The sequence below is a fragment of the Electrophorus electricus genome, unplaced genomic scaffold, assembly GCF_041902795.1.
Source record: "Electrophorus electricus isolate QZ-2024a unplaced genomic scaffold, ASM4190279v1 Scaffold67, whole genome shotgun sequence".
Classification (NCBI taxonomy): Eukaryota; Metazoa; Chordata; class Actinopteri; order Gymnotiformes; family Gymnotidae; genus Electrophorus; species Electrophorus electricus.
Genome location: NW_027658784.1, coordinates 377,018 through 449,106, shown reverse-complemented (window position 1 = coordinate 449,106; position 72,089 = coordinate 377,018). Strand labels below are relative to the sequence as shown.

The window sequence follows — 72,089 nt, the reverse complement described above, 5'->3', positions numbered from 1 at the left end:
ATGGGTCAACCAATTCACAACCCAGCCCACTAACAAATATGGCAGAAGCTCTAGTGTTTGTAGGTTTGTCCAAAGGCTTTATACCTCTAAAAAGTGTTACCTGTATAAGGTGCGTGAAACGTGGGTCTTTGCGTTTATTTTTAATGAGCTCCAGTGCCTGACTCTGCTGACTGCACAGGTGAGACACCTGCTCCTGGAACTCCTCTCCTGCAGCGTCTTCAAACTAACACGCACACACACAAACACATGAGCTACTGACATATCAAGTAAAGCAACAAGTATATCCCACACTACACAGAACAACCCCTTCATTTTAGACAGCACCAAAAGATGATGTGAACTAGAAAGGGAGTAACACTAGCCAGCTCACTCTAGACACCATGATGTCTCCGATGCCTTGAACTATAGAAGAGTCCCTCAGCCTCTTCATGGACTCACATAGATTCACTGAAACACAAATGCAACGCCACAAAACAGAATCTGTTTAAGCGAGCCAGTGTATATGTGGTTTGTTAGAAAGTTGTGTCAGTGGGCAACAGAACTCTACTTGTGTCATGAAGGCCACCGCAGAAACAACATGTACAGCCTCCAGTCCATACCTGCTCACAGTAATGGCATGGTGCCGATAGCTGATATTGTTCTGTCATTAAATTCCCAGTTTGGGTGGGTTTTACACTTCTTTAATCTTGATTATGATTTAGACACCAAGTAGGCTTCAGAAATGTAGGTTTGAAAACACACTAAGACAAATGGAGCGGATTTGCACGCACACACATACGCTCGCACACAGAGAGACTGACCATGAAGACTGTAGACCTGGGGCAGGTTGGGGAAGATACCGGAAAGTTCTTCGACGGTCAAAAGGTTCCTCCTCTTCTGGAAGAACACCTGATCGAGAACCCCGAGAGTCCGCAGGTGAGATGCTTCCGTTGTGAACAGCTCTGAGGAAGAGGATATAGCAAAGTCACTACAATTTCTTACAAACGTTACACAATTCAGAATTCCACATTTTCATGAGTCAGGATAGAATTACCATATGTGCATAATAAATAGAATACTGTATGTTCAAAAGATTTAGTTGCTATTTAGCTTAAGTTAGATCAGTAAATAACTTTTCATTTTACATGTTAACTGTGTACTGGGAGTTGTCTTTTATAGTCAGTTGCAGACTAAACCATTCATATAGGATTATATGATGGAAAGGATTAACATGATTATATATGAATCATTACATATGAATCACATGATAATACATGATCAAATAATATTTTCCATCACACAAGCAACTGAACAAGAAGGTCGGTGTGGGCCATGGCGACCCCAGCAAGTACTACAACAAGGAGCTGAAGCTAGCCAAGTCGCTTGCGCTTGTGCTTGTGTTGTTTGCCGCCAGCTGGCTCCCACTGCACATCCTGAACTGCATCACACTCTTCAGCCCTGGTTGCGAGAAGCCCATGTTCCTTCTCTACATCGCCATCCTGCTCACCCACGGCAACTCCGCCGTCAACCCCATCGTGTATGCATTCCGCATCAAGAAGTTCCGCACGGTGTTCCAGCGGCTCTGGAAGCAATACTTCTGCTGTAAGGAGGCTCCTCCGATCGACACACAGATGAGTGAGAGACTAGACAAAGATCACTTCTGTCCTGGTACTCCGCTGGAGCACAACATTTGACTGGATCCAGGGGACTTTCTGAGCAAACTGAAATGCTTGCTTCTATAAATCATGTCTATTTTGAATGTAATTCAGTGCTTTACTGCAAATGCCACTGAGTGCATTTACCCCTGCAAAGGGAAATAAGACTCCTATGTAAAATGTCACGTAAACGTTTATCAGTGTTCGGCTCTACATCGCACAAAGCAAAACCCAGATTAATTAATTAATTAATCTGGGCAAATGAACAGCTTTATCAGATTTCTATTTTTTTTTTTTTTATGTCAGTGTAAGTGGAATATGGGCTCTCTTGTTCTGCAGCCGGGCAAAGAGGACAAGGTTTTAAGATCAGGTCCATTGTAGAGAATTCCCCCGATTTCACTGATCCCATATAGCAATTTGTTTGTTTGTTTGTTTTTCATATGCTTTTTTGTCCTTTTTTACATAATCACATTATTATTATTGTGCATGTGAACACTTCAGTTCACTTATTGACAAACTGATTTTTACCAGTAATCAGGATCTTGTAGATGTATACATGCTCAGAGTGTGCTGTTGTCAGAGTCTGCTCCCATTGTAACTTATTATGAAACATTATAACTCCACTGGGACAAGAGGGGGAGGCTAGAATATGGAATTAAATCATTTATAGTGGCAAACAGATATGTGGTGTACAAGACATTTTTAAATAATTCTTTACTCAGTGATCAAAGTAGTTCTTTCTAACTAGTCCACAGGTATCATACAAATATGAAAAACAGTATTCTTTGCACCACTCTGCTATCCAAAGTGTGCAATCATGATGGTGCATCATCTCATTATAAAATATTATTTATAGTCATCATGATTTTTTATTTATCAGAACACACTTAAGAGTAACTTTGAATGTGTACAATATACATTAATAGTAGTTAATTTCAAGCATTTATTTGATACTAACTTCAAAATGCAGTTTTAATGAGGATATGTTAGGAATGTTAAAGACAATGCACACTATACAATTATATATATATATATATAAAAATAAAAGGGCTGCTCATTAATCACATAAAAATACAAATTTGGTTTCCACAATAACTACTCACCAATGATGTACTTCATTTATTCATTTGCCTACTACATACAATGAAGTATTTATAGTTATGACATTGCTTAAGAATTGCACTAATGGAACAATACATTTATATAGTCTGACATTGATTAATAGCATTATAGGCCATTATAGTGTAGCATTTCTAATAGGCAAAATTAAGGCCATGCAAACGCACACAGACATTTCCCAAACATTTTATACAGGCACCAGAAACAGGTTTTTACATCCAGATTTTGCCTTTCAGCTCTGTGTTTGTAAGGGAGGAGCAATGCATGCAAGTAAGTAGTGCTGGATGACTTCAGGAAATGATCACTTAATTCATGTTTATTCAGCTCTTGTCTCCACAGGACATCAACTAGCCCATTTGACTTTTTTTGTAACTGCTGTATAATTTATGTTGTATTCAGGGTTCAAACGTTAAATAATTATATAATCCAAAACAGTAATATTCAGTTATACATTTTCTCTAATTTAATATCCCCTTTGCTATAACATTCAAATGAATACTGGAGCCATGTATTCTGGAGGCATTGTAAGCTTTTTCAGTATAGTAGCCAACATGTAGCCATGTTGAAAACAAAGCTTTCTCTATGAAACACACCAAGACTTGGACAAAGTCACCAAGATATTTATGTCCTCTCTGACTAAAGCTTGTCAGTAATGCACTTATGAAGATGCATCAACCATAAAAAAATAAAGTGAAATCATAACTAGGAATTTTTTTTAACATACCATTTTTTTTTTATACTTGACTCAGTGTTTGCTAGTGTTCCTCACTTTATTATGTTTCATTAGCTCTCTGCCCAAATACAGTGTGAATGAAGGAATCACACCAGTATAAAGTACAGTATGTACATAATTGTTGGTAAACAACTGTGGGATTGCAATCAGTACAATTGTACATTATTTCTTATTTCATTATTTCTGAGTAAATGGAAATAATGAACTAAGTCTGTTTCTGGTTTTCACTTTATTTGTGCCTTTTATCCTTATTCCTCTGCATGCGTTTAAGCATCTCTGCTTTCTTGAGACACTGCTAAGACATAAGGTAATGCTCCAATGGTGATGGTAATGATGATGATGTTAATAATAATAATAATAATAATAATAATAATAATAATAATAATAATAATAATGCCTGATCAACAAAGCTATGAAGGTTGGGTGTAGAACAGTAAGGAGCCCGGCAGAAGAAGATCTGATAGAGCGATTGGGTTTGTAGTCAAGAAGATCAGATAGTTTAGGTGTTGGACGATGGAGAGCTTTGTATTTGAAAAGGAAGATTTGAAATGAATGTGGTACTTAACAGGAAGCCAGTGAAAATCCTGGAGGATGGGTGTAATGTGCTGGTGTACCTGGGATTGAATGAGAAGACAGGCAGCAGATTTCTGACCCATCTGAAGCTTGTGAAGGAGAGAAGGGCTAATGCCTGCAAGGACAGTGTTTCAGTAGTCTGAGAGGCTAGAGATGAAAGCATGAATGAGAGATTTATTAGCAGACGGATTTTGGATTTTAGTAATATTACAGGTGAAAGAAGTACATCTTAACAGTAGCATGAACATGGGTGCCAAGTTCAAGTTCAAGTTCAAGTTCGGTTTATTCGTCACATACATAGTCATACACAGTATAACACGCAGTGAAATGGTGGAGAGTGCTCTGTCCAAACTGAGGAAGAGAACCAGGGGTGCATAGAGAAAAAAAATATATATACAGATAAATATATATTTTCTATGTATGTACAAAATATATTAACAATGTATGTACAATATATGTATATTATGATTATATACACAATGTACAATGTACAAATGAAAGAATTGCACTGAGGATAACACCCAGGTTTCTAACCAGGGGAAGGGGACATAGCTATATCATCAGTGGTTAGAGTGAAAGAACCAGTTTTACTCAGGATTGATTTTGAGCCTATGATAAGCTCGGTCTTGTTGCTATTTAACATAAGAAAGTTGTGTTTCATCCAGAGTTTAATTTCTGAAAGATATGCTTCTAAGTGATTGAGTGGTAGATGTAACTGATTTGGTCCTGAGAAAGATCTGGGCTTAGCGATGGAAGTCCAGTTTGAAATGATGTTTGATATGTCTGAGAGAGAGTATGTAAACTGATAGAAATTCAACTGAGGTATAGGTGGTTCTTGTACAATGCTTGATTTTATAGTTTCAGAAAGGCCCAAATAAACTGCTTCTCACAAACTTCCACAGGGCATAATTATTAATTAACTCTTTAACTCTAAAACCAAGCATTTGACAAAAGCACCTAAAAAATTTTAACTACTCTGATTGCTAAATAAAACAGGCTTTTGGGGTTTGGCACTGGTCTATTCCTTTTTTCTCTTATTTAGGTTTTATTTTACCAATATCCTCTATTTACTGAAATCTTCTATCTGCTGCATGCTCTTAATAACTTATTAAATACTAGTTGCGGAGGAAGTCTATTGTGTTTGACAGCCATTTCAGAAACGCCCAGTGTAAAGTCAAGAAAGGCAGACGTGCGAAATTTGCATGACCCACATTTCATTTAGTTGACGAATTGGTCAAGTGTGGCTCATTCAGAATAAATGCGTTTTATTGCCCTCTAGTGGATAAGCAGAGAATAGCACCCTACAACAAAAACGTCAAGTAATTCCTAATGGAAACAACAGGCCAATAGAGCACAAAGGAGTAAACCCGAGTTACCTGGTTGCATATATAACTCTTGGTGTCAATACCAAAGTCAACTTTGCATCATGCTTCTACCTAGCTATATGTTTTTTTTTTCACGAAAGGCTCCAACACACGTTTCTTGATTTCCTACTACAGTGATCCCTGTATTTCTACAGTAGTCTAGATCATTGGTATATTGGACTCTAACCTACTGTACTGGGAATACTAGGACGTATTCTATGAGAAAATGACAAAGCACTTTTGTAAGTCGCTCTGGATAAGAGCGTCTGCTAAATGCCGTAAATGTAAATTTACTGGAAGAAAACATGTTTATTTTTATTAGGCGTTATTAACCGTCAAATGTCTACCATAGGTGGTGGCACGTATTTAATATATCCCTGAAGTGATTTTTCACAGCAATGTTTGGATTTGCTTAAGGTAGACTAATTGTAGGATTCTGTGTAACTTTGTTGCATGGACTATATAAAACAGGTCTACATTTATTGCATTACATTACATAACTAGCTCCGTTGTGAATGTAGTTTCATAGGTAGCATCTTCGTCAAAAATATAATCGATAGTTGTTGTTTTTTTTTCCACCAAGGCTGTACGTTTCCGAATTTGATGTAAAACATACTTATAGAAAAGAAGAGAACTGGTAATTTAAGATAATTTCAAAAGCATCGAAAACAAAAGAAAAGCATCGGACGTAGTCTAAAGATCCTATCAGAAACTAATAAAAAAAATAGCAGCTAAATAGACACTGACATGAGATGGAGTACTGTAGCTTTAACGAAAGCATCAGCGGACTATTTTGTTGTCTTGGCAGCCCAACCAAATCAACGAAACGGGGATCCTGGCTGTGTTTTGTAGCCAAGATATAATTTTAAATATTACATTGTAAATGCTACTGTGTTACTTACAAACACTACAGCCAGCAAATGACTTTTGCCGCTGTGTAGTTAGCTCGCTAGCTAAGGCAAATACACTCAGCACTGATGGCGTGTTTGGCTTTACACCGTCTAACGTTAGCTAACCTATCTATCCTGGTTCATTAGGTTAACGCTAGCTAACTAGCTACTTACAGTTGCACTGGATCTGACTGTCTAGGTTTTATTATTGTAGCTACTCCGTAACAAAAAGTAATCTCAGAATTGTATACGTAGACCTAATATACCTTCAAATACTTTATTACTTTGACGGTAATAGCATGGAACAGTCACACAAGAGAGTAGTTAGCGCTGGGAAGGCGAAAAACAAGCTACCCTGGGAGAGGTCTTGCCTCCCATGTTTAGTAAACAAGCAGCCTTGCAGTGCATCAAATGCAAAGGTATCTGATAATGTGAATGATTGCCTCATGAAGTTAATTTTACATGCACACACAGAATTACAAAAAAGGAAAAATAAGGTTAAAAATTAGAGAATGTACTATTTTGAATGCAGCTCCAAACTCAACAAGCTACTTTACCTTTTTTTTTCTTTATGTAGCTGTGAATCTTATTTATTTGTGTTAGGCTACAAGTTGTTTTCTATTCCATATTCCAATTTCCATCAATATATTGTAGTATTTGTGTGAAACCACCAAATTGATAAATCTTGGAATAGCCTACTGTCTTCTCCCATAGCTGTATTGGAAGGATTTAAAAATGAAAGAACCTGAAATACTAAATTGCAGTTGAATAAAATAACCTAACCTAAACTTTGTATTCTTTTAGACAGGATTAATGTACTGTCAGGTGTTTTATCTTCAAACTCAAGTCTTCACCATATCCAGATTCCCCCCTGATTTAACAGACTGGTCAGAGAGTAGGACCTAACAAATAGAAAGGATTCACTAGAGAGGGTCGGTTGTCAGAGAAAAGAGAGACAGTGTGCTGTTCTGGTTACAACCTCCCATGAAGCAGAAAGGGACCAGTGGGTTAAAAGGGTATGACATATCTTGTTCACCTGAAAGTAATTCATGACATGTGCTGACCCCAAAACTCTTTGGTAAACTGCACAACATGGGGCATTATAGTAGATATAACAGGGAAGATAAAAACACTTTCAAAATCGCAGACACAGATGTAATCAAATGCCTAATGTTCCAAGCATTAGTGCAAGATGTTTAAAATATATTTTACATACAGCTGAATTGGTAAAGCTAGGTATCTATCTTAGATTAATTTTCTTGCATGGTGTAGCTAACATTATAACATTGACTCACACTAAAATGATCTTTAAAATATCTACAAAGTGTTTGTAACACTACATGTTTCTTGGCAACATATCTACAACATTTAGTTTCCATTGTTAGAAAGGTTGTCTTGTTTGGCGTTAAGAGATAATTTATCATATTCCCAAAGCAGACATTGTGATAAAGGTCTCACTGTTCCCTGTGCCTGCATGTGAAGTTTGTCTTAATTAAGCTGTTGAAACCTTAGGGAACTGTTTCTTCCTTGCCACTGAAAATCACCTTGCGTGTTTACTTCAAGCTCAGCGAGGCAATGGCATCCTGTTGACTTATTTCTCCTTTGTAAGCACGCAAACAGTAAAAAGGTGGGGTTTTGTGCAAAACATATGTAACTGTTTTTAATAATCTGGGGTCAGTGTGTGCTTTTCTAGAGTTGTTTCACAAGCATTTTAGTGAAAAATATATTCAAACTGAATTCTATCCAATCTATCTCTCTAATGTCTCTAATAATAGGGCCGTGTGGTTTTGCTTATGGAAACCAGGCAGTTAGACAGTGTGTCGAATGTTTAATGAAGGGAGAAGATTATGAAGTCTTGGGTAATGTTATCACTGTGGAATTAGACACCCGTCTTGTTTTTATACCTCTTGGTGAAAAAAAATGACCCCTGAGAAGTTCTGATCAAAGGAATCTAGAAATTTTATAGACAAAATTTAAGATATAACCAAAGATGAAAGTTACAGCCTTACATTTCTTACATTACTGCCCTTCTGCAGACCTGAACTGTTTTGCCTAATGTGTAAGTTTTGAGTCACTTCATTTTTATAACATGACCCCCCCCCATTATTTTTCATGTTGAACTGTTTCAGTACTATTTTCATTGTAATTTAGTTGCATAAAATTGCACAATGTCCTGTACATTTTTGTTAAGAAAGCATTGTGTACTGAGCTACAACAGAACAGATGTCCAATTAAAATAAAGGAATATCATGGTTAGCTACATGCTTACTTATAAATGTTCAATAATAAGGGACTGTTTTTTGTTGTTGCTGCTTTAGTTTAGTGTGGAAGATCTCACTACCTCCTTGAGGCTGAATCAGTTAGTTAGCCAACAACTTTAAAAACGACTAATACGTTAAAGTTAAATACAAGCGGAAATATCGTACCTACTCGGTTAGAACGCATTGGCTTCTGATGAAACGTTAACACATTGAGTGAGCTGGCTAAAATAGCTAAGTAGCTAGCTAACAGTAATGTTTATTACCGCCGTAGCTAGGTTAGCTAGATAGAACCAAGTTAACGCGATTATACAGCAAGGAGACCATAAATAATTGTTAAGCTACCAGCACTTTAAGAAAACCATAAACATTCTAAGTATCTTGCTAAAAACGTTTACTTCTTAGTTCTTTGCTCAACCTAGCTATTGACCTTCACAAAGCTATCTAATAATACTTAAGTCAAATGTTAAAAATCAGAAGGTCATTCACAGTAGCTGCTCATGGCCGAGATCAAATCACCTGTCTGAATCCTGATGATGCTAGCTAGGTAGCTAGCTAGACGGGTACCATTAGCTTGATGACATGCTAACGGCTCGCTATTGTGGTTAATGTTCGCAAGCTCGCTAGCTAACTACAGTTGCTGCTAAAAATAAACTTTGCCAGGATGTGCCGACTGTCTATGTAACGTTAGCAACGAACTAGTCCAGCGCGCTCTACTACAATCAAGCAGTGTGAAAATATTACGAAACTGATGTTAATTACCTGTATTCAACCTTTTGGATGTGCCAACGAGGTCTAATGTATCGCAGTAGCGGAGATCAACACGCTAGTGACAGAAGCCTTGAGCGTTTGTCAGGAAAAACAAACACAAAAGAGGTTCTGTCTGCGTAACTTCCGGGAGAAGGGTGCACTAAATAGCACTCCAGAAAAAAACAACAACCCAATCACATTACCATTTCAAAATGTGCATGTCACAAATGTCATTTTCCCTATATAGTATGTGTTTATAATTCAATTTGCTTTATACCACGCGCCTCTTTCATCTCTGTTCCACTACACAATAAGGTAGTGGTGTGATTAGTTGTGGTAGGCTGTAAGAGCTTCTTTGTGGATGTTGAGACAAGATTTGTTTTTGTTATTGATCTTTTTCATGTATATACAGTCTTTGGCATATGATAACTGCTGCTGGAAACTAGAAATGTAATATATTTCAATCGCCTAGCATATTTACATAACTGTTCTGTTAACTGAGTGGTACAATTTTTATCCTATACTGATCGCACATCAGACTGGAGCATATTTATGCTAGATTCCAGTTTGGCATGGCATGAATGAGAAAGCATGATTAGTCTATCCAACATGCTGTTTCATAAATTGTAGTGTGACGAAATGTGTGCATTTGTTAGTGAGGGCAGAAGTTAAACACACAGCCATGTTGCATGAGTTACACGTCATTGTCACTAATTACTTGGGAATGGGCCACCAAAAAATCCAGCTAGAAGCAGCCCTGTTATCAAAAGCGTATTGATGAAAGACTAGAAAATAGCTAACCCAAATACAACATGCACACTACAGTATAAATGGCAGTATATACATTTCACTGGGGATAAATATCAAGATGTAGACGTATACAATATGTAGAAGTAAATGAAACATTTTACAGTATACAATTCTATTTGCAAAATGAATTAAAATTTGTGACATGTAAGGTACAGTTTTGTAAACATGACAGTTCACTAGGCTGTGTGAATTGCTTCAGCAGTAATTACATTTCTAAGTTTTTCCTAATTCCTAATCACTATTTGCTCCTAAATGACTCCTTTCTTAATGATATTTTGATCTCATTGCTTATTTTGTTGTTGTGCTGTCTGGTGTTGACCATTTAAGGACAGATACCTCCTTCAAGTCTTGATTCCTCTTGAGGATTCTTTGTTACACCCATAGTTTTACCTTGCCAATGTCACCTTTGGCTTGCTCAGTGGGGGGTCCAGACTCTGACATCAGTAAAGCTGTTTTGTTACAATGAATGTAGTAAAAGGTGCTACAGAAATAAATTTGAATTCAATTGAACTGGTTTTCATCAGGACTGCAGAGGATTGTGGTTCAGCAAAGATATGCCATTGGGAAAGAAACAGGTCAGATGCTGGTTAGTATTGGTTTTGAATGCTTTAAAGTGTTTTCCATTGGGGAGTTTCTGAAATAAGTGACATCCAGGTGAAGGGATTTGCAGAACTTTTGGAGTTTCTAGACTGATGAAGCTCAGCAAGGAATGAGAAAGAGAAAAGAGAGAAAGAGAAAGATGACTTTCTGAGCGCACTCAATGATATGCTGCAGCTGGTTTCTGGACTGTGCATTAGTGGAGCCTAAAATGTAATTAAGCTTTTGATTAAGACATACCTGCGCTTCTGTACTTTCTTTGTAATAGTAGAATCCTGCATCTGAAATGAATTTGCAGGATTCCACTGCATTGACCAGTTTCTTAATGACTAATGAGGAGGGTGCAAGAGGATGCTTCCTGAAGTACATTATAATTTCCACATCTTGGTGGTGTTGAGATCCAGGTTGAACTGAGCAGCGACAGGACTGGCCTGCCTCTCCAGAGGGGACAAGTCTAGCCTGCGCTGATAACGGCTGAGCAGTCGCCGGTGCTCCGTCTCCCTGACGACCTCATTGACAGCTCGTAGTATCCCACGGCAGCACGCCTGTGCCCTCAGCAATGGCTGCAGGTCTGGAGAACCAGCTGTTGTGGGGGCACATACTAGTGTTAATCCAGGAGAAAGGGTGTGTGTGCTTGCCTCCTTGGTAAGCTGGTATGTGTGTGTATACTGAAGTGTTTTCATGGTTCAATACATTGTATGTGAGGGTTTCTATACATGCCTTCTGTGTCTGATGATGTTATCCAGCAGCAAGGGGTATTTGGTGAGTCTCTGCATCTCAGACACTAGAAGGTCCTTTAATTGTAGTCGGCGGCAGTGAGGGCTGGCTTCACATTCCTAACACACACACACACACACACACACGAATGAGCCAAGGACATCTAAGTCCAAATGTGGATTCTGTTGACTGCAACACCAATTTATACCTAAAACAGCATCACTAGAAGTTATGTGCTGCAATAAAAGTCAAATATAAAAGACTGGATAGTCTCCAATTCAAAATATGGGTCAACCAATTCACAACCCAGCCCACTAACAAATATGGCAGAAGCTCTAGTGTTTGTAGGTTTGTCCAAAGGCTTTATACCTCTAAAAAGTGTTACCTGTATAAGGTGCGTGAAACGTGGGTCTTTGCGTTTATTTTTAATGAGCTCCAGTGCCTGACTCTGCTGACTGCACAGGTGAGACACCTGCTCCTGGAACTCCTCTCCTGCAGCGTCTTCAAACTAACACGCACACACACAAACACATGAGCTACTGACATATCAAGTAAAGCAACAAGTATATCCCACACTACACAGAACAACCCCTTCATTTTAGACAGCACCAAAAGATGATGTGAACTAGAAAGGGAGTAACACTAGCCAGCTCACTCTAGACACCATGATGTCTCCGATGCCTTGAACTATAGAAGAGTCCCTCAGCCTCTTCATGGACTCACATAGATTCACTGAAACACAAATGCAACGCCACAAAACAGAATCTGTTTAAGCGAGCCAGTGTATATGTGGTTTGTTAGAAAGTTGTGTCAGTGGGCAACAGAACTCTACTTGTGTCATGAAGGCCACCGCAGAAACAACATGTACAGCCTCCAGTCCATACCTGCTCACAGTAATGGCATGGTGCCGATAGCTGATATTGTTCTGTCATTAAATTCCCAGTTTGGGTGGGTTTTACACTTCTTTAATCTTGATTATGATTTAGACACCAAGTAGGCTTCAGAAATGTAGGTTTGAAAACACACTAAGACAAATGGAGCGGATTTGCACGCACACACATACGCTCGCACACAGAGAGACTGACCATGAAGACTGTAGACCTGGGGCAGGTTGGGGAAGATACCGGAAAGTTCTTCGACGGTCAAAAGGTTCCTCCTCTTCTGGAAGAACACCTGATCGAGAACCCCGAGAGTCCGCAGGTGAGATGCTTCCGTTGTGAACAGCTCTGAGGAAGAGGATATAGCAAAGTCACTACAATTTCTTACAAACGTTACACAATTCAGAATTCCACATTTTCATGAGTCAGGATAGAATTACCATATGTGCATAATAAATAGAATACTGTATGTTCAAAAGATTTAGTTGCTATTTAGCTTAAGTTAGATCAGTAAATAACTTTTCATTTTACATGTTAACTGTGTACTGGGAGTTGTCTTTTATAGTCAGTTGCAGACTAAACCATTCATATAGGATTATATGATGGAAAGGATTAACATGATTATATATGAATCATTACATATGAATCACATGATAATACATGATCAAATAATATTTTCCATCACACAAGCAACTGAACAAGAAGGTCGGTGTGGGCCATGGCGACCCCAGCAAGTACTACAACAAGGAGCTGAAGCTAGCCAAGTCGCTTGCGCTTGTGCTTGTGTTGTTTGCCGCCAGCTGGCTCCCACTGCACATCCTGAACTGCATCACACTCTTCAGCCCTGGTTGCGAGAAGCCCATGTTCCTTCTCTACATCGCCATCCTGCTCACCCACGGCAACTCCGCCGTCAACCCCATCGTGTATGCATTCCGCATCAAGAAGTTCCGCACGGTGTTCCAGCGGCTCTGGAAGCAATACTTCTGCTGTAAGGAGGCTCCTCCGATCGACACACAGATGAGTGAGAGACTAGACAAAGATCACTTCTGTCCTGGTACTCCGCTGGAGCACAACATTTGACTGGATCCAGGGGACTTTCTGAGCAAACTGAAATGCTTGCTTCTATAAATCATGTCTATTTTGAATGTAATTCAGTGCTTTACTGCAAATGCCACTGAGTGCATTTACCCCTGCAAAGGGAAATAAGACTCCTATGTAAAATGTCACGTAAACGTTTATCAGTGTTCGGCTCTACATCGCACAAAGCAAAACCCAGATTAATTAATTAATTAATCTGGGCAAATGAACAGCTTTATCAGATTTCTATTTTTTTTTTTTTTATGTCAGTGTAAGTGGAATATGGGCTCTCTTGTTCTGCAGCCGGGCAAAGAGGACAAGGTTTTAAGATCAGGTCCATTGTAGAGAATTCCCCCGATTTCACTGATCCCATATAGCAATTTGTTTGTTTGTTTGTTTTTCATATGCTTTTTTGTCCTTTTTTACATAATCACATTATTATTATTGTGCATGTGAACACTTCAGTTCACTTATTGACAAACTGATTTTTACCAGTAATCAGGATCTTGTAGATGTATACATGCTCAGAGTGTGCTGTTGTCAGAGTCTGCTCCCATTGTAACTTATTATGAAACATTATAACTCCACTGGGACAAGAGGGGGAGGCTAGAATATGGAATTAAATCATTTATAGTGGCAAACAGATATGTGGTGTACAAGACATTTTTAAATAATTCTTTACTCAGTGATCAAAGTAGTTCTTTCTAACTAGTCCACAGGTATCATACAAATATGAAAAACAGTATTCTTTGCACCACTCTGCTATCCAAAGTGTGCAATCATGATGGTGCATCATCTCATTATAAAATATTATTTATAGTCATCATGATTTTTTATTTATCAGAACACACTTAAGAGTAACTTTGAATGTGTACAATATACATTAATAGTAGTTAATTTCAAGCATTTATTTGATACTAACTTCAAAATGCAGTTTTAATGAGGATATGTTAGGAATGTTAAAGACAATGCACACTATACAATTATATATATATATATATAAAAATAAAAGGGCTGCTCATTAATCACATAAAAATACAAATTTGGTTTCCACAATAACTACTCACCAATGATGTACTTCATTTATTCATTTGCCTACTACATACAATGAAGTATTTATAGTTATGACATTGCTTAAGAATTGCACTAATGGAACAATACATTTATATAGTCTGACATTGATTAATAGCATTATAGGCCATTATAGTGTAGCATTTCTAATAGGCAAAATTAAGGCCATGCAAACGCACACAGACATTTCCCAAACATTTTATACAGGCACCAGAAACAGGTTTTTACATCCAGATTTTGCCTTTCAGCTCTGTGTTTGTAAGGGAGGAGCAATGCATGCAAGTAAGTAGTGCTGGATGACTTCAGGAAATGATCACTTAATTCATGTTTATTCAGCTCTTGTCTCCACAGGACATCAACTAGCCCATTTGACTTTTTTTGTAACTGCTGTATAATTTATGTTGTATTCAGGGTTCAAACGTTAAATAATTATATAATCCAAAACAGTAATATTCAGTTATACATTTTCTCTAATTTAATATCCCCTTTGCTATAACATTCAAATGAATACTGGAGCCATGTATTCTGGAGGCATTGTAAGCTTTTTCAGTATAGTAGCCAACATGTAGCCATGTTGAAAACAAAGCTTTCTCTATGAAACACACCAAGACTTGGACAAAGTCACCAAGATATTTATGTCCTCTCTGACTAAAGCTTGTCAGTAATGCACTTATGAAGATGCATCAACCATAAAAAAATAAAGTGAAATCATAACTAGGAATTTTTTTTAACATACCATTTTTTTTTTATACTTGACTCAGTGTTTGCTAGTGTTCCTCACTTTATTATGTTTCATTAGCTCTCTGCCCAAATACAGTGTGAATGAAGGAATCACACCAGTATAAAGTACAGTATGTACATAATTGTTGGTAAACAACTGTGGGATTGCAATCAGTACAATTGTACATTATTTCTTATTTCATTATTTCTGAGTAAATGGAAATAATGAACTAAGTCTGTTTCTGGTTTTCACTTTATTTGTGCCTTTTATCCTTATTCCTCTGCATGCGTTTAAGCATCTCTGCTTTCTTGAGACACTGCTAAGACATAAGGTAATGCTCCAATGGTGATGGTAATGATGATGATGATAATAATAATAATAATAATAATAATAATAATAATAATAATAATAATAATGCCTGATCAACAAAGCTATGAAGGTTGGGTGTAGAACAGTAAGGAGCCCGGCAGAAGAAGATCTGATAGAGCGATTGGGTTTGTAGTCAAGAAGATCAGATAGTTTAGGTGTTGGACGATGGAGAGCTTTGTATTTGAAAAGGAAGATTTGAAATGAATGTGGTACTTAACAGGAAGCCAGTGAAAATCCTGGAGGATGGGTGTAATGTGCTGGTGTACCTGGGATTGAATGAGAAGACAGGCAGCAGATTTCTGACCCATCTGAAGCTTGTGAAGGAGAGAAGGGCTAATGCCTGCAAGGACAGTGTTTCAGTAGTCTGAGAGGCTAGAGATGAAAGCATGAATGAGAGATTTATTAGCAGACGGATTTTGGATTTTAGTAATATTACAGGTGAAAGAAGTACATCTTAACAGTAGCATGAACATGGGTGCCAAGTTCAAGTTCAAGTTCAAGTTCGGTTTATTCGTCACATACATAGTCATACACAGTATAACACGCAGTGAAATGGTGGAGAGTGCTCTGTCCAAACTGAGGAAGAGAACCAGGGGTGCATAGAGAAAAAAAATATATATACAGATAAATATATATTTTCTATGTATGTACAAAATATATTAACAATGTATGTACAATATATGTATATTATGATTATATACACAATGTACAATGTACAAATGAAAGAATTGCACTGAGGATAACACCCAGGTTTCTAACCAGGGGAAGGGGACATAGCTATATCATCAGTGGTTAGAGTGAAAGAACCAGTTTTACTCAGGATTGATTTTGAGCCTATGATAAGCTCGGTCTTGTTGCTATTTAACATAAGAAAGTTGTGTTTCATCCAGAGTTTAATTTCTGAAAGATATGCTTCTAAGTGATTGAGTGGTAGATGTAACTGATTTGGTCCTGAGAAAGATCTGGGCTTAGCGATGGAAGTCCAGTTTGAAATGATGTTTGATATGTCTGAGAGAGAGTATGTAAACTGATAGAAATTCAACTGAGGTATAGGTGGTTCTTGTACAATGCTTGATTTTATAGTTTCAGAAAGGCCCAAATAAACTGCTTCTCACAAACTTCCACAGGGCATAATTATTAATTAACTCTTTAACTCTAAAACCAAGCATTTGACAAAAGCACCTAAAAAATTTTAACTACTCTGATTGCTAAATAAAACAGGCTTTTGGGGTTTGGCACTGGTCTATTCCTTTTTTCTCTTATTTAGGTTTTATTTTACCAATATCCTCTATTTACTGAAATCTTCTATCTGCTGCATGCTCTTAATAACTTATTAAATACTAGTTGCGGAGGAAGTCTATTGTGTTTGACAGCCATTTCAGAAACGCCCAGTGTAAAGTCAAGAAAGGCAGACGTGCGAAATTTGCATGACCCACATTTCATTTAGTTGACGAATTGGTCAAGTGTGGCTCATTCAGAATAAATGCGTTTTATTGCCCTCTAGTGGATAAGCAGAGAATAGCACCCTACAACAAAAACGTCAAGTAATTCCTAATGGAAACAACAGGCCAATAGAGCACAAAGGAGTAAACCCGAGTTACCTGGTTGCATATATAACTCTTGGTGTCAATACCAAAGTCAACTTTGCATCATGCTTCTACCTAGCTATATGTTTTTTTTTTCACGAAAGGCTCCAACACACGTTTCTTGATTTCCTACTACAGTGATCCCTGTATTTCTACAGTAGTCTAGATCATTGGTATATTGGACTCTAACCTACTGTACTGGGAATACTAGGACGTATTCTATGAGAAAATGACAAAGCACTTTTGTAAGTCGCTCTGGATAAGAGCGTCTGCTAAATGCCGTAAATGTAAATTTACTGGAAGAAAACATGTTTATTTTTATTAGGCGTTATTAACCGTCAAATGTCTACCATAGGTGGTGGCACGTATTTAATATATCCCTGAAGTGATTTTTCACAGCAATGTTTGGATTTGCTTAAGGTAGACTAATTGTAGGATTCTGTGTAACTTTGTTGCATGGACTATATAAAACAGGTCTACATTTATTGCATTACATTACATAACTAGCTCCGTTGTGAATGTAGTTTCATAGGTAGCATCTTCGTCAAAAATATAATCGATAGTTGTTGTTTTTTTTTCCACCAAGGCTGTACGTTTCCGAATTTGATGTAAAACATACTTATAGAAAAGAAGAGAACTGGTAATTTAAGATAATTTCAAAAGCATCGAAAACAAAAGAAAAGCATCGGACGTAGTCTAAAGATCCTATCAGAAACTAATAAAAAAAATAGCAGCTAAATAGACACTGACATGAGATGGAGTACTGTAGCTTTAACGAAAGCATCAGCGGACTATTTTGTTGTCTTGGCAGCCCAACCAAATCAACGAAACGGGGATCCTGGCTGTGTTTTGTAGCCAAGATATAATTTTAAATATTACATTGTAAATGCTACTGTGTTACTTACAAACACTACAGCCAGCAAATGACTTTTGCCGCTGTGTAGTTAGCTCGCTAGCTAAGGCAAATACACTCAGCACTGATGGCGTGTTTGGCTTTACACCGTCTAACGTTAGCTAACCTATCTATCCTGGTTCATTAGGTTAACGCTAGCTAACTAGCTACTTACAGTTGCACTGGATCTGACTGTCTAGGTTTTATTATTGTAGCTACTCCGTAACAAAAAGTAATCTCAGAATTGTATACGTAGACCTAATATACCTTCAAATACTTTATTACTTTGACGGTAATAGCATGGAACAGTCACACAAGAGAGTAGTTAGCGCTGGGAAGGCGAAAAACAAGCTACCCTGGGAGAGGTCTTGCCTCCCATGTTTAGTAAACAAGCAGCCTTGCAGTGCATCAAATGCAAAGGTATCTGATAATGTGAATGATTGCCTCATGAAGTTAATTTTACATGCACACACAGAATTACAAAAAAGGAAAAATAAGGTTAAAAATTAGAGAATGTACTATTTTGAATGCAGCTCCAAACTCAACAAGCTACTTTACCTTTTTTTTTCTTTATGTAGCTGTGAATCTTATTTATTTGTGTTAGGCTACAAGTTGTTTTCTATTCCATATTCCAATTTCCATCAATATATTGTAGTATTTGTGTGAAACCACCAAATTGATAAATCTTGGAATAGCCTACTGTCTTCTCCCATAGCTGTATTGGAAGGATTTAAAAATGAAAGAACCTGAAATACTAAATTGCAGTTGAATAAAATAACCTAACCTAAACTTTGTATTCTTTTAGACAGGATTAATGTACTGTCAGGTGTTTTATCTTCAAACTCAAGTCTTCACCATATCCAGATTCCCCCCTGATTTAACAGACTGGTCAGAGAGTAGGACCTAACAAATAGAAAGGATTCACTAGAGAGGGTCGGTTGTCAGAGAAAAGAGAGACAGTGTGCTGTTCTGGTTACAACCTCCCATGAAGCAGAAAGGGACCAGTGGGTTAAAAGGGTATGACATATCTTGTTCACCTGAAAGTAATTCATGACATGTGCTGACCCCAAAACTCTTTGGTAAACTGCACAACATGGGGCATTATAGTAGATATAACAGGGAAGATAAAAACACTTTCAAAATCGCAGACACAGATGTAATCAAATGCCTAATGTTCCAAGCATTAGTGCAAGATGTTTAAAATATATTTTACATACAGCTGAATTGGTAAAGCTAGGTATCTATCTTAGATTAATTTTCTTGCATGGTGTAGCTAACATTATAACATTGACTCACACTAAAATGATCTTTAAAATATCTACAAAGTGTTTGTAACACTACATGTTTCTTGGCAACATATCTACAACATTTAGTTTCCATTGTTAGAAAGGTTGTCTTGTTTGGCGTTAAGAGATAATTTATCATATTCCCAAAGCAGACATTGTGATAAAGGTCTCACTGTTCCCTGTGCCTGCATGTGAAGTTTGTCTTAATTAAGCTGTTGAAACCTTAGGGAACTGTTTCTTCCTTGCCACTGAAAATCACCTTGCGTGTTTACTTCAAGCTCAGCGAGGCAATGGCATCCTGTTGACTTATTTCTCCTTTGTAAGCACGCAAACAGTAAAAAGGTGGGGTTTTGTGCAAAACATATGTAACTGTTTTTAATAATCTGGGGTCAGTGTGTGCTTTTCTAGAGTTGTTTCACAAGCATTTTAGTGAAAAATATATTCAAACTGAATTCTATCCAATCTATCTCTCTAATGTCTCTAATAATAGGGCCGTGTGGTTTTGCTTATGGAAACCAGGCAGTTAGACAGTGTGTCGAATGTTTAATGAAGGGAGAAGATTATGAAGTCTTGGGTAATGTTATCACTGTGGAATTAGACACCCGTCTTGTTTTTATACCTCTTGGTGAAAAAAAATGACCCCTGAGAAGTTCTGATCAAAGGAATCTAGAAATTTTATAGACAAAATTTAAGATATAACCAAAGATGAAAGTTACAGCCTTACATTTCTTACATTACTGCCCTTCTGCAGACCTGAACTGTTTTGCCTAATGTGTAAGTTTTGAGTCACTTCATTTTTATAACATGACCCCCCCCCATTATTTTTCATGTTGAACTGTTTCAGTACTATTTTCATTGTAATTTAGTTGCATAAAATTGCACAATGTCCTGTACATTTTTGTTAAGAAAGCATTGTGTACTGAGCTACAACAGAACAGATGTCCAATTAAAATAAAGGAATATCATGGTTAGCTACATGCTTACTTATAAATGTTCAATAATAAGGGACTGTTTTTTGTTGTTGCTGCTTTAGTTTAGTGTGGAAGATCTCACTACCTCCTTGAGGCTGAATCAGTTAGTTAGCCAACAACTTTAAAAACGACTAATACGTTAAAGTTAAATACAAGCGGAAATATCGTACCTACTCGGTTAGAACGCATTGGCTTCTGATGAAACGTTAACACATTGAGTGAGCTGGCTAAAATAGCTAAGTAGCTAGCTAACAGTAATGTTTATTACCGCCGTAGCTAGGTTAGCTAGATAGAACCAAGTTAACGCGATTATACAGCAAGGAGACCATAAATAATTGTTAAGCTACCAGCACTTTAAGAAAACCATAAACATTCTAAGTATCTTGCTAAAAACGTTTACTTCTTAGTTCTTTGCTCAACCTAGCTATTGACCTTCACAAAGCTATCTAATAATACTTAAGTCAAATGTTAAAAATCAGAAGGTCATTCACAGTAGCTGCTCATGGCCGAGATCAAATCACCTGTCTGAATCCTGATGATGCTAGCTAGGTAGCTAGCTAGACGGGTACCATTAGCTTGATGACATGCTAACGGCTCGCTATTGTGGTTAATGTTCGCAAGCTCGCTAGCTAACTACAGTTGCTGCTAAAAATAAACTTTGCCAGGATGTGCCGACTGTCTATGTAACGTTAGCAACGAACTAGTCCAGCGCGCTCTACTACAATCAAGCAGTGTGAAAATATTACGAAACTGATGTTAATTACCTGTATTCAACCTTTTGGATGTGCCAACGAGGTCTAATGTATCGCAGTAGCGGAGATCAACACGCTAGTGACAGAAGCCTTGAGCGTTTGTCAGGAAAAACAAACACAAAAGAGGTTCTGTCTGCGTAACTTCCGGGAGAAGGGTGCACTAAATAGCACTCCAGAAAAAAACAACAACCCAATCACATTACCATTTCAAAATGTGCATGTCACAAATGTCATTTTCCCTATATAGTATGTGTTTATAATTCAATTTGCTTTATACCACGCGCCTCTTTCATCTCTGTTCCACTACACAATAAGGTAGTGGTGTGATTAGTTGTGGTAGGCTGTAAGAGCTTCTTTGTGGATGTTGAGACAAGATTTGTTTTTGTTATTGATCTTTTTCATGTATATACAGTCTTTGGCATATGATAACTGCTGCTGGAAACTAGAAATGTAATATATTTCAATCGCCTAGCATATTTACATAACTGTTCTGTTAACTGAGTGGTACAATTTTTATCCTATACTGATCGCACATCAGACTGGAGCATATTTATGCTAGATTCCAGTTTGGCATGGCATGAATGAGAAAGCATGATTAGTCTATCCAACATGCTGTTTCATAAATTGTAGTGTGACGAAATGTGTGCATTTGTTAGTGAGGGCAGAAGTTAAACACACAGCCATGTTGCATGAGTTACACGTCATTGTCACTAATTACTTGGGAATGGGCCACCAAAAAATCCAGCTAGAAGCAGCCCTGTTATCAAAAGCGTATTGATGAAAGACTAGAAAATAGCTAACCCAAATACAACATGCACACTACAGTATAAATGGCAGTATATACATTTCACTGGGGATAAATATCAAGATGTAGACGTATACAATATGTAGAAGTAAATGAAACATTTTACAGTATACAATTCTATTTGCAAAATGAATTAAAATTTGTGACATGTAAGGTACAGTTTTGTAAACATGACAGTTCACTAGGCTGTGTGAATTGCTTCAGCAGTAATTACATTTCTAAGTTTTTCCTAATTCCTAATCACTATTTGCTCCTAAATGACTCCTTTCTTAATGATATTTTGATCTCATTGCTTATTTTGTTGTTGTGCTGTCTGGTGTTGACCATTTAAGGACAGATACCTCCTTCAAGTCTTGATTCCTCTTGAGGATTCTTTGTTACACCCATAGTTTTACCTTGCCAATGTCACCTTTGGCTTGCTCAGTGGGGGGTCCAGACTCTGACATCAGTAAAGCTGTTTTGTTACAATGAATGTAGTAAAAGGTGCTACAGAAATAAATTTGAATTCAATTGAACTGGTTTTCATCAGGACTGCAGAGGATTGTGGTTCAGCAAAGATATGCCATTGGGAAAGAAACAGGTCAGATGCTGGTTAGTATTGGTTTTGAATGCTTTAAAGTGTTTTCCATTGGGGAGTTTCTGAAATAAGTGACATCCAGGTGAAGGGATTTGCAGAACTTTTGGAGTTTCTAGACTGATGAAGCTCAGCAAGGAATGAGAAAGAGAAAAGAGAGAAAGAGAAAGATGACTTTCTGAGCGCACTCAATGATATGCTGCAGCTGGTTTCTGGACTGTGCATTAGTGGAGCCTAAAATGTAATTAAGCTTTTGATTAAGACATACCTGCGCTTCTGTACTTTCTTTGTAATAGTAGAATCCTGCATCTGAAATGAATTTGCAGGATTCCACTGCATTGACCAGTTTCTTAATGACTAATGAGGAGGGTGCAAGAGGATGCTTCCTGAAGTACATTATAATTTCCACATCTTGGTGGTGTTGAGATCCAGGTTGAACTGAGCAGCGACAGGACTGGCCTGCCTCTCCAGAGGGGACAAGTCTAGCCTGCGCTGATAACGGCTGAGCAGTCGCCAGTGCTCCGTCTCCCTGACGACCTCATTGACAGCTCGTAGTATCCCACGGCAGCACGCCTGTGCCCTCAGCAATGGCTGCAGGTCTGGAGAACCAGCTGTTGTGGGGGCACATACTAGTGTTAATCCAGGAGAAAGGGTGTGTGTGCTTGCCTCCTTGGTAAGCTGGTATGTGTGTGTATACTGAAGTGTTTTCATGGTTCAATACATTGTATGTGAGGGTTTCTATACATGCCTTCTGTGTCTGATGATGTTATCCAGCAGCAAGGGGTATTTGGTGAGTCTCTGCATCTCAGACACTAGAAGGTCCTTTAATTGTAGTCGGCGGCAGTGAGGGCTGGCTTCACATTCCTAACACACACACACACACACACACACGAATGAGCCAAGGACATCTAAGTCCAAATGTGGATTCTGTTGACTGCAACACCAATTTATACCTAAAACAGCATCACTAGAAGTTATGTGCTGCAATAAAAGTCAAATATAAAAGACTGGATAGTCTCCAATTCAAAATATGGGTCAACCAATTCACAACCCAGCCCACTAACAAATATGGCAGAAGCTCTAGTGTTTGTAGGTTTGTCCAAAGGCTTTATACCTCTAAAAAGTGTTACCTGTATAAGGTGCGTGAAACGTGGGTCTTTGCGTTTATTTTTAATGAGCTCCAGTGCCTGACTCTGCTGACTGCACAGGTGAGACACCTGCTCCTGGAACTCCTCTCCTGCAGCGTCTTCAAACTAACACGCACACACACAAACACATGAGCTACTGACATATCAAGTAAAGCAACAAGTATATCCCACACTACACAGAACAACCCCTTCATTTTAGACAGCACCAAAAGATGATGTGAACTAGAAAGGGAGTAACACTAGCCAGCTCACTCTAGACACCATGATGTCTCCGATGCCTTGAACTATAGAAGAGTCCCTCAGCCTCTTCATGGACTCACATAGATTCACTGAAACACAAATGCAACGCCACAAAACAGAATCTGTTTAAGCGAGCCAGTGTATATGTGGTTTGTTAGAAAGTTGTGTCAGTGGGCAACAGAACTCTACTTGTGTCATGAAGGCCACCGCAGAAACAACATGTACAGCCTCCAGTCCATACCTGCTCACAGTAATGGCATGGTGCCGATAGCTGATATTGTTCTGTCATTAAATTCCCAGTTTGGGTGGGTTTTACACTTCTTTAATCTTGATTATGATTTAGACACCAAGTAGGCTTCAGAAATGTAGGTTTGAAAACACACTAAGACAAATGGAGCGGATTTGCACGCACACACATACGCTCGCACACAGAGAGACTGACCATGAAGACTGTAGACCTGGGGCAGGTTGGGGAAGATACCGGAAAGTTCTTCGACGGTCAAAAGGTTCCTCCTCTTCTGGAAGAACACCTGATCGAGAACCCCGAGAGTCCGCAGGTGAGATGCTTCCGTTGTGAACAGCTCTGAGGAAGAGGATATAGCAAAGTCACTACAATTTCTTACAAACGTTACACAATTCAGAATTCCACATTTTCATGAGTCAGGATAGAATTACCATATGTGCATAATAAATAGAATACTGTATGTTCAAAAGATTTAGTTGCTATTTAGCTTAAGTTAGATCAGTAAATAACTTTTCATTTTACATGTTAACTGTGTACTGGGAGTTGTCTTTTATAGTCAGTTGCAGACTAAACCATTCATATAGGATTATATGATGGAAAGGATTAACATGATTATATATGAATCATTACATATGAATCACATGATAATACATGATCAAATAATATTTTCCATCACACAAGCAACTGAACAAGAAGGTCGGTGTGGGCCATGGCGACCCCAGCAAGTACTACAACAAGGAGCTGAAGCTAGCCAAGTCGCTTGCGCTTGTGCTTGTGTTGTTTGCCGCCAGCTGGCTCCCACTGCACATCCTGAACTGCATCACACTCTTCAGCCCTGGTTGCGAGAAGCCCATGTTCCTTCTCTACATCGCCATCCTGCTCACCCACGGCAACTCCGCCGTCAACCCCATCGTGTATGCATTCCGCATCAAGAAGTTCCGCACGGTGTTCCAGCGGCTCTGGAAGCAATACTTCTGCTGTAAGGAGGCTCCTCCGATCGACACACAGATGAGTGAGAGACTAGACAAAGATCACTTCTGTCCTGGTACTCCGCTGGAGCACAACATTTGACTGGATCCAGGGGACTTTCTGAGCAAACTGAAATGCTTGCTTCTATAAATCATGTCTATTTTGAATGTAATTCAGTGCTTTACTGCAAATGCCACTGAGTGCATTTACCCCTGCAAAGGGAAATAAGACTCCTATGTAAAATGTCACGTAAACGTTTATCAGTGTTCGGCTCTACATCGCACAAAGCAAAACCCAGATTAATTAATTAATTAATCTGGGCAAATGAACAGCTTTATCAGATTTCTATTTTTTTTTTTTTTATGTCAGTGTAAGTGGAATATGGGCTCTCTTGTTCTGCAGCCGGGCAAAGAGGACAAGGTTTTAAGATCAGGTCCATTGTAGAGAATTCCCCCGATTTCACTGATCCCATATAGCAATTTGTTTGTTTGTTTGTTTTTCATATGCTTTTTTGTCCTTTTTTACATAATCACATTATTATTATTGTGCATGTGAACACTTCAGTTCACTTATTGACAAACTGATTTTTACCAGTAATCAGGATCTTGTAGATGTATACATGCTCAGAGTGTGCTGTTGTCAGAGTCTGCTCCCATTGTAACTTATTATGAAACATTATAACTCCACTGGGACAAGAGGGGGAGGCTAGAATATGGAATTAAATCATTTATAGTGGCAAACAGATATGTGGTGTACAAGACATTTTTAAATAATTCTTTACTCAGTGATCAAAGTAGTTCTTTCTAACTAGTCCACAGGTATCATACAAATATGAAAAACAGTATTCTTTGCACCACTCTGCTATCCAAAGTGTGCAATCATGATGGTGCATCATCTCATTATAAAATATTATTTATAGTCATCATGATTTTTTATTTATCAGAACACACTTAAGAGTAACTTTGAATGTGTACAATATACATTAATAGTAGTTAATTTCAAGCATTTATTTGATACTAACTTCAAAATGCAGTTTTAATGAGGATATGTTAGGAATGTTAAAGACAATGCACACTATACAATTATATATATATATATATAAAAATAAAAGGGCTGCTCATTAATCACATAAAAATACAAATTTGGTTTCCACAATAACTACTCACCAATGATGTACTTCATTTATTCATTTGCCTACTACATACAATGAAGTATTTATAGTTATGACATTGCTTAAGAATTGCACTAATGGAACAATACATTTATATAGTCTGACATTGATTAATAGCATTATAGGCCATTATAGTGTAGCATTTCTAATAGGCAAAATTAAGGCCATGCAAACGCACACAGACATTTCCCAAACATTTTATACAGGCACCAGAAACAGGTTTTTACATCCAGATTTTGCCTTTCAGCTCTGTGTTTGTAAGGGAGGAGCAATGCATGCAAGTAAGTAGTGCTGGATGACTTCAGGAAATGATCACTTAATTCATGTTTATTCAGCTCTTGTCTCCACAGGACATCAACTAGCCCATTTGACTTTTTTTGTAACTGCTGTATAATTTATGTTGTATTCAGGGTTCAAACGTTAAATAATTATATAATCCAAAACAGTAATATTCAGTTATACATTTTCTCTAATTTAATATCCCCTTTGCTATAACATTCAAATGAATACTGGAGCCATGTATTCTGGAGGCATTGTAAGCTTTTTCAGTATAGTAGCCAACATGTAGCCATGTTGAAAACAAAGCTTTCTCTATGAAACACACCAAGACTTGGACAAAGTCACCAAGATATTTATGTCCTCTCTGACTAAAGCTTGTCAGTAATGCACTTATGAAGATGCATCAACCATAAAAAAATAAAGTGAAATCATAACTAGGAATTTTTTTTAACATACCATTTTTTTTTTATACTTGACTCAGTGTTTGCTAGTGTTCCTCACTTTATTATGTTTCATTAGCTCTCTGCCCAAATACAGTGTGAATGAAGGAATCACACCAGTATAAAGTACAGTATGTACATAATTGTTGGTAAACAACTGTGGGATTGCAATCAGTACAATTGTACATTATTTCTTATTTCATTATTTCTGAGTAAATGGAAATAATGAACTAAGTCTGTTTCTGGTTTTCACTTTATTTGTGCCTTTTATCCTTATTCCTCTGCATGCGTTTAAGCATCTCTGCTTTCTTGAGACACTGCTAAGACATAAGGTAATGCTCCAATGGTGATGGTAATGATGATGATGTTAAAATAATAATAATAATAATAATAATAATAATAATAATAATAATAATAATAATAATAATAATGCCTGATCAACAAAGCTATGAAGGTTGGGTGTAGAACAGTAAGGAGCCCGGCAGAAGAAGATCTGATAGAGCGATTGGGTTTGTAGTCAAGAAGATCAGATAGTTTAGGTGTTGGACGATGGAGAGCTTTGTATTTGAAAAGGAAGATTTGAAATGAATGTGGTACTTAACAGGAAGCCAGTGAAAATCCTGGAGGATGGGTGTAATGTGCTGGTGTACCTGGGATTGAATGAGAAGACAGGCAGCAGATTTCTGACCCATCTGAAGCTTGTGAAGGAGAGAAGGGCTAATGCCTGCAAGGACAGTGTTTCAGTAGTCTGAGAGGCTAGAGATGAAAGCATGAATGAGAGATTTATTAGCAGACGGATTTTGGATTTTAGTAATATTACAGGTGAAAGAAGTACATCTTAACAGTAGCATGAACATGGGTGCCAAGTTCAAGTTCAAGTTCAAGTTCGGTTTATTCGTCACATACATAGTCATACACAGTATAACACGCAGTGAAATGGTGGAGAGTGCTCTGTCCAAACTGAGGAAGAGAACCAGGGGTGCATAGAGAAAAAAAATATATATACAGATAAATATATATTTTCTATGTATGTACAAAATATATTAACAATGTATGTACAATATATGTATATTATGATTATATACACAATGTACAATGTACAAATGAAAGAATTGCACTGAGGATAACACCCAGGTTTCTAACCAGGGGAAGGGGACATAGCTATATCATCAGTGGTTAGAGTGAAAGAACCAGTTTTACTCAGGATTGATTTTGAGCCTATGATAAGCTCGGTCTTGTTGCTATTTAACATAAGAAAGTTGTGTTTCATCCAGAGTTTAATTTCTGAAAGATATGCTTCTAAGTGATTGAGTGGTAGATGTAACTGATTTGGTCCTGAGAAAGATCTGGGCTTAGCGATGGAAGTCCAGTTTGAAATGATGTTTGATATGTCTGAGAGAGAGTATGTAAACTGATAGAAATTCAACTGAGGTATAGGTGGTTCTTGTACAATGCTTGATTTTATAGTTTCAGAAAGGCCCAAATAAACTGCTTCTCACAAACTTCCACAGGGCATAATTATTAATTAACTCTTTAACTCTAAAACCAAGCATTTGACAAAAGCACCTAAAAAATTTTAACTACTCTGATTGCTAAATAAAACAGGCTTTTGGGGTTTGGCACTGGTCTATTCCTTTTTTCTCTTATTTAGGTTTTATTTTACCAATATCCTCTATTTACTGAAATCTTCTATCTGCTGCATGCTCTTAATAACTTATTAAATACTAGTTGCGGAGGAAGTCTATTGTGTTTGACAGCCATTTCAGAAACGCCCAGTGTAAAGTCAAGAAAGGCAGACGTGCGAAATTTGCATGACCCACATTTCATTTAGTTGACGAATTGGTCAAGTGTGGCTCATTCAGAATAAATGCGTTTTATTGCCCTCTAGTGGATAAGCAGAGAATAGCACCCTACAACAAAAACGTCAAGTAATTCCTAATGGAAACAACAGGCCAATAGAGCACAAAGGAGTAAACCCGAGTTACCTGGTTGCATATATAACTCTTGGTGTCAATACCAAAGTCAACTTTGCATCATGCTTCTACCTAGCTATATGTTTTTTTTTTCACGAAAGGCTCCAACACACGTTTCTTGATTTCCTACTACAGTGATCCCTGTATTTCTACAGTAGTCTAGATCATTGGTATATTGGACTCTAACCTACTGTACTGGGAATACTAGGACGTATTCTATGAGAAAATGACAAAGCACTTTTGTAAGTCGCTCTGGATAAGAGCGTCTGCTAAATGCCGTAAATGTAAATTTACTGGAAGAAAACATGTTTATTTTTATTAGGCGTTATTAACCGTCAAATGTCTACCATAGGTGGTGGCACGTATTTAATATATCCCTGAAGTGATTTTTCACAGCAATGTTTGGATTTGCTTAAGGTAGACTAATTGTAGGATTCTGTGTAACTTTGTTGCATGGACTATATAAAACAGGTCTACATTTATTGCATTACATTACATAACTAGCTCCGTTGTGAATGTAGTTTCATAGGTAGCATCTTCGTCAAAAATATAATCGATAGTTGTTGTTTTTTTTTCCACCAAGGCTGTACGTTTCCGAATTTGATGTAAAACATACTTATAGAAAAGAAGAGAACTGGTAATTTAAGATAATTTCAAAAGCATCGAAAACAAAAGAAAAGCATCGGACGTAGTCTAAAGATCCTATCAGAAACTAATAAAAAAAATAGCAGCTAAATAGACACTGACATGAGATGGAGTACTGTAGCTTTAACGAAAGCATCAGCGGACTATTTTGTTGTCTTGGCAGCCCAACCAAATCAACGAAACGGGGATCCTGGCTGTGTTTTGTAGCCAAGATATAATTTTAAATATTACATTGTAAATGCTACTGTGTTACTTACAAACACTACAGCCAGCAAATGACTTTTGCCGCTGTGTAGTTAGCTCGCTAGCTAAGGCAAATACACTCAGCACTGATGGCGTGTTTGGCTTTACACCGTCTAACGTTAGCTAACCTATCTATCCTGGTTCATTAGGTTAACGCTAGCTAACTAGCTACTTACAGTTGCACTGGATCTGACTGTCTAGGTTTTATTATTGTAGCTACTCCGTAACAAAAAGTAATCTCAGAATTGTATACGTAGACCTAATATACCTTCAAATACTTTATTACTTTGACGGTAATAGCATGGAACAGTCACACAAGAGAGTAGTTAGCGCTGGGAAGGCGAAAAACAAGCTACCCTGGGAGAGGTCTTGCCTCCCATGTTTAGTAAACAAGCAGCCTTGCAGTGCATCAAATGCAAAGGTATCTGATAATGTGAATGATTGCCTCATGAAGTTAATTTTACATGCACACACAGAATTACAAAAAAGGAAAAATAAGGTTAAAAATTAGAGAATGTACTATTTTGAATGCAGCTCCAAACTCAACAAGCTACTTTACCTTTTTTTTTCTTTATGTAGCTGTGAATCTTATTTATTTGTGTTAGGCTACAAGTTGTTTTCTATTCCATATTCCAATTTCCATCAATATATTGTAGTATTTGTGTGAAACCACCAAATTGATAAATCTTGGAATAGCCTACTGTCTTCTCCCATAGCTGTATTGGAAGGATTTAAAAATGAAAGAACCTGAAATACTAAATTGCAGTTGAATAAAATAACCTAACCTAAACTTTGTATTCTTTTAGACAGGATTAATGTACTGTCAGGTGTTTTATCTTCAAACTCAAGTCTTCACCATATCCAGATTCCCCCCTGATTTAACAGACTGGTCAGAGAGTAGGACCTAACAAATAGAAAGGATTCACTAGAGAGGGTCGGTTGTCAGAGAAAAGAGAGACAGTGTGCTGTTCTGGTTACAACCTCCCATGAAGCAGAAAGGGACCAGTGGGTTAAAAGGGTATGACATATCTTGTTCACCTGAAAGTAATTCATGACATGTGCTGACCCCAAAACTCTTTGGTAAACTGCACAACATGGGGCATTATAGTAGATATAACAGGGAAGATAAAAACACTTTCAAAATCGCAGACACAGATGTAATCAAATGCCTAATGTTCCAAGCATTAGTGCAAGATGTTTAAAATATATTTTACATACAGCTGAATTGGTAAAGCTAGGTATCTATCTTAGATTAATTTTCTTGCATGGTGTAGCTAACATTATAACATTGACTCACACTAAAATGATCTTTAAAATATCTACAAAGTGTTTGTAACACTACATGTTTCTTGGCAACATATCTACAACATTTAGTTTCCATTGTTAGAAAGGTTGTCTTGTTTGGCGTTAAGAGATAATTTATCATATTCCCAAAGCAGACATTGTGATAAAGGTCTCACTGTTCCCTGTGCCTGCATGTGAAGTTTGTCTTAATTAAGCTGTTGAAACCTTAGGGAACTGTTTCTTCCTTGCCACTGAAAATCACCTTGCGTGTTTACTTCAAGCTCAGCGAGGCAATGGCATCCTGTTGACTTATTTCTCCTTTGTAAGCACGCAAACAGTAAAAAGGTGGGGTTTTGTGCAAAACATATGTAACTGTTTTTAATAATCTGGGGTCAGTGTGTGCTTTTCTAGAGTTGTTTCACAAGCATTTTAGTGAAAAATATATTCAAACTGAATTCTATCCAATCTATCTCTCTAATGTCTCTAATAATAGGGCCGTGTGGTTTTGCTTATGGAAACCAGGCAGTTAGACAGTGTGTCGAATGTTTAATGAAGGGAGAAGATTATGAAGTCTTGGGTAATGTTATCACTGTGGAATTAGACACCCGTCTTGTTTTTATACCTCTTGGTGAAAAAAAATGACCCCTGAGAAGTTCTGATCAAAGGAATCTAGAAATTTTATAGACAAAATTTAAGATATAACCAAAGATGAAAGTTACAGCCTTACATTTCTTACATTACTGCCCTTCTGCAGACCTGAACTGTTTTGCCTAATGTGTAAGTTTTGAGTCACTTCATTTTTATAACATGACCCCCCCCCATTATTTTTCATGTTGAACTGTTTCAGTACTATTTTCATTGTAATTTAGTTGCATAAAATTGCACAATGTCCTGTACATTTTTGTTAAGAAAGCATTGTGTACTGAGCTACAACAGAACAGATGTCCAATTAAAATAAAGGAATATCATGGTTAGCTACATGCTTACTTATAAATGTTCAATAATAAGGGACTGTTTTTTGTTGTTGCTGCTTTAGTTTAGTGTGGAAGATCTCACTACCTCCTTGAGGCTGAATCAGTTAGTTAGCCAACAACTTTAAAAACGACTAATACGTTAAAGTTAAATACAAGCGGAAATATCGTACCTACTCGGTTAGAACGCATTGGCTTCTGATGAAACGTTAACACATTGAGTGAGCTGGCTAAAATAGCTAAGTAGCTAGCTAACAGTAATGTTTATTACCGCCGTAGCTAGGTTAGCTAGATAGAACCAAGTTAACGCGATTATACAGCAAGGAGACCATAAATAATTGTTAAGCTACCAGCACTTTAAGAAAACCATAAACATTCTAAGTATCTTGCTAAAAACGTTTACTTCTTAGTTCTTTGCTCAACCTAGCTATTGACCTTCACAAAGCTATCTAATAATACTTAAGTCAAATGTTAAAAATCAGAAGGTCATTCACAGTAGCTGCTCATGGCCGAGATCAAATCACCTGTCTGAATCCTGATGATGCTAGCTAGGTAGCTAGCTAGACGGGTACCATTAGCTTGATGACATGCTAACGGCTCGCTATTGTGGTTAATGTTCGCAAGCTCGCTAGCTAACTACAGTTGCTGCTAAAAATAAACTTTGCCAGGATGTGCCGACTGTCTATGTAACGTTAGCAACGAACTAGTCCAGCGCGCTCTACTACAATCAAGCAGTGTGAAAATATTACGAAACTGATGTTAATTACCTGTATTCAACCTTTTGGATGTGCCAACGAGGTCTAATGTATCGCAGTAGCGGAGATCAACACGCTAGTGACAGAAGCCTTGAGCGTTTGTCAGGAAAAACAAACACAAAAGAGGTTCTGTCTGCGTAACTTCCGGGAGAAGGGTGCACTAAATAGCACTCCAGAAAAAAACAACAACCCAATCACATTACCATTTCAAAATGTGCATGTCACAAATGTCATTTTCCCTATATAGTATGTGTTTATAATTCAATTTGCTTTATACCACGCGCCTCTTTCATCTCTGTTCCACTACACAATAAGGTAGTGGTGTGATTAGTTGTGGTAGGCTGTAAGAGCTTCTTTGTGGATGTTGAGACAAGATTTGTTTTTGTTATTGATCTTTTTCATGTATATACAGTCTTTGGCATATGATAACTGCTGCTGGAAACTAGAAATGTAATATATTTCAATCGCCTAGCATATTTACATAACTGTTCTGTTAACTGAGTGGTACAATTTTTATCCTATACTGATCGCACATCAGACTGGAGCATATTTATGCTAGATTCCAGTTTGGCATGGCATGAATGAGAAAGCATGATTAGTCTATCCAACATGCTGTTTCATAAATTGTAGTGTGACGAAATGTGTGCATTTGTTAGTGAGGGCAGAAGTTAAACACACAGCCATGTTGCATGAGTTACACGTCATTGTCACTAATTACTTGGGAATGGGCCACCAAAAAATCCAGCTAGAAGCAGCCCTGTTATCAAAAGCGTATTGATGAAAGACTAGAAAATAGCTAACCCAAATACAACATGCACACTACAGTATAAATGGCAGTATATACATTTCACTGGGGATAAATATCAAGATGTAGACGTATACAATATGTAGAAGTAAATGAAACATTTTACAGTATACAATTCTATTTGCAAAATGAATTAAAATTTGTGACATGTAAGGTACAGTTTTGTAAACATGACAGTTCACTAGGCTGTGTGAATTGCTTCAGCAGTAATTACATTTCTAAGTTTTTCCTAATTCCTAATCACTATTTGCTCCTAAATGACTCCTTTCTTAATGATATTTTGATCTCATTGCTTATTTTGTTGTTGTGCTGTCTGGTGTTGACCATTTAAGGACAGATACCTCCTTCAAGTCTTGATTCCTCTTGAGGATTCTTTGTTACACCCATAGTTTTACCTTGCCAATGTCACCTTTGGCTTGCTCAGTGGGGGGTCCAGACTCTGACATCAGTAAAGCTGTTTTGTTACAATGAATGTAGTAAAAGGTGCTACAGAAATAAATTTGAATTCAATTGAACTGGTTTTCATCAGGACTGCAGAGGATTGTGGTTCAGCAAAGATATGCCATTGGGAAAGAAACAGGTCAGATGCTGGTTAGTATTGGTTTTGAATGCTTTAAAGTGTTTTCCATTGGGGAGTTTCTGAAATAAGTGACATCCAGGTGAAGGGATTTGCAGAACTTTTGGAGTTTCTAGACTGATGAAGCTCAGCAAGGAATGAGAAAGAGAAAAGAGAGAAAGAGAAAGATGACTTTCTGAGCGCACTCAATGATATGCTGCAGCTGGTTTCTGGACTGTGCATTAGTGGAGCCTAAAATGTAATTAAGCTTTTGATTAAGACATACCTGCGCTTCTGTACTTTCTTTGTAATAGTAGAATCCTGCATCTGAAATGAATTTGCAGGATTCCACTGCATTGACCAGTTTCTTAATGACTAATGAGGAGGGTGCAAGAGGATGCTTCCTGAAGTACATTATAATTTCCACATCTTGGTGGTGTTGAGATCCAGGTTGTTTAAGACACAGACACACTAAATTAGGTATATCTGGGAAAGTTCACTATTGGCTCACTCTAGGCTTAATTCTAAAACTAAAATATATATTTCTTTAACTTCACTTGGGATTCTCTGAACCTATGTAGACCCAGAACTAATGTATGCATCTGGTGTCTACAAAAAAGCTACAGTTCAGAATTACAAAATAACTCTATTTAATACCAAACATAGTTTGGAATCTGGAGGGTTCCATACACCCTGGAACATAACATTGTTTTAGTGTGGATGCAAAAGATGCAAAAGATTTGAAATTACCCACAAACCACGGACATACGAGTGAAATTTAGAAAACCTGCTGAGCTTTTTTTTTAGAGTACAGACATCCATTGGGATTTTATACCATGTAAATGTCCTTAAACAGAGATATGGACGCAGAATAACGTTATTGTGAACAGCTACACATAAGAAGAGTTGTTGTATCGTTATAGGCCATTTGAATGAACATAATTTATGGTCCAATACGGTCAAGCATATTTGGTCACAATTCCCATATTTTCACGCGCGAGGTCGAATCTTCGCGGTTACGAGAACTCGCGTCACCATGGAAGCAGTTGTTTTTTGACATAGTGTTTTTTTGATTCCAGACGATGAACTGTGATGAACGATGGTCTGAGAAGAAAATTCCGAGCAAGTCTATGTGTTTACATATACCCAACTTTCAAGATCGTACTGGAATTCAAAAGAGGAAAGTGCTTTTTATTCTTGTTGGAGAACACAGTCTTTGTAAATATCCTAATTGTCAACAATACTGGACAGTGTTGCTTGAACTGTAGCGTTACTGCGATTGCGATTGCTAACCTAGGTTAACTAGCTTAGCTAGTTAGCTAACGGATTCTTTCCAAGTTGAGCTCCTGACAAACTGACTTGGTGATATAGCACCTATCCAACACGCTGCTGAAGTGCGCTAGCTAGCCAACTGGCTATATTGCTTTTCCAAATCAGTGATTGGATCAATGAGTCTGATCAGTGATGATTTATGCGCTAATATCGCCGGAGTTACACGAACAACTCCTTGATCACGAGAACTACCAGAGCCGAACAAATGGGGTAGAAGAGCTGAAGAACATTATTTCAGAGCTGGACTTGAAAACCGTTTCCTCTGACAGTATTGTGGAATTCATCAATTTTTTACGTAGACTTCTGGATGATACAAACTTCAAAGTCTTGTATGGCACTTTACAGGTTATCAGCCTCCTGGTTCAAAACCTGGACTACGCCGTGGACAGACATTATAAACAGATTGTATGTGTGGCCCTCAAAACTTTGGGGGACGCACGGACTGTTCCCCGGAATGAGTACATGAATATTTTTCGTCACCTCATGAGGATTGTAGGTCCACAGAAAGTTTTGGAACTTGTAATAGGACAGCTAAGGCACAAAAATTCCAGAGTCAGAGAAGATGTCATCAACATCATCACAGCTGCTATGCTCACACACCCCAGAAAAGACTTCAATATCCCTAATCTGTGTTCTGTAGTGGCTCCTTATCTTGCAGACAATAAAAAGAGGGTCCGACATGCTGCTCTGGAGCTCTTTGCTGTTTTTGACTGCTGTCTTGACACAGGAAAAAAACAGCTACTCATGAAGGCCATTGACAGGTTGGACTTCACTGGAGATGTGGAGGGACTTATGGCTGCAGTACAGGCACGAAGAGCCAGACATATTCTCCCCCGATTGTCTGCAGATGGTATGGTGGAATACGCACTGGTCATCCCCAAGCCTGGTCAACGGCGAATACCTCAGTTTGGCTCTGGAGCTGACCTGAACTGGGTTATTAATGGAGGGAAAGTTAACAGTGCACAGAGCCACCACACAGAACCAGATTCGGATCGACTGAGTGGCTACGGCAGCTTTGGTTCTCTTACAGATGGCCTCCAGTCACACAAGAGAGTAGTTAGCGCTAGGAAGGCGAAAAACAAGCTACCCTGGGAGAGGTCTTTCCTCCCATGTTTAGTAAACAAGCAGCCTTGCAGTGCATCAAATGCAAAGTTATCTGATAAGGTGGGTGATTACCTCATGAAGTTAATTTTACATGCACACACAGAATTACAAAAAAGGAAAAATAAGGTTAAAAATGAGAGAATGTACTATTTTGAATGCAGCTCCAAACTCAACAAGCTACTTTACCTTTTTTTTCCTTTATGTAGCTGTGAATCTTATTTATTTGTGTTAGGCTACAAGTTGTTTTCTATTCCATATTCCAATTTCCATCAACATTACTTCTTACATTACTGCCCTTCTGCAGACCTGAACTGTTTTGCCTAATGTGTAAGTTTTGAGTCACTTCATTTTTATAACATGACCCCCATTATTTTTCATGTTGAACTGTTTCAGTACTATTTTCATTGTAATTTAGTTGCATAAAATTGCACAATGTCCTGTACATTTTTGTTAAGAAAGCATTGTGTACTGAGCTACAACAGAACAGATGTCTATTTAAAAAAAGGAATATCATGGTTTGCTACATGCTTACTTATAAATGTTCAATAATAAGGGACTGTTTTTTGTTGTTGCTGCTTTAGTTTAGTGTGGAAGATCTCACTACCTCCTTGAGGCTGAATCAGAAAAACTGTGGCACAAACTCTGGTAAGTAAATGTCTCTTTGTTTTCTCTTTGTGTCCTCTATTTTAGATTTGTCCTATTTTCTTACTAGGTTTTCAACATACAACCTATAAATACATGTTGATTTGTATTCCCATGTCTCTTGTGTCTTTTACTGTTTCTGCCTTTACTCATGCTTTCATTTTCACACCTTAAATTAGCAGCTAATTATCTAGCTAATTAGTGTGTGTGTGTGTGTGCGTGCGTGCGTGCGCGTGCGTGCGTGCGTGTGTGTGTGTGTGTTAATTTATCTGGACATTTGTCCTTGAACATGCCACCCAGACTTGTAACATGTAGGTCAAGACATGAAATGAAAATGTTAACTCATTGTTAAGTTTTAAATGTGTATGAGTACATGGAATACATTGAAGTGGGTTTCTATCAGTATTCGGACTGCTGCTATTAATATGGGCGTTCTTCAGTACTTTTCAATATTCCTGTACTTTATGGAAAAAAAATTTGGCATCATGAAAAATATCCTAAAATCCACACCGAAGCATTAACACAATGTAGCAGTGTGTGGATTATGAAACATGGGAGTAGTATTTATTAGAAACACTAGAGGAAGTCTGAATTTGAGTGTATTTCATGCTCCAGTACTAATTTTAGCAGTGATATGTTTGTAGATGACTGAGTAGAGCACACTAGAGTGGGCACCATGACCACCCACATGCAGGGTGGGTTTACGGTGAAACACATTATTTGTTGGGCAGTTTTGTTTAGCCTAGGATGATAATGCTTCCTACCATTGATATAGAAGCTTAGTATAATACTGGCTATACATGTATATTGATTATAGTTGTCACTTTGTCATTATTTTAACCCGCCCCAACAAACAAACAAAACATTGTCATGTTGCTTTGCTGGCTTCTGATACCACATCTAGATGGCTGCAAACGCAATCATCTATATAACATGGCTTCTTTAATATGCTGGGTGAAACAAGGCCAGTGTTGAGCTCTGGTGTGCTGCAGCGGTCTGTGTGATGTAAGGAATTTGTGATTTTTACCAAGTCCTATTTTAGTTGGCATTGACATTATAAGACTGCAGGCAAGACTAGACTTGAATCTTTTATTGCAGTCTGTTGATAAAAGATCCCACCTGCACTGTTCAAATCCAAGAAGAGCCTACAGAGGTCTCCTGTAAACAATGTAACCATATGATTAAGTTTTCTTAAAATTATGTTAAAGTCTTTAGTTATAAAATCTAAATTGCTATTGCTCACTTTTTGTTTACCGCTTAGTTGTTTTTTGGTATGCATTTGTAGTCTGATGTGTGCCTATTAGTTACATATGCTGAGCTGATGCTTCAAATTGTCCTCAAGTTTCCTGTTTCTGTTTCATTCTCCAGATTCAGTAGAGCCTTTCCAGCCCGATGCTCCAGGATGGAAAAGAGAGACAGTGGGTAGACTTTGTCGAAGCGGTAGCCTTGGTGCGGACCCAGATATTTTAAAAGCAGCTAATCTCAGTGATTCTGACAGAGGTGACTTGTTGATGTTGATTTTACTTTATTTATATATACAAAATGTAGAAAATAGCACATTTGCATAATTTTTGCAATAGATTTGTTTTGTTGTAAAATATTGCTAAATAGAATAATTGGAATCAAGGCATCACTTGACCATAAACTTCACTCACTGAGTGTCAAATGAAAGGAGCTACTGAACATTATTTGCTGCCAAATGAATAGTCATGGAAGATTCTCTTGAGAATAGATGCTCTTTTCCATACAGGTTTGCCCAAAGCCAACCGCTTGCTGTCTGGTAACCCCAGTGTAGAGCGCACCTTTTCAGTTCCTTCCAATCCACCCCCCCCCCGGGTCTTTTCTGCTGCCCTCCTACCCTCTGGCCACTCTTCCGGGAGTGCAGCTGACTCCCACCCTGCCTCGTAGATGCCATGCAAACTCCTCACTGTCCATGTCCAATACATGGCCCAACAAGCGAGATACGATCCCTCGTCACAGGGACCCCAGCTCATGGGGGGATAAAACAGGTGAGGGCATAGCTACATTGCTTAGAAAATGTGTCTTTGTTCAGTGGGAAACTGCCAAAGCATTTTTGGCTCTTCAGTATTTAGCAGTGTCAGAATTAAAAATGAATCATACTGAAATATCAAATTGTATTGAAATGTAAGATTTCAGGATTCAATTAAAAAAAAAAAAGAAACTGAATCATTGTTGGGTCACACATTTACATGAGCTCTACTTAATCTGGAATGGATGTCTTGCTTTCAGTTATTCTTTGTTATATCTTTGTGATATCTAATCACATTTTGAGTAAGAACTTGATAGTTGGTAACAAGGATGCCAATTACAGGATGAAAATGTAAACTGTTTACTGTGATTGTAATGCAGCTGCCTTCACTTTTGACTGGTGTGTTTCTCCATATGTGAAGTACACAGAGGTTGATGTGGCTTTGCCTTAAACTGACACTTTTTTACCACCATGACAGGAGTTTTTGGCTTCACTGGTGCTCCCTGCTACCCTGGAGTGACTCTGTCCCCAGAACAGGAGGAGTTGGTAAGAAAACCCCCCAGGGAGCCACTGATTGGGGTGTATGGCCATGCTGTTTCAGCTGGCCATATGGATTCGGAAGAAAGCACTGAGCCAGAAAAAGCAGCGGTGAGACAATGTTTATTTTGTTTTATTGAACAATCTGCTAATATTTATTGATTCCCTTTACTTTAATCTTTCCTAACTTCAGCAGTGGTTTTTGAATGTGCTGTTGATATGGAATGACTTTGTTGCCAGTTTGACAGTAAAATTTTGATAAAATAACGATTTGATAAGATTTTAATGCAAATTGACTCCTACGTTGCATAATTTCAGTCCGGTCCTCCAGGTTCTGATTGACAGTCTTGAATAGAGATGCTATGTGGTTATTCATGTATGTGTATTTGTTGGAGAGGGTAAAGCCGTTTAGGTTTGCAAGGGTTAAGATGCATCAACATCGTCTGGAGCAGCAAGAAGTTCCGCCTATACAGGGGGAGTGGCAGAACATGCAACGATTGAAGCAGAACTTTAGACACATGGCATTTGACGTGGGCTCAGACGACACGGCATCTCTGAAAGGTAACGGTTGACCTCAATGAATGCTCCTCCTCGTGCTTACTGAGACTCATGGAAGCTCTGTAGTCACCATAGCCTGTTAATCTCCTTCCCATCAGATTTGCAGCGCAACGGTAGTGTTCTAGCATCCACGAAGGCTGAACTCCTGGATGATTTGCCCTCGAGCCCCAACAGCACACACGCACCCAGAAGCCTGGTCAAAAGTTTCATTCGTCCCAGCCCTCCCACGGCTCCTTCCAGACGCATGCTGCCACGACGCCAACAAGCCCCCAGTCTGAACAGAGCATGTCCACCCCTTTCAAACTGCTCTGGTGAGTGTCACCTGTTATTCTGCGCTTCATGCATGGTCACTGCTCTTGAGTAAATAGATTTGCTCTAAACGCTGTATCACACAATTGTGTTTTAAAGGCCCTGCACAGTTGTTTGTTTAAAAATGCAAAAAAACAAAAAAAAAACCAACCATATATATTCCAAAGAATGTTAAATATTCCAGTCACCTTCCTACTATCATTTTTTTAAACCATAAAACGACATTAAAAAGAGTGTTGTCCTTTTACCATTCTGCTGTTTGGGCGTGGACCTCAGAGGATTCATTGACAGCCTCTGTGTGAAAAGCTATTAGGGATTTTGGTCAACAGCAGAATCCTTGCTGTGTTTAAATAGACTAATCAATTAGAGGACACCACAGTTCGTATTTTAAGAATACATTTATAGCAATATCATCTGTGCATTTATTACATATTGATCATGTTTACATTAAAGCTATTAAGGAACGTTAGCTAACTAGCGTATATTCGGCTGGTTAATCAGGTCTAGCTAACAGGCGTTGACTACGCACGGAGAGAGCTAAACATGGGACAGGCAGAGACTGGTGGCAATTTCAAATAGTGTTGGTGTATCATAACGTTATAAAAAATACATTTGTTGACCCAAATTGCACAAAATTAGCAAACGTTTGCATGTACTAACGTTTTGTTATATTTTCCATTACTTGCTACGGTATTGAATAAAGTGTCGAATGAAAACAATGGCTGTTAATTAATATCAAAGACTTACTAACTTATCAATATTACCTCCAGTAAGTGTGGGGAAAGGTGTTGTGTTTCAGTTATAGTCGGCAGGCAAATCTAGAGCTGTATTGAGCTCAGTTTGCAAATTATTTCACAGTAAAATGCTTGCTACAAACTCTTGTATTGGGTGTCACTTAGACCCCAGAAAGAAATTTGAGCAACCTTGATTTGGTCTTGTTTTCTGGAATAAAATGTAGAGTAACCCTTTTCCCGTTTGTATACAAAAACTGAGCATTTGTATGTACATGTCATCTCTGTTCCTTGAAAAGAGCTATGTGCAGTGATTGAAGTGTAGTAGGGTCATTTGATTTCACAGTTCATGTATATGCAATATTACATAGCTTATGATTCCCTATAGTCAATTAGTGTTATCTGTGACATCAAAGATAACACCACATAAAGTGTAAGTCCTAAATAGAAGTTAGGCGGTATAGAAAAAATAAAACAATTAGAGGTTGTTTTATGCACTCTACAATGCCCAATAACTACTGAACTGAAGCAGAAGTATGAAGATAATCACATACTTCCAGCTAATACAACATTTTGAGTAAGGAGAAAAAATACTGTGCAAGGCCATTAAATGTAGGTGGCCATCTTGAATAATGTTATGTTTTGCAGTCAAGTTGATTTGAAACAAAGTTGAACTGGTAGCCCTAAAATAAGTAGTCAGTTTGTTTGTGGTGCGGTATTCCTCTTTAGATGAACTCACACCAGGAACCCCCAGGAAGAATCCCCATGAGCAGCTGGCTTTGCGGCCGTTCTCTAAACCGGACCTTGCTGTCACTCAGAGCTTCAGACTGCTTAGCTCTGATGACTGGTAAATCTCATACCTGTAAAATTATGACGCATTTGGCTAGGGTCAAGTAAAACAGTTTAGTAATTTATGATTTTCTGCATATATGATACATATGCTTAGAAATTAGTAAAGTGATTTTATCACTATCACTTTTTTCCTTTTGTCCCCTCTTTCATAATCTTTTTTCAGTTATGATAACCTACTTTTACAGTTTGTGTTTGTCCAATATTTTCATACAGGGAGAAGAAGATTGATGGCCTGATACTCATGCGTAGTTTAGCACGGTATCACTCTGATGTGCTTAGTAGTAGGCTTCATGATGTCTGCCTTGTTCTTAATCAAGAGGTAAGTGACTATATCTGCTCACTATTGCGTCTGACTCCTTGTAACTTCCTGTGAATCTGTCTGATTCCTAAAATTAACCTATAATACCATTAAATTTTTTGTCATACACCATCAGCCTATGTTATTGAGACATTGCTGCCAAAAACTACACAGATCTTTCAGTAAAGTTAGTATAATGCTTGAAATTATTATAAAAATAATTTTCATCTAAGGGCATTTTAGATGCCATATTTAACTGTAATAATGAGTGATGAAGCCATTTCTTGGCATAACACAAGCTGGAATGTCTTCCTTCCCCCAGGTTCAGAACCTACGCTCTGGAGTGTCACGCGTGGCGGTGGTGACCTTGGGAGAGTTGTACTCTGGCCTGCAGAAAAGTATGGACCAGGAGGTGGAAGCTACAGCCAAGGTCCTCCTCCACAAAGCAGGAGAGTCCAATGCTTTTATTAGGCAGGATGTGGACACAGCCCTGGACTGCATGGTGCAGAACTGCACCCCCACCCGAAGCATGAACGCTCTTCTCGCTGGAGGACTCGGGTCAGTTAACTTGCAGTTAGCTTTCAGCTATAGCTTTCATCTAGCTGCAGCAGTCAAGAGGCCAACAAATGAGAGCGCTTTGGCTGCTGTTTGCTATTATTTTCACTTATCCTTTGGTGTTTCGAAATGTTTTTTGGCATTGGACAGTATTTTTGTTGATTTATCCTCTTAAAGATTTTTTTTAAAGCCATCAAATAGAATAGGATAATTTGATTATGCCTTTAGTTCATAGATAAGTGTATTAAGTTACTTTAAAGATGAAAGAGTTAAACATTGCACTGTATACATTGACTAGATTACTACATATTTGTTATTATGTCATACTTTTTTGAGTGCCTTTAAATATTTCCTTCTCTTTTCTCGTTTGTGTTCTCCTCAAAAGTCATTTGAATGCTGCAGTAAGAAAGTGCACTTCTCAGCATTTGGCTACTTTGATAGAAAAGATTGGCGCTGACCGCTTATTGTCTGGGACAAAAGGTGTGACTAATCGAATTCTACCTGCAGTCTCCAAATTGGCGCAAGACTCTTCCCAAGAAACCAGGTTGGTACCAGGATCAGATGGAAAACTATCAAAGCTTTTCACATGCCCAGATAGTAATCTTTTGGTTTATTCTTTTAGTCTCCCAACTATGACACTCTGAAGTCAGCAAATGCAGCTAAATTGTAGAGTAATAGAAGTTTTTTAGACACAGAGTGTCTTGGCAACTGGAATTGTGTCCTGGTAAAATAAATATACTAATAAATATTGGACTCTGCTTAATTGTAGTAAATGTAGTAGACTGGTACAATTTGTTGGTGTGCTGTGAGTCACCCTTAAGTTCCTCCCTCATGGTTCTCTCATGGGAACGGGGCTGTTATTTGTCTCAGGTGCTTTGGTCGCCGCATGCTACTGTTCCTTTCGTCTCATCACGACTTTGATAAGATGGTGGAAAAGTACATCCCTACCAAAGACCTGCCCACCATCAGGGCCACTGTCCTCACTCTGAAATCCAAGGTGACAATTCAGCACATATATTTGTATATATGATTAGGATTTTTAATTCCATTCAGCCACTATGCTGTAAGCTTACTGACTAAACAAAGCTTATTCACTAAACTTATTCACAGTATTAGTGAAACCCACCTCAGAGCTGACAAGGTAGACAAATGTTTTAAACAAATACTAAAGTACAGAGCAGTGCAAGGCACCACACATTGTACACAGCAGTATGTATATACAGCAAATATATTAAGCCAAAATCATATATTAAAGATGTCAGTGTACAAAAAGATGAGGCAATACAGTTGTCTCCTAGTAAATAGTTTGTGATCTCCCATTATAATAGTTCAAATATTGTATTTACAGTAAGGTATAGATATTGCACAGTGCAGTCCCAGACCCAGTAGTTAGAAACAAAGTATGAAAGAACATTTGGTCTTCATTATCTGGAGAGTCATCACCCAGTGATGCTGATGTGGATTTAGGTCCCGGGTGAGAAGCCTCAGGATACCCCTTCAGCTCGAGGCAGGCGCTATATCCCTTGCGGTGGAATGAGGTATGCCTCCTCTATAAACCGTCAACCTCAGATTGTCAGCAGGTGAATTTTTAAACAATCAAAGCAAAAAACATGAGTTCCTATTGAAACTGCTTTAATCTTTCTACTTTTTGATGGTGATTATGTTGTTGTTGTTGTTGTTGTTGTTGTTGTTTTAAATTTATTGTAACCACATTCAATTTCTTTTTATTACAATAAACCAATCCTTACATTTTCTCTCTTGTTGTGTGTGTTCAGCAAAGATGCCAGCAAAGCACAGGTCCACAGCATTGCAGACAAGACCAAGTACATCAAACAGCTTAAATACACAGACAGGACAAGGTCCAGGTGTGGGATCCTCCCAACTGTACGTGGCGGGCCAAACCACATGACTCGCGGGAGATGAGCGTTCTGTGACACTTATTGCCAAGGTGCTATTTAAACAGACTGTGAGCACACAAGGGGTCACTGACTTATGGCATGAAGCTGAACTCAGAATCAGAACAGAATGACCTCAGCAGCACTCTAGGAAGCCAATCTGATATATTCAACACTTGCTGTCTGCAGAGATGCTGAGAAGTGCTTTGCCAATTCTGTTTGATGTGTTATGAGTTATGCTTAGAGTTATGATGCCCACAAGCTGCTGTCATTTGAGGTGCATTAGTGCTGGAGGACAGGTGGAGTTTAGCAAGTAAATATGGTTGTAGCCATATTATCAACAAGGATAATGGAGTTGAGCCTGTGCAGACTTTGCTAAGATGTTGTGTATACATTTGGCTGTCAGCTGGGCCATGCACTGAACTGACCAAGTATTTTTTCTTTAACTGGAATAAAAAAATGTAAATGTTTTCAAGAATAACACGCTTCATGTGATGTTTTATGGTTTATTGTTTAAAAAATTAATGATATAGAAGTCTATTTTGGTCATGACATCAGTATGGTAAAAAATTAAATACTGGAATTAATTAAAAAAATTAAATACATGGAACAGGATAATCACAACATGATTATACAACAAATTTAATTTATATATCCAAAATGTATTAATTTTATGAGATACAATCTAGTAGTTCCTTTCTTTGATATGAAAAATATTTTGTAAAAGGGTGCTATCTGTTGTAGTTACTGATTCTTATTTTCACTTCTTATATATATATTCCTGTTAGATCATATAGAAAATTGGTCATTGTTAGTATGGCATACTCCCTTGTGTAACCCTTTTCTTTGACACGCCACCCAGCACAATATCCTTAGATTCAGCCTTAACCTTTAGGTCCTTATATGTATTGACACCCACAGTATAAGCTGTGCAATGACTGATAAATTATTTTTGCTTTATACACACTACTCCAGTGTGACATTTATTTCTGTGTTCCTTTCAATAAAAAATAATCACATCATTGTGGTACAAAGTTTCTTCAACAAAATTCCCTTGCTAAACAAGAGAATTCATTCTAAAAATGTGGATGTTGGCAGCTGTCCCTAAACATTGTCAATTCACATCAGAGTGTAACTGGCAAACTGTCAAGACTACTGCAGCTACACATTCTTCTGTTTGAAAATGTGTGAAGATGATCACTGTAGATCATTGAGGCACCTCTATCACTGCAGATCAAACTGCCACTGATTTTACCCCTGATTTCCACTACCTGAATGCACAGACTTTCATTCTTAAAAGGAATGAACTGAAATAAAATGCTATTTGAAAATAATTATTGCTCATACTCTGGGGAGCTCAGATTAGATTTTAGGACATTCTCATTTACAAACAGTCTATCTATTTTTCTATTTTTATTTTTCACTATCTCAGGAAATTGCCTATGTTTATAAATGCTTACAGCTGATGTCTGTCATGAACTGAAACAAAAAAGGGGTCAATCTGACATTTTAGAACTTGAAAGTTGTACAATGGATAAGATAATGTTGTCTTGACATCATGCTCAGAACAAAGAAACAGTAACCTCCCCAAGAAGCAAGAAACCTCCAGCATACACTTCCAAAAAGGCTCAGTAACTGGCAAAAGTGGCACAGTGACTTCTGTTGAGCTGTAACTCACAACCGCAAGGGCCTCTGTGAATTATGACTGCAATCTGAAGCATTAGTGCCTTTAATCTCATGAAAAAGCCTTAGCAGCACGCAGCCCATTGTCTGAAATAAGATAACCCAGCGCAACCTGGTTTTATGTGATAAAGGAGCCCTGACAAACAGAAACACAAGGTGTTACCTTTTTTGGCACATGTATGAAAAGCATGTGCAACGCACAATTATAAGTCAAGGTGAATCCCTGTGTAAAAGGACTGGGAAAAGTGAAATATATACTGGAGAGTGTGATGAATAATTAGGATCTTCTGAGTCTACTATATGGCACTTCTATTAACACTTATAATCATATCCATATTCTGCTATACAGTATCCATACGATGAGGGGTGGTGCCTGTGGTAGATTATGTTATATAGTTGTGCCTATAGTATTTGATTTGCTCCCCTGATAAGCCTTGTAATCCTGGAAATCCCTGCATTGTCATTTTAGTCACTCACTGGGAAGAGGTTGAGTTTTGTTAGAAGTTACAAGAGGTGGGTGTGGATTGTTTTACTTAGCCTTTATTGTTCTGCCAGTTCTGCCAGAGATTAAATCAAACAATATCACATGTGATATTGCTTTTATACAACAGTTCCACAAGTGCCATTTATTAGTTAACACTAATAATCTACAATATGTTATGATTTGTTTGTTTATTTACTAATTTATTTGGTTCTGTCAACACAAATAGCTCCGCAAATGGACTGGTACTGAACTGTCACCAAACAACACAAACATTTTCCCATAGGTTGCTACTTTGTGGAGGTTTATGTTACCACAGGCCGGCTACTTTTATAATGTACATTTATCTGCATGTTCCCATTTATTGTGCAAACAGAAAAATATGAGTCTGTTGACAAATCATTTGATGACGTGACTCTGATGAGATAACAGCAAATGTTACAATCTAAGATAGATAACAATTGTAATTAAGGGTTAATAAAATGCACTTGTAAAGCAGAGTACCATTATACTCTATATCAGCACTCATGAAATCTCTATCGTCTAATCAAAGAACTAACTGTTCTATAATAAACAATATCATTGGATTTTAATGTTGAGCTGAGTTTTGGTCTGTCTTGTTCTTGTTACTTTTACTTAATTTTCACAATAATACACACAACCATTTACATGGAACTCCAATTTCATTGTGCCAACCCTTCCGTTTTTGCACAATAAAAGATGTCTAAAAATGACCGCAACACACATTCCAAAGTCATAAAAAATATGTGATTGCGCTGGAAGTGACAGAGTGTACCTGGAGTCTCATTCAACCTCTTTCTTGATATTCTGCTGGAGATGCTTCCGAATTGACCTGTAAGAGGATAGAAACTGTCTGGGGGTTTATGAAACAGCCAGTGATAGAATGCATGTGTACATGTGTTTTGTATGAGAGAGAGATCGCAAGAGAGAGATGTAGAGAGATCTGGCTGCTTGCCCAGATTTTGGATATATAGCCTTAATGTTTAGCAGACACATTTAGGCCAAGATTTGCCACAACATGACAACAAATATGCCATGACAAGATTGGTTCATTTAGGCCAAGGCTAAATCTGATCCTGGCATTTCATCAGCATTTCTCCTGTGATATTTTATAGTGACACTTAATAAGGCTTGTAGAAATACAACCACCCAGAACCTTCAACTTCCCAAGAATCATTTTATATAATGTGAATGGTTAGTGGCTTTCATGGCTATGCAGAGACAATGGAAAGACCGTAGGTCCACCAAAAGCTTTAATCAGCTACTTTGGGTGGACCCACTTGCACATGAAAGCAGTAATTTAAATATTCAATCCATTAACTGCTTTATAGTTATGCAATTGTCTCCCCTCTATGATCACCACATCTGTCAGAGCATTTTCCCCTAGTCCTGTCTGAAGCAGAGCAGAGCCCTGATCGATGCTATTGTTTTTTGGGCAGGCTTTAGCAAGTGATTGCTTTCTCTTTACACGCTTCTCAGAAAAGACACGTTCTTTGTCTTGTGTTACTCAAAGGTGGTTCTGTGTGCTAAAACAACATCTTGACCTTTCAGCGATGCTGCCACACTGAAAAACAGAAGGCCAAGAAAAAAACAGCTTCTATTCTTAGACTCTCTGGCACTCTAAGTGCTTGCTGATACCTTGCTGACTGCAGTATTTCCTACACCTTTCCAACTGAGAGGCTCCTGAACTTGCAGCACCTCTGTCAATTAATCAATTGCATAACAAGAGTTCATCCACTCTATAATTGAGGGAGATACCCCCTCTAATCATTAACGCTCATCATTACAAAGACCATTAGTGTAAGCTGATGAAAAATTACTATTGGTCCTGATCAAACAAGGTTTCATAGACTTTAATGAGCACAGCAGACGCAAGGCTACACTGGGGGTCTGCAGCCTTTTGTAGTGCTTTTATTTTTAGGACTCATGTAAGGTGGTGCATGACCACCATGTGCATTGTAAGCTGTTGCCTTGGAAACAGGAGAAGCCATAGCACTGGCTGTGCAATGTTGCATCATTCATTGTTATAGCTTTCAAGAAAGCCCAGGTTGAGGAAATCATACATTCAAGCTTTAATGCATGCTTTCATACTAGTGCATAGTCCCAAAAAGCATTTGGAAATGGATGACAAACAGTGGCCACTGCATCCTCCTTAAGCCCAGAAAGCAAGAAGAAATTCTGAATATTGCAGCTAAGAAACCAATTTGTCAGTAGATCCAAATTTGGAAGACATTTCATGCCATGTCTGGTGTTCTTTGCAGTGATGACCAGTCTTACCTAAGCATTTCATTATTCACTGCTGATTTCCAGATATTTGTCACCTGGGATGCCCTACAGTGCTCCTTGCAGTCATAAGCACAGTTGCCCAATGAAATTCATTCAAACCAAGCTTCATTCAGCTAACTGACCTCTGGAAAGAAAAGGTGATCACAGCAGAGTACAGCTAGAACAGAGATAACCATTCTCAGGTCAGTTCAACTTCACAATCTCTTACCCTCTTTTGTACCAGGCCACATTTAAAGTGAATAAAAGTAAGAGGTAACTTGGCATCATTTGGTAGCAAGATTTGTTAACCACTAGACTGATTAAACTGTGCTTTATGTGCAATTATTTCTGAGGATACAAAGCACTCAAATAATCAGAATTTTTTGATGTTCATATTGTCTTCTATATTAAAGCAATTAAAATGTTGGTGGACTGATTCCATTTTCCAGCACAGTAATTTAGCCTTTATGTACTTATTCATGTGGAGCCAGACTATGATAAATCTCTCTCTCACACACTCACTCACTCACACACTCACTCACTCACACACACACACACACACACACACACACACACACACACACACACACACACACACACACACACACACACACACACACACACACACACACACACACACACACCCCACATAGCAAGTCATATGATACAGGACAAAAAAAGGTGCAGTAATTTTCTAATATGCAGTGTGAAGCACACTCTACGTTACCATGAACATCACAATTCCCCCTACAATTTTTTGCAATTTAAAAAAATATGCTGGGTGAAGTGATGTGTAACTCTGGACACATGATTCAAAGTAAACAATGCTTCGTCATGCTTCTCCACACCAGCCACTCCCCCACAGCAAGGGATGTTGGTGGCAGGGGACAAAAAAACCAGAGTGGTTTAACTAAATCCTTCTAATTGAACAGAATATACCACAGCAAAATTCGATGAAAGATGCAGTTCTTTTATTACAGCTCTTTTACACATGTCCATATTGAGAAACATGTCATTTTAAGTCTGCTGGCCTTAATATTTTATACATGGATGCAGCAGCTGGGAAGAGAATGTTTTTGTCAGTTGCTCTTCAGTTGTCCAGAGAGTACAGACAGCACATACCCTGGAACAAATGCAATTTCCCTCTTCATTAAAATGATTGTTTTTTTTTATTATTATTATGCCAGAAATGGTTTCCAGCAACATGCTTTCCTTTCTCAAAACTGTGTTTGGACCACTCAAGGACCTATATTCACCCATTCCTCAGGCTATTTAAGTCTTTTTTTTTTCATAATCTTAATGCATATTCCATATGCAGGTTGTCAAGGTTCAGATGGCTTCCTGGACAGCAAAATGAAGGTTAAATGCACATTTATAATCAGTATGGAATAATGCATTCCATTTTGTGATTAGCGATAGACGTGGTTATTTTTACTCCATCCAGATTAATGAGGTCCATATTCTTATTGGTCCAGTTTCCCTAGAATGTTTGCATTTCTCCAGATTATTTGTCTTTGTATTGCTAATCCTAGCAAGCATTGTTATTATTACAAACTCAGCCTGTATTTAATCATCTTTTTTATTCATTTAGTCTTTTAATCATCTTTTCTTATACAGACACATACATAATAAGAGATGTGCAAAATGTATGATGTATAGTCCATGTATCATATCCAAGAGCCTTTTATCCCTTTTAATGCCTTTTAAAAATCTTTTTTCCAGTGGCATATCAGAGTGTGATTCCTGCTATGCCAAAAGTATTATTACATATTTTTTCCTTTGGCTAGTTTCTGTTCCCATCTCTCCAGACTGCAAGCGTCCTGTGCTGTCCCATTTCTCTTTCACATTCTCTCTCTCTCTCCTGCCCTCTCTCTCACTCCAATAATAGCATACTTCCTGTGGCTCCTGTAGTTCCATTACTAACTGTAACGCTCTCTGAGATCCTAATCATGCTGTATCAAGTGTAGGTAGACACGAAAGCAAAGGGACCCAGTAAATTTTCATATGGTAGTTTACACCAAGATTTGTTTGGAGATCTGTTTTCTGTTGTGATATGTGGAACTGATATTAGCTTTTGATGAATTGCTATAAAGAAATATTATGAACCCATAGAGGGGTGTCATCATTTTTATTTGAAATATGAATGGATGCTGAGGAACACAAAGGTGGGAATACATGTGTAGGTTAAGTCAGGTTACAGTGTGATAAATCACTCCCACCGTCATTTAAACATGCTTTTCTAACCATAGTTTACTATACCATGTAATGGACACCTGAGTCTTAAGGTGGACCCCTAAAGCTACCAGTAAAATGACACTCATGAGTTAGGTGATGTTTCAGCAAGGTCCCTCGCTGTCTCTTGCAGACTCCTCTGCGGTGACTCTGCGGCGGCGCACTGGCTCAGATGAAACCACGTTTCCCCTTTACCCTTCAGGCGTACGGCGTGGCTGGTTCTTTCTGTCACCTGGAATGGACCTGTCCACCTCGGCTCACTCCATTTTCTCTTGATGACTCTCAGCAGCACCCAGTCCCTAACGGGTATCGTCTGGGTTTGTCTGCTCCCTGTCCGGTCCCCCTCCTGCGTGGAGAAAGCTGAAACGATACTTTGCAATTCATTAAAGTATGATGTGTGTGTGAGATGTCTTTGTTTTCTCATTTATTGTTAAGGGTCCCTGGGGTCCTGGAAGTCCTCGACCTGTCTGCAATTCAAAAGGGGTAAAACCAGTTGTTGCATTTACTGAACATCTCATTTGCATTAATGCCAAAGGGAAGGTGTCAACCAAATTTAATTTTGTCTGTGCACAGATTTTGGCCACGTACGTGTACCCCTGTGCTGAGTCCACCATGTCTGTGTAGTCAATTACTATCTCTTCCCCTGGTGTTAATGACAACGGATACTTACCGGGTGCCACCTTAATTGCAGGTTTGGGATTGTACTGTTGACATACTCTACATGTCCCCTGCACTTTTGAGGAGAGACCACAGGTTCTCAATGGGACTAAGATCTGGGGAGTTTCCTGGCCATGGACCAAAAATGTCAATGTTTTGTTCACCGAGCCACTTGGTTATCATCATTTTGGCCTTGTGACATGGTGCTCTGGAAAAAGCATCCCACTAGCAAGTCTGGGTTTGACATCCTAAGACGGCGGCTTCGTAGCTAGCAAGCTATAGCGCCAACTAGCTACTGAAACTCTGCATTTCCATACAATTATGTCGCTATTAACAAGATAGCGAAGATTAATTAGCTACTTTGTTTCATTCTTTGGAAAGGTGCCATTTATAGTGATATAGATGGCTACTTATGTGGTGTTGCTTAAACGTACAGGTTTGATGGTATAGATTGACTTTTGCTAGCTAATATAGAGCTAACTAGCGAGCTACTAGAAATAGCTAGCTAGCAGAAAACGTTCGCCATTAGCGATCACAAAACCAGGTACAACTAGGAAACTCATTGCGCTCCATTGGTTGCCCGAACAGTTACATTTCTAACAGTGATTTAATATCGGTACTTACTTAATACTTTTGTTGTTTTTATTAATTTAACTGGTGGAGTTTCTGTCAGCCACGACCCTCATGTTTCTCCAGTGGTGGTGTTCATCTCTGCCCATCTGAATTATTGCATTTAACTACTTGTTGTTTCACGTTGACATTTTTTTTTATTATCGGGGACACTGCGTGTATATAAGCAGATATGATTTCTTTTCCGCCATCTGTTTCCATCTTCTTGTTGTCCATGATTTTTCTTCAAAAGAGTGGACATATTCCAGTTAGCTAGACTCTCTCTCCAGATACCGTTTTAGACAGATAAACGTCGGCTGGCCCTAAATGATGGCTTTGGCTCAACGTCCACGATAAAGCGTCAAACTATTGGCTGTGGAAAAACAACCAGTTTAAGACAAGACATGCGGTGCGTAAAGATACGAAAGAGCTTAAACGTACCGCTTGTCTAAACAGACTTTTGGGGGATATGAATAAGCATAAAACGGACAAGTAAGACACATGAAAATGACCATTGCCAGAGTGAAGGACAACTGATATTCAAGTCAATTATATTTAAAGGTATTTCAACGCAGACGTCGCCCCTGTGTGGCGAACTGTGTTAACCCTGAGTGACCGTGTTAATAGAGTTATGGTTACTGCACAATATTTTATCTTTTTAACCTATCGTCCTTCTTTTTTAAACAAAGTAAAAGCGCATATGAAAAATCTACATATGCTTTCTACTTTATATATATAAATTATATTGGCTGTGGAACCAAAGTATTAATCAATCTTTTTTCTGGAAAGCCCAGTAATATGAAGGCAACCTAGCTTTAGGAGGCTCAGTGAATGTTTACTTTGCATTTCTTGACTGACAGGAGAGCATAATCTCTCCTGTCTTGGACAATAAAGCATTCGTGTGAGTATTACTGAAAAACACTAACCATAAGAGAAAAAAGCATATTTTTTTCAATTGTTGTGTCCTGTGTTCGTTTGGTGTGTGTGTGTGTGTGTGTGTGTGTGTATCCATAAGACAAGCTTCCACTGTTGACAGCATTTGACCTCACCCTCAACCACTCTCCTCCGACCCACAAAGCGGCCAATGTTCTGGACCTGATCTTCACCTGTACCACCACAACATCGGACATCAGTCACCCCCCTCCACCTCTCGGACCATCACTTTCTATCCTTCTCTCTCTCCCTTCCTTCTCTTTCCATCCTGTCCTCTCCAACATGTTCCTCCTTCCTCCATCACAATCTGCACTCCATAACTCCCTCTTCCCTTACTTCTACTGTTTTGTCCACCCTTCCTCACCCTGACTCTCTGTCTTCTCTCTCTTTGGATACAGTTACAAATTCTTTCATTTCTACACTCTCCTCGTTAATGAATCTTCTGTGCCCTCTCTCCTCTAGACTTGCTAAGTCCTCCCCACCTGCCCCCTGGCTAACAGAAACACTTCGCTGCCACAGGAGAGAACGAAGGACTGCAGAGAGGCGGTGGAGGAAATCTCACGTAGATTCAGACCTCAGCTCATACAAGTCTCTCCTTTCCAAGTTCTCACTGGAAGTAACATCTGCAAAGTCATCCTACTACAGAGAGAATTTCAAATCATCAGCATCTGATCCACGCAAGCTCTTCACTATTTTTTCTTCTCTCCTTAATCCTCCCCCTCCCCCTCCTTCCTCTTACTCTTACTCTGGAGGATTTTATCACCTTCTTTGAGGAGAAGGTTGCAGCAATCCGCCAGTCCTTTTCCTCTGTGCCCACTCTTCCAACCAACATATATTCCCCAACATCCAACTCTCTGACCTATTTTTCTCCTCTTTCCTCAGATTAAATTCTTCAACTCCTCACTTCCTGCAATCTGACTACATGTCTGCTGGATCCTCTGTTCCAGACAATCGCAAGAGATCTGCTTCCTTTCATCTCTTTCATCATCAACAACTCCTTATCTTCTGGATGCGTGCCTACTGCATTCAAAACCGCCAGGGTGGTACCAATCCTCAAGAAGGCCACACTTGACAGCTTCAGTGTTACCAACTACAGACTGGTATCACTTCTCTCTTTTCTCTCAAAAGCCCTTTAAAGCAGTTTATAATCAATTCTTTTTTTCACCCAGAACCAGCTGCATGATCCCAACCAGTCTGGCTACAAACCGGCACAGGTGACATGGAGAGGATCCACATCCAAACCATGTAGACTCTCCACTGGTGTTCCACAAGGCTCAGTATTAGGCCCCCTTCTCTTCTCTTTGTATACTCATTATCTTGGTGATGTAACATCTTCTCATGGTTTCTCCTACCACTGCTATGCTGATAACACTCAATTATTTCTTTCTTTTCCACCCTCTGACATGCAGGTCTCCAGATGTATCTCAGCATGTTTGACTGACATTGCGTCATGGATGATAGCCCACCACTTGAAGCTCAACCCCAGTAAAACCGAGCTTCTGTTCATCCCAGGTACTCCCAACCCTTACCATGACCTCACTGTTTCCTTTGAGAACTCCCTAGTATCACCATTCGAAGCTGCCTGTAGCCTGGGCGTAACTTTGGACAACCAGTTGTCGTTTTGAACTCGTTTCTAATCTAACCCGGTCTTGGAGATTCCTCCTTTGTAACATATGATGGATTCGACCCTTTCTCTCACAGGAAGCTACCCAGGTGCTTGTGCAGTCTCTTGTGATCTCAAAGCCAGACTACTGCAACTTGCTACTTGCTGGTCTTCCTCTAAGAGCCATCAAAGCTCTACAAGTTGTCCAGAATGCAGCAGCACGACTGGTCTTCAATCTTCCGAAGTTCACACATTACGCCACTGCTGCGCTTTCTTCACTGGCTTCCTGTAGCTGCACGCATCAGATTTAAAACCTTGATGCTTGCCTACAAAGCCAAAAATCGACCAGCCCCTTCATACATGAGGTCAATGGTCAAAGCCCAATCTATACCTCGAGTAATTCGAACCTCAAGTACGGCTCGGCTTGAAATACCTTGCTTCAGGTCTCATGGATGACAAGCATCGAGACTATTTTCTGTCTTGGCTCCAAGATGGTGGCATGAACTCCCACTTCCTGTCCGGACAGCAGAGTCCCTTGCAGTCTTCAAATGCAGACTGAAGACCCATCTATTTGCAGAATATTTAAAGGACAACTGACACTGCTCCCATATTGACTGACTAAATTAATACTTTTTGTAGGGTATTGTTTATGTTGTTTAACAAACTCTAGCACTTATTGTTTATAGCACTTATCATTGTTTAAGATAGACCTTATGTATTTTGTACTTCTAGTTATTAGCATTCATCCCTGTATTCTACAGTATTCTAGTTCATTGGTATGTCTGATTCTAAACTACTGTACTGTACTTGGATATATTCTATGAGTAAATGACAAAGCACTTTTGTAAGTTGCTCTGGATAAGAGCGTCTGCTAAATGCCGTAAATGTAAATGTGTGTGTGTGTGTGTGTGTGTGTGTGTGTTCCATTCTAGATCCACTTCTAGATTCCATTACAGAGTTTCATGTTTGCAGAAAATCAGGAGACAAGACTCTGCCCACCCTGAGGAGAAATAAAAGAGGGAAGAAGCTAGAGGAAGAGAGAGATGTTCTCTTGAGTTGTTTGTTAGCAGTGTTGATGGTTGGCTTAGTGTATGACTTTGCTTCCCATGTTGACTTTGCACTAGCAGTTTGTTTTTGCCGTTGTGTATTTGTATATGTTCCACTTTGTTCCCTTTGTTGTGTTTCACTGGTAAGTAGGAAGTGACTGCCATTTTGTTTGGGGGGTGGGTTTGCTCTGTGTTTTCCACGTAGTGTAGTTGTATGTGTATTTTTCTTTTGTCTGTTTAGGTTTAGTGAGTTATTTTGGCCTGTGTCACTCCTGACGTTATAATCCAGTGTTACACTGTCTCTTATATATATATATATATATATATATATATATATATATATATATATATATATATATATAAATATATAAATATCATACTGTCTATTGTACAATACACTGTATATCATTGAACTGTTTTGGTTTGTCGCTGTCTGACTTCATTTCCACCATTCCACTTGATTTGTGGTTTTTATCACATTTCCTCTTACGACCTGGAGCCTTAAATGTTGTCACAATTTTCATTAATAATTTTACAATAAGCATTTAATTATGCTTTAATTGGGGTGCATGTACATAAAGCTTCTCAATGCTTATCTAGGATTTGTTTGTCAGTGTTGTAGATGAGACAAAAATATCACCTTAGGTTAGCACTCATGCTTTGAGAAGCTTTAAGAATATAGGCCTAGATTTAGTAAAATTAAAGTTTAGTTAAGCCTCTTTTCCTGTAAACATTCTTTTAGTTACCTCAACACCACCTATTTTTCACACACATACTGTTAGCTTTAGTCTTTGAGCAAGTAGTATACTCTAGTATCTGAAACAACAGAAAGGACAAAACAATATGAGCTGAAAACAGAAGAAAATGGAAATATAATGCTCTGTAAGTGTATGTAGCATTTAATATGAGAGTGCGCTGACCAAACATGCTGCAATGAACAGGTGATGCCTTTAGGATGTGCAGATTGTGGGGACATTCTGTTTCATGAATTCTAATGGTTTTTTTTAAATACCTAAATTGTTATTACTTTTCTATCATTACTTTTGCACTGTTAGAATAGATCTGTATATATCTATGATAAACTGTGGACCTCCGTAATAGGCATGCTACAGCCCTAGCTACAAAATCTAGATAATTTTCTGGTGTCAGATGATCTAATCTGGTCAATGATGGTCAAGATAGTTGAAAAGCTGGACATCCAGGCAATAGATGTACTTTATGCTATTAAATCATCTGATTAAACTGGTAGACTAGCAAAAGCTACGTTTTGTTTCAGGTTTGATGGTTTAGCCACAATTTCCAACTGGACAGCAGGTCCAGCAGCATAAACAACTTGACCAAGCTATTCAACCAGTATGATTGAGCAGTTGGGTCATACTGGTCAAATCTCAATCTGATTATACTGGGCAACCAGTTTGGTCATTGGTTATGCTGGCCAACTATCTTGTTCTTATCTTATCTGAAGTGTAATGCTTATAGATACATACAAAACACTCTTAATTGTAGGTATTTATCCAGAAACCAGAGTTGTATTATGCAGCATCTCTTTAGATTGAATACTATTCTGTAAAATAGTAGGCAGGTATTTAGACAGAACCTGAATTGTGTTAAATGGGATTTATATCAGCGTTTGTAAGGCTGCGATATGTACAACCTAGCATAAATAAATACGCTAGAATGTATAGCACGAATAGCCAGCCATGATAAAACCATGGTAACCTAAAAACGTACTTTTCACTTGGTTGTTGTTGCTTCCCGCTGGTCTCATTGAAGTCCAATCGCCTCTGTGTCCTCTGGAAACAGCACTTCTGTTGTGTTGGGAATGGATTTGAAGCATTTTTGAAGTTGCATGTGTTTTCTGAATTTGCACCGGGTTGTGTTGTCATTTTGATGAATGTGCTTTATGTATTTGCATTGCGTTTGTGAAATGTATCGCAAGTGTTGTCATTTTGATGAATGTGCTTTATGTATTTGCAGCACGATGGGTCTTCCCTGCAACCGTAGTGGGTGTGGAGTGTGAATTAAGCTCCAACTTTGCTAAAATGAAAATGTAAATAAAACATTTTCTCTCTTGCACTTTATGTATGTTCTTTAGAAAGGCTCTTCGTTCGGCTCTACATTCCTTCACTTACACACAACCCCACACCTGTTCCACCTTCTAGCTTGCCAAATGAGAGTAGGGAGGATTGGGAACTTTCTGCTCACCTACCCGACAGGCAAACCTAAAAGCCACCCTGAAATCATGTGATGAGCGACCCCAGCCCTTAAATTCTGACTCGAGATACCCTAACACAAAATCGATTCCGGTTGAGTCTAAAATGAGAAACTCCAAAACCAGTGGCAATGCTTAACAAGTGCCTTTGACCTTGCTATTCAACCATGCCATCTGATGGACAGCAGTGGGGAAGTCATTTTACATTCTCAAAACCTAACCCCAACAACATATACAATGTGTCATCGCAGTGCTATTGAAAATCTTGGGATTATGAGTGAGTGAGCTCTCATAGAGCTCCTAAAATGATCCAGTTCAAGGGTGAACTGTGACCTGATCCTGAACTCAACTCAACAAACAGGTAACGGGGTCAGCATGGTCTACTTTGATGCCAGTTCGCTGTGTGTTATCATACTACCTGACCACAGAATGACATTTAGGCAAATCCAGTCTAGTTCAATGATTATTTAGGACACACTTCCCTTTCAGGAGTCCCAGTTTAGTGTTCCAAAATCCATGGCATTTCCCTTTTGGCTCTATTTAGTTGTTAATCAATTTTTTTTTCTCTTTCTCGTTTTGTGGTAGCTTGGTGGTTAAGGTAGTTGACTTGTAATCAGAAGATTGTGGTTTCAAGCACCACTGCTGCCAGGTTGCCACTGATGGGCCCCTGAGCAAGACCCTTAACCTTCAGTTGCTCAAGTTGTACTCAGTCATAATTGTAAGTTGCTTTGGATAGAAGCATCTGCAAATGTTATTTGTGGTTTTTCTACAACAATTACTATACCTATAGCTTCATTTTAGTTGGTTCCATATACTCAAGCCCTGTTTATTTACTATATATGTTTATTAACATTTAATTTACCATATAATGCAGGATTCACTTTCATTTTTATAATCCCTGCATACGTGATTAGGACTCTGACTAACCATAACCTGAGTGAGACTGAATTAATATAAAGCTTTTTTTAAAGTAATTACACTTCAATTATAATTAACATATTTCCCTACATTTAGCATGGTGCCCTGGTTAAAGGTATTTTGACAAATTTAAAACATACATTGCTACTATTTCAATCCACTAACAAAAAACTTGATCATCTTAGGGAGGACAAGATGCAACAATTTCTATCAAATGTTTCCAGATGATGAGAGTGTTTACAGTGAAATGCATCATACCTTGTGCAGTAGAAATATTAGACTTTATTTGAAGATTATGGCAAAACAGAGGCAGACTTCCCATGTTGTTCATATGTGTCACACTACTGTCAGATGAAACATTTGTAATAATGTATATACGAATTATACTGAGGGATGACTATGAACTTGACTTGGCATGAAAAACTAAAAGCACTGTTAATATTTACTGTAAATTATTAAGGTTCATTCACATATAAGAAATCATACATTTATTATAAAACTGAATGTTACTCAGCAATATGAATGATGAGGGTTTAATTTTAGGTGCCAAGTGTTGGGGCAGATAAGTGAGTTACATGTGAATGTGTTGGTCACGTGTGATGAACTTTGAAATCCAGGTTGCACCAGTGCCTGTGAATTTTTAAATAGTATTTTGCCAATATTATTCCAACCTTGAATGTAAATACTACCCTTACATGTTAAAAGTGAATGGATTATGCCAAGTAGTTTACTGCGCTGAGCTTATGGGGAGAGGGGTCAACGTGAAGCCCACAGCTGGCATGAGGTCCAACTGTTCCTCAGACACGCCAGGTGGAGGAGTGAAACGAAAGTGCTGCAGAAGAGTGGCGAAGAAGAGGAACAGCTCCATCCTGGCCAGACTCTCTCCCAGACACACCCTACGCCCTTAACAGACACACAGACAGACATTTAAAGTACAACATGAAATCTGGAGCACCAGATCAATGACAGAAAATGATTTCAGTGCACCTCCACAGAAGGGCATGAAGGCATCTCTCTTAATGAAGTGTCCCTACTCATCGAGGAAGTGTCCTGGATTAAAAGTGTAAGGGCTCTCCCACTCATTCTCATCCTTCAACACGGATGTCAAAAGAGCAAATACACAGGTTCCCTGGAAAGAATCACAGTTTTAGCTTAAGCAGGAAGCTAGTGACAGCTTTCTCTGGTATGACAACAGTGCAAAATTTAAATTTACGCAGCCATTTTGTCATGTCTTTGTTATATTTATAAACCAGCCAGTTTCAGCTCTCAGTCTCCTACGTACATTTAATAATTTTATCCTATGCATGCTTTTGTTGTATTGCTTTTAGACTCTTCTCAGTTAATCTAACAGCCTGACCTTCTTGATGAAGAAGCCTTGGAAGTTAATATCACAGGTAGTGGTGTGAGGGAGACTCATGGGTACTATGTCTGCCAGTCTCTGTGTCTCATGGATGACTGCATCTGTGTAAGGCAGGTTCTTGTGGTCATCCAGCACTGGCTGGCGGCCTCCAACCACCCTGTCAATCTCCTGTTGTACCTGATCTGGAGCACAACAGAAGATATTGTCTCGTGTTTTTAAGAAGACAAAAGCAATCAACTCTTTCAATATTACAATATAAACAAATACAAGAAGCAACCATGGTAAACCCTCAAACACCATCAAGCACCTCTTTGTCTTCCTCATTGGAGAAATGTCTTGGACACTGGATATTCACATTGCAGTTGGAATTCTTACCTTGTATGTGGGGGTACTTGGCCATTAAGCAGAATGCCCCAGTGGAGCGTTGTGCTGGTTGTCTCAGTACCAGCAGCAAACAGGTTGGAAACAGTTTGAAGGAGATTCTGTGCATGGAACAATGAGTTCTTTTTTCCAGCCTCCTAACCAATAATCAGAAGGGATCAATTAGTCAGCCAACATAAGAGACCACTTTCTTCCATCAGAGTACAACTGAGTAATACCAGGGATCATATAGAGAGATGTTTGAAAACCATCAAACCACTGGCTTTTTCCATACCAAGCCTAATCAGCTGGCCTAACAGTGAACCAATTCAACAAGCATGAAAAGGTTTTCTTAAGAAGTCCCATTTTATTTATATTTTTAAGGAACCAGTTTTGCTGTGCTAAAACCTATAAAGAAGCTTAAAATCATAAGGTTCCATTTATGCTTGCCAACTTAAGCCATTGTTTCATCCATGTTCATTTGTATGGTGGCCAGGAAGACCCAACATGCTGCAACTACATTAAACACATTCATCAAAACACATGTGCTACATTTCAGAAATGCAATGCAAATTCATGAATGTTATACAAATTCCAAAAACATTTTATTCAAAATGACAACATATGCTACATTTCAGAAATGCAGTGCAAATTCAAAAAACACATGCAACTTCAGAAATGCTACAAATCCAGTCACAACACAATGAAAGTGTTGTTTCAGGGGGACACAAAAAGGGGTTATTCAACCAAACAGCCAGTGAAAAGTAATTTATATTTGTGATTTCCAAAGTTTTGTCACTGGTGGTACAGAATGAACAATTGGCCTATTTGTGCTTTGCATTCTTGCACATGTTTGGTTGTAAAGAATGCAGCCTTAAAGAACACTGATAAAACAAAATCCCAACTAACAGAAATATAAACCTGATCCTGCCAGTTAATAACTAGCTAGATGCATTCAGAGTGTGTTACTATTTTAAACTCCAGTTCAGCCTAAAGAGATTCTGTCGAATACAACTAGGTTTCTGTCCATATACCTACTTTTAGAGCGTTATTGATTTCAAACCATATTTTGTATGTATGTAAAAACAACACACTTGAGATTAACTAGTAAGAATAAGACAATTGACAAGATGGTCACTGTAGCAGACCAGTTAAACTATCAAACCTGAACAAAAACATAGTGTATCCTGTAAATTAGTAACACACTCTGAAGGTAGCTAGCTAGCTAGCTAACTAACTACGTATTAAGCCAGAAACATAGTCGCGTTAAATGGGATTTTTTTTTTCATCAGCGTTCTTTAAAGCTGCATTACAACCTAGCAGAATTAAATATGCAAAACTGCTGAGCATGAATAGATCAGTTGTTCATTCTGTATCAACATAATCCATAACAAACGATATAACCATGGTAATCACAAATATAAATATTTTTCATTAGCTACTCGGTCACCACTGGTCTCATAGGAGTCCATTCCCTCTCCGTGTCCTCAGAAACATGTCCGTCGTGTTGTAGCTGTTATTTGCAGGGTTTCTGAAGTTGCATGCGTTTTTTGATTTTGCATCACGTTTCATTTGCAGCACAGTGGGTCTTCACATTCATCGTACATTTGTGTTATTTTTAATTTTATTTTCTGCAATCTGAACAGTGTTACATTTAACTTTCCACTGAATTAAGAGAGTCAATCAAGGACACTCTGCCAATTGTAAACGCAATGTGTATAAATACTGCTATTATCAATGTTTAAACACCAGTTAAAGAGGTGTATACCAAGCTTGAAACAGGTGTTTGACAGTTCATGACTGAACTTGCTTTGGAGCAAGGGAAAGACATTCCTGTCTCCCATGAATATTGCCCCTATCTGTATTGTGAATTGTGTGATTTTTGTGTGCTTGTTTTTGTCCCACACAGAGCATCACGCACACATGGACAATGTTCCAGGCTGCTGGAACTGTCCAAATGCCCCATAATAAGAAGTGATAACGGCCTTTTGAAAGCCAACTTTGATGTTGTCATTCTTGTGACATAGCGAACAGGGAATTCCTTTACACAGTGTGACAATCAGGCTTCCCACACTCATAGAGCTCCTTGTGCAAGTATAGTCAATTAAGCAAAACATGTTAATTTTGTTAGTCTTTCCACTACTGCTTCCACTTACTGTAGTACTAGCAATTAAACTTCACATCTAGTAGTTCTCTAGGTAATGCTGTCAGTTATTAGGGATCCCTGTATGACCTTTATTCTCATTTATCCTGTCTGTTTTTAAAAATGATATTACCTATATGAATCAATACATTAATTCCTTTAGAATTGGTGATTAGTTGCTAAACATCCTATCGATTGTTGATCAAACTCAAAATCTCCCACTGAGATGCAAACGAGAGTTTTCTGTTTCACCATTTGGCAGCCAGATAGTGCTACTGAAGCACTTTGAATTGCCACAGTATATGAAAAGTGCTATATAAATTAACTTAAGTTGCCTATTGATTAAAGGTCAGATTGAGTCGTCTTCTAGTTAGTCCTGTAGATTACTTTTGTTTTCTAAACAAATATTCTCATTTGTTTTATCTGGTTTCTCTCTTTATTCCCTCTATTCTTCAATGTATTATACACTATGCGATTGCTGATTAGTTCAACGTTCCATTAGCTGTCAAGTTTGTGGCTTCACTGGTGGCATTTCTAACCTGTGGTGGATGATCACGAGTTAGACAACTTGCGACTTCCAGTTGAGACTGATTAAAATATTTCCATATGCGATGGTGCCCCATTAATTTACTATAACTATAACAAATTTGATGAGTGCAGAATTATAAATTAGGAGTTCATACCACTACAGAGGTCATATGGATACTCCAAAATATGAGTGGTTGTATATGCACTATGTACAAGATAAAACTTGACACATTAAGCATTTCTGTATACAGCACAAGAAGGACATACCACGTTTTGTTTGCATGCTAGAAAACAGTCAATAAAGCCTCTGCACTCCTGAGGGTTCAGGGTCTCCTGGAGGCTGTGCACAAGCTGCATTATATCCTTCAGAGTTTTTTCACAGTTTGCCATGATAATTTTCCAGTCCTTTAGCCAGAGCCGAAGCCAGGGGAACATATTGTAAAGCTACAAACACACAGATTAACATTTTGTTATGTGCCTCCTACATTTATCCATACATCATCCTATCTTTGTGTCTCTTGCTTATTCAAAAACATAGCAGGGTACCTGTATAGAAGCTGAACCAGTGATCCTGATATTCTCATTGCTTCGGTTTACCATGTTTTGGAACCGAGGATCACTGTATTCAAACCTGCTTCCATATACAATGGCTGAGGTGATATTTGAGGCATTTATACAATAACCAATAACAGGATGTTAAATGTTCCCATATATTACATTTTGGATAAATGGATAATTACATTATGGATAATTTGGATAATTACATTTTTGGCTCAACTACAAAAAATAGTTACTTCTGGTAAGAGTAAAATAGAAAATATATACTTATGTCTCTTACCCTTAAAGTTCTCCACCACTTCCCTCAAATTCCACATCTCTTCTATGATTCTCTCTTCACTCCCTCTCTTGCCCTGCCCAAAGTCCTGCAGGGTGCTAAGGGCAAAGCGCCTCATCTCTTTCCAGTTCTCACCATTAGAAAACAGAATTCCTTGATCATAAACAGAAATCATTAAACCTTTGTTGTTAAACAGCTAAATGTCAGCGAAATGCCATAAATGTAAATGTAAACACAAAATGCAGAATGGTTTTTCATCTTAACTGTGAGACAACTGCATGTTTTTACAATATTTATATAAAACAGGTATTCATGATGAAACACACATTGGGAAACTGCTTATGATCTATTCCAGTGCAAAACCAAATTATAACCATGATTAATAAGGAAAATAACATAAAATAATAATTGTCTTCAGAAAATGGCCTTTTATGAAGAACATTGCTGGCCTGGCTTCCCTCTGGCTGTTTCACAACGGTTTCCCCTTTTCTCCTAATTCTTCTCTTACACTTTAGTCATGCTCTTTCACCATGAATCTTGTTTTATTAATGTTTCCCTTGTTGGTGTCACTCTGGGTGACTTCTCCTTCAGGATATAAACACCTCCCCTGCCCTTCTTTTGGAAAATCTGATCACACCTCCATCTTTATCCTGCCTGCATACAGACAAAACTCAAACAGGAAAAAAGGTTTTCTGATCAGTCTATCAATGGAGTGCAGAGGCCACCTTCACACTTCAGGACTGCTTTGAAACCACAGACTGGTGGATATTTTGTGACACAGCTGGCACTAACATCAATGAATTCTCAGACATATGTGGAATAGACTTTGCATGATCACTGACTACAAAGGAAGTTGGTACTGTGATAGGGGGGTTGACCTCCTCACTTGCAGAGAAGCTAAATGTTCATTATGCTCGGTTTGAGGAAAACATCCCCCTTGCTGCAAAACTCCCAGTAGATCAGGAGAGCTTTGTGTCTGAGGAGGTCAGATCCTTTAAGGCAGTTAACCCACGCAAGGTACCTGGTCCACAATTGGATACTGGACTACCTGATATGCAGACCCAAGGTGGGGAAAGTAGAAAACAGCTTCTCTTCAACACTGACTCTGAGCACAGGGGCTCCACAGGGTTGTGTGCTCAGCCCCCTCCTGTACTCCCCATTTACACATGACTGTGTAGCCAAACACACATCTAACATCATCTTCAAGTTTGCTGATAGCACAACCATCCTAGGCCTCATCACAAGGGGAGACAAGTCAACCTACAGAGACAAGGTTAGTGCTCTATCAAAGTGTTGCTACGACAACATCCTCCAGCTCAATGTCAGTAAAATGAAGGAGATGATTGTGGACTACAGGAAGCTGCATTTGGGTGGTCACTCTCGCCTATACATCAACGTATCCCAAGGGGAAAGAGTCGGTTGAGTTTTTCGGTATACACCTCACAGATGACCTCACCTGGTTCAACCACACCAACACACTGGTGAGATCAGCCCAACAGCACCTCTTCTTTCTGTGAAGGTTCAGGAGGTTTGGCCTGCCGCCTGACATTTTCACCACCTTTTATAGATCTAAAACAGAGAGCAAACCCACAGGTTGCATCACTGTCTGGTACTGCAGCTGCACTGCAAGTGACTGAAGGTCCTCCAGAGAGTAGTGAGGACTGCAGAATCCATCATAGGCCACAAACCTCCAGCCTTACAGGATAGCCATCAGTCCTGCTGCTTGGGGAAAATGAAAATGATGCAGCTAGACAGTAGCCACCCAGCACACAGCCTGCTCACTGTGTGTCACAGGCATCGCAGTTCCCACGGCGACATATTTACGTGCTTGGTTTGGTTTCTGTCCCTGGTATACTTGGCTCGGTTTTGTCAAGCTCTTGTTTTGGTTTCGTTCTGTTCCACCCCCGAGCCTGTATCCCCAGCTGTAATTATGTTCACCCGTGTCTGGTAATGTTTATCTGGATCTTCATCAGTCTTGGTTATTTAAGCCCTGTTTTGCTTTCCAGTTTGTCGGTTATTTTGGTTTGCCAGTTGTGTTTAGATTTGGTGTTGCTGTTGCTGTCATTGTCTCTGTTACTTCCTAGTTAGTTTCCTGAAGTCTACCTCATTCTGTGCTGATGAACAGTTTCTACCCTCCTATAAGGCTCTTAAACAGGATGTGAAACAGTTAGTCCTTAGTATTAGTTCTTGGCAGCACACCACTACTTGAACATTTCCACATAGTCACTATTAACATACAGGGTGTAGTTTATCTACAGATTACCCTGGGCTAATATATTCAATAGCAGGAGGCTCCTTATTAGGACTCTTCTGAAGTCTAGTCACCATCTATTCTGAAAAAAATCAAAACAAAAAAGTAAATAAATAATGAATGAAAAACAAATAATTTACCTAATTAAAATTTAAATAGTACCATGATCAACTCACACACACATTCCATCATCTAAATTGGCTGAATAAGGTTTTCTGAATCCTTGGCTGAAGTCATAGAATATGGGACTGATGTCTCTTGTCTCCAAATTCTTCTGCATGATTCACCAGTGCTTGTTTGACAGTTTGATATCCTGTCAGGACAACTACTTTCTTTGGACCAAAATACACAGTGAATATGGATCCATATTGTTTTGACATCTGCAAACACAAATTGGATGGATAAAAAGTTTTCTGTTAATACAATGTACTCTATACAATGGGTTGATGGATTTTTTTGAATTTTAAGTAAAGACACTGCCATATTTATTTATTTAGTTAGGGTTTCAGAAGTAATAATCACATTGTTGAACTTGTGACTTTATGAGTCAAGACTGATTTAACATAGTCCTTAAATAATAATTAATTCATTAATTTTCCCTGCTAATCAGAGTGGTGCGGTAACGTGCGGTGGCCCGAGTGCCGTAGGGGGAGCGGCAGGACGCACAGACTCCTCCGACTGGGACGAACATTTATTCACATTTAACATGAAACACTAACGGCACTCACAAGAATCACTCACGACTGATACAAACAAGAAACGATTAACATTAAACACATACGGTGAACACTAATACAGTGAACATTGACTATGTTACAGCACACGTTACAGAATAACCAACCGCTACAGCACGCACTCTCCCTCGACAAAAAAAGTAATTCCTAGCGGGGGGTGCATGAACATCCTCTGCACCTCTGCCTGGATCCCAGGATATTGGGGAGAGGACCGTTGTCTGCGTCTTCTCCGGAGGTAGAGGGGAACAGCCCCAGGAATTTCTTGGGGGGGGCCTCAGGCGGTTGAGCCCGGGCCAGGGAGGACCGAGGGGCACCACAACCACCAGAAAGAGGGCGGTTGGGTGGAGCCAGCGGGATCTCCCAAGACCCTTCTCCTCAGCTGACTCGCCAGCGAAACTGGAAAGGTCTGCCCAAAGCCTCAGAGGCAACCCGCCTCTGGGACGCTCTTAGAGCGGCGGGAAAGAGGAGGACCGTTTAGGGATGTCTGGAACCGGGGCGGACGTGCACCCCCGCGTGTCCGCTGAGGCCTCGGACACGTCAAGGAGCCTGCGGGGACGGCGGGCGCCACGTCACAGCGCCTTGTGTTTGTGTGTTGGTGCTATTGTGTGTTTCTGTTTGCGCCTTTTGTGTTTACAGGCGCAACGTGTGGTGGAGTGTACCGGACTGCCCCGAGAGAGGCAGGGAAGCTGCCTTTCTCTCTCTCCCCGCGAGGTCTCTCTTGCTGGCGGCACCTGGCCCGCCTGGGCGCCGGGCACTGCCATGCTGTGTTTGTGTGTACGTGTACACGGTACCTGGAGGTTCACGTTCATTGGACGGATGCGTCGGGATCCGCGCCCCTTGGGAGGGGGTTCTGTCACGGAACGCTCGCCTCCCGCGATTCACGTGGTTCGACCCGCCATGTGCAGTGGGAGGACTGTCTTGTCTGTAACCACACCTGCACCTCGTATATACACCTGCACCTTAATGTATATAAACGCGTGTTAAAGTGTGCAGGATGTTGGTTATTGTTGGCGTAATGTCTGAATGTAATGTGTTTGTTAGATGTATTCTTGTGTATCGTGTTTGTTTAACTTTAACCATTTCATGTTCCTTGTTTGTGATAAGCGTGCCATTGTGTCGTTTGTTAATAAATGTTCGTCCCAGTCGGTAGAGTCTGTGCATCCTGCCCCTCGCCCTACGGCACTCGGGCCGCCGCACCTTACAGGTGCCCCAAGTAATCTTATCATTTTTGATTGCCAATTTATTGAGGTGATCATAACACTATATTTGTGACAATAGCTGTTGTAAAAAATGCTATATACCAACTAGCTAGCTATCTTCTCCGTAAACTAGCTACTGTTAGCTCACACCTACGTTCCATGCAAACATTATTGTAAAAAGTAGAAAAATGAACATTATGAAAACTATTCCAGTGTTTAATTAATATCACTTCCACTTTGTAAATATTTCTACCATGTGAGTCACGTATCTGTGACTATCATGAACAATTGCATCATTTCCTAGATGAGGCAGATGTAAAAGGAGACATTTACAGCGAGGCCTTACTTAGCCATTGTTGTAAAACAATTATATTGTAGCCTTCTTGTCATTTTACTACCTTAACCCTTTCCTTTTATAAGCTGTTTTTTAATCAGTAACAATTTATGAAACATTAGCTAACCTACTAATATGCAAAAAATAGGCTTGTCTTCATAGCCAGAGTACACATATTATACTGTTACTGTTCCATATTACACAGGGTACTGTTCTGAATGTTTCTTGTAGATAATGGTCTAATGAATCATTGCTTGGTCTTACTAAATGCTACGCTGTCTGCCAGTTCACACAAGCCACCTGTTGCAGTGTTGCTGTCAATGTATTGTCAATTAGAATTCTGTCAGTGGAGGTGCTGATGCCATCAGGGGCTGCTGTGTTCTCGCACACATAGCTGGCACTAAATAACAGGTCTAAACCAAGTTAAGAATGCACTCTTCTCGGTAAAATTTAATTTTTAGCTCTGAAAATGACCAAGGTGTGGACCTCAGTGACCTCATAGCTAGCTATGAGCATGCTCCTAAAGTTAAAGGGGAACTTCATGGATTTGACTAATTTTCTTTATCATTCAATGATTTAGACATAAACAAAGTTATTAAGAGTTTTTTGGTGTGAAATGTGCATTTCTAGACACATTTAGTAATTAGCTGTCAGAGTAGTTCACAGTGGTAGTACTAGAACCACACGTTGTGACGTCTACACTGCAAAAATAGTCACTTAATCTGTTCTCCAAAATGAGCAGTATCTGTCTTCTAAGTTTGTATATGATGATGGTAAAAGAGTGATAAACTTTAAAAACTACATCTTTGGGTCCTATTTTTCCTTACAACATCCTCCATGTGTCTCTCCATCCTACACCTCCTGGTTCTTCTGCTTGTGTGTGTGTGTTCAGTCACTCTCCTTGCATTCAACCAACCAGCAGGTCAGCAGGTGTAGTGTTACGATAGAAATGACAAGTCACCATTTACTACATAATTAATGTGAAGTAGCCCTATTTTGTTAGAATAACTTGAAAGTAGTCTAAAAATGTCATTTTATTTATTTTATTTTTTTAATGCCCTGGCCAGTATTCTTTGGCTGCACTTTAGGGGGACATTGATTTTATTTTTCAATTTTCATTAGTGATGTCACATACGTCATTGTTTGTATGCAGACCTCTACAGGATTTTATATTTGAAGGTTCAGTTTTACAACTAGCTGACTGGGGATTTAGGAACGACAATATCACAATATTTTTTACTAATATCAGCCTTTATCCAGTAGACTCAGTATAATGTGCAAACAGCAGTAAGATGTTGTAAAGGGATTGTGGGGCAAAACATGGGTGCAAATTCACAGAGCTGATGGACCTGGAATGTGGAACAGGTTGCACTGAATGGTGGGAGATGCTAGAGTGACGCTGAAAGGACAAAAGCTGAATGTGACATCATCAGGAACAAGGCGCGATTAACAGTACTCATTAAGTGACGATTTATTAATGAAACACACAAAGAAAACAAAGCAGCTTCAAATAGAAGCAAAAGAAAATAAATGAAAATAAAATAAAATTAAAAACAAGCAGGAACGCTACTAAATGGTGGGCAGGCTCAGCAAAGCCTGTAACAGCAGGGTTAGGGACCATCAGTAGGGTCAGAGCTGATGAGATAGCACCTCTTTTATATCTGAGGTCAATTTTTCAACTAGGAGTGAGATATTGTATTTATTTGATGCTATGAGTTTATGTATTTGTGTTAACATTTTCTGAGGTTTAATTTAGTGTAGTTATATATATGGCTAGGGGGAGTATGGTTACAAAAGTGTCTGATATTGACTGTTTTCTTTAAAACATCTTTGTACAAATTGAAAGTGACAGTTATCTGGTATGTTGTATTTTTCTGACGTCAAAGAAAATACCAGAGAATAACTGTGCCCGGCTGATTATACCTCTCTGCCTCCATGTGCAAAATACAAAGGGTTTGTTATTGATTAAAAACATGGGATTGTTCCATAAAGTTTGATCATAGGGAGAATAGATGCAATTAAGAATTTTGTTTGAAATCTACCAAGTATTCAAGGTAGTACTTATTGTATTGTATTCATAACATTTCAATTTTTTAATAATTTTGTTTATGAATGGAATGCTATTGATGCCTACTTCTTGAATTAAGCTCCTCAATGTCTAATCATGATTGGTTTAAATTACTTGTCCAGTGTCTGATGTAAAGCAATTGGTGGGAAAAGAAGTAGTAATAAAAATTTGTATTAATAAATAAATTTAATTTTGAGGTTGACATTCAGGTACATGCTGATGGCAAACACCTAGAAATCACAGAGGGGGAGAGTTAGAGAGTTAGTGTGCACCTTCTGCAGTTGTTTGACACATTTAGGTCCTTTTCAGGATACGAGATTAACTGGTCCAACTTTTCCAACTGGTCAGCTCTTACATCTTTGAACAACATGGCCAGTTCAATTCAACTACCCTCCTTATTTCCTGTTAATGATTCATTTAAATACCCGGGGTTTGATTCTTTCTTCTTTATCAGTGATGGCAATGGACAATTTTCACACCTTGCTGCAAAAAATTGAGATGATTTATATAGGTGGAGCTCACTGAGAACATCTCTGGGATAAAAATGAATATACTTCTACAACTCAGCTATCATTTTTACATACTCCTGATTTACCTCCCACTCCCTGTATAAATGACATAGGCTACCGTGATTTGGGCTGGCATTTCAACAAGCAAAATGGCT

General features: G+C 38.6%; 4 long non-coding RNA genes and 1 pseudogene across 4 annotated transcripts; 1 reads left to right on the top strand and 4 right to left on the bottom strand.

The window, feature by feature from the left end:
- Positions 1–105: 105 nt before the first annotated feature.
- Positions 106–2,555, bottom strand: LOC145656491 (uncharacterized). The gene is made up of 3 exons (XR_014122161.1): positions 801–2,555; positions 371–447; positions 106–223 (listed from the first exon to the last, which is right to left on the bottom strand). It is a non-coding gene; the product is annotated as an uncharacterized LOC145656491 (long non-coding RNA).
- A 9,280-nt stretch (positions 2,556–11,835) lies between these two features.
- LOC145656488 (uncharacterized) lies at positions 11,836–14,285 on the bottom strand. Its single transcript, XR_014122158.1, has 3 exons — positions 12,531–14,285; positions 12,101–12,177; positions 11,836–11,953 (listed from the first exon to the last, which is right to left on the bottom strand). It is a non-coding gene; the product is annotated as an uncharacterized LOC145656488 (long non-coding RNA).
- Positions 14,286–23,562: 9,277 nt separating this feature from the next.
- On the bottom strand, positions 23,563–26,012 carry LOC145656489 (uncharacterized). The gene is made up of 3 exons (XR_014122159.1): positions 24,258–26,012; positions 23,828–23,904; positions 23,563–23,680 (listed from the first exon to the last, which is right to left on the bottom strand). It is a non-coding gene; the product is annotated as an uncharacterized LOC145656489 (long non-coding RNA).
- An 18,006-nt stretch (positions 26,013–44,018) lies between these two features.
- On the top strand, positions 44,019–44,921 carry LOC145656482 (uncharacterized). Its single transcript, XR_014122154.1, has 3 exons — positions 44,019–44,055; positions 44,526–44,596; positions 44,834–44,921. It is a non-coding gene; the product is annotated as an uncharacterized LOC145656482 (long non-coding RNA).
- A 15,405-nt stretch (positions 44,922–60,326) lies between these two features.
- LOC118240472 (cytochrome P450 2K1-like) lies at positions 60,327–68,633 on the bottom strand (annotated as a pseudogene).
- Between the last annotated feature and the right edge of the window lie 3,456 nt (positions 68,634–72,089).